This window comes from Sus scrofa, chromosome 1 (assembly GCF_000003025.6).
Source record: "Sus scrofa isolate TJ Tabasco breed Duroc chromosome 1, Sscrofa11.1, whole genome shotgun sequence".
NCBI classification, from domain to species: Eukaryota; Metazoa; Chordata; class Mammalia; order Artiodactyla; family Suidae; genus Sus; species Sus scrofa.
This window is the reverse complement of record NC_010443.5, coordinates 168,046,581-168,118,669: the sequence shown is the minus strand read 5'-3', so window position 1 is coordinate 168,118,669 and position 72,089 is coordinate 168,046,581. Positions and strand designations below refer to the sequence as shown.

The 72,089-nt window shown below is 46.7% G+C and overlaps 1 long non-coding RNA gene across 1 annotated transcript; it reads right to left on the bottom strand.

Annotated features, from left to right (window-relative positions):
* Window positions 36,169-45,963, bottom strand: LOC110261998. Its single transcript, XR_002346479.1, has 3 exons — window positions 45,346-45,963; window positions 38,944-39,083; window positions 36,169-37,463 (listed from the first exon to the last, which is right to left on the bottom strand). It is a non-coding gene; the product is annotated as an uncharacterized LOC110261998 (long non-coding RNA).

Sequence of the window (72,089 nt, the reverse complement as noted above, 5' to 3'; positions counted from 1 at the left end):
TCCTCGGAGCCAACTGGTATATTAAGCAATCATTTCTATAGCAGATGACACAACTCCCCCGGCATCGGTTTGTCCTAATGGGCTTGGTATTACTCATGTGCTAATTGATTGGGCACGGAGGGAAGAAAAACGAAATTCACTTGTGAGGCGATTTTATGGCAGAGCTCATAACAGAGGTAATTTGCTGAAAATGTTCAGTCCCGCTTCGGTTATGTAAGATCATCTGTGTTCCTGTGTTTTATCTCCTCCTCGCCGGGCTGGGGGAGCTGGCTGGGCTGGCGGAGCGCGCGGGAGCGGAGCGAGACTCCCCCAGGACCCAGGCCAATGTGGGGCTGCCCTGGGGGAGCGCTGACAATTAGCGCCTCATGCACAACCTTCTTGCCTCGGGGGTGGCTTTCAAAATATCTCAGCTTCTCCTGTTCAAAAAAAAGTGTTTTTGTCTAAGGGCAAAATAGTTATTTTCGGATCAGCCATCTAGTGTTACAAAGCTCTTGTTCAGAAAGGGAAAGGGTAAAGGGGGGGATCATTATTACTATTTTTTAAGAGAAAGGATATTTTGCCTGGAAGGGGGGATGGGGAGGTTTGAGGGGCCCCCTCCCCTCCTCCTCCCTCCCCCTTCTCCCTCCCTCCTGCCCTCCTGTCCTCTTCTTCCCCCCTTTTCCCTCTCTCTTTCCTTTCTCCCTGCTCCCTCCCTGAAGCAGCCTGCCTTACCTTTGACCTTGGAGGCATCTTGAGCCTCTGCTTGGTCTTCGTGCTCTTCATTCTGGTGCCACGCTGCCACCATCCTGGAGGGGCAGAACCAGGCTTCTAGTCCTATCCACAATGATGCCTAGGTTGCCGTGACCACATCTCCTGATGTGAGCAGCTGGGTGGGCTCTGTAGACTGTGGCTTTCCACCCCATCCAGCCGGGATCTGTGCTCAAGTGCTGTTCAGGGTCCCCCAGGACAGGGAGGTCTTCTGAAGCTGGGGTGCTTCCTCACAGCTCTGAACCGTTTTTCCAGAAGGGAGGCTGGGCTGCCTGGGGCCATCCTCAGAGCTTCCCCTGTCCTGAAGTGTGTCTAGGATGACAAGGGAGAGCCCATGCACAGGTCTCGCCAAAAGGGAGGGGTGGTTGACTCTAACTTCAGCCTGAGTCCATAGTTGTGCTTCTTGCTTGTGACAATGACTGAGGGTCCTTGGAGAAACCAGGCTTCATAATCCAAAGAGAAAACTAAGAGGCTGTGTCCCTTAGTCTCCTCTGAGGCTGGCAGTTTGGATCCTAGATGTCCTCAGCTGGCCCCAGGCTGTTCAGGAGGTTTCACTGGAGGTCACTGGATCTGGGACTCAACCAAACTCAAGTAAACTTGACTAAACTCTACCCCCTGGGCAGGTGGTCATTCAGCTTTTGCCCAACTCCTCCTAGGCCTGGTGGCTTCCCGGTAGCCCCAAGGCAGCCCATGGCATCTTGGAAGGTTCTGACTCTCAGAGACAGCCTAGGGCTCTTGAGCCCCATCCATCTGTTCCTTTTTTATGGGATAAAATCCTGTAGATTGGTCCCATCCCCACCTCATCTCACCGGTAAGAAACAGGAATTCTGAGAAGAGAGGGGGCTTGCCCAGCCTGAGCAGTGCCAGAACAAGAGTGCAGCTCTCCTGAGCTCTTCCTCCCCTGCCCCACCAGCCCCAGCAGAGATGGCAGTCCTCTGGGCTGTCCCAGACCCCAGCAACACCTCCACCATCAGCCACACAACCGCCAGCACCTGCTGGCGACAGTATTCTCAAAATCCCACCCAAGTCTCTGTGCTAGGAAGGGCTCCCAGCTGGGGCTGTGCTCATTGTGACCCCAGACAAGTCCATTAGCCTCTCCAAGCTCTAGTCTCCTTTCCTAAATGGGGTGATCAACAGTAGTTAACGTGTATTGAGCACCTGCTGTAGGCCAGGAATAATTGCTTAGTGCTTAGCTCTGTGAACTTCTTTTATTTTAATCCTCCTGCTAACTCTGTGTGGTAGAGACTATTGTGAGCCCATTTTTTTTTTTTTTTGGCTTCCAGTGTTATTGGGATATAATTAAGCTGCAGCCTTGGACACATTTAAAGTGTATAGCATAGTGGTTTGACATACAAACATCATGAAATGGTTCCACAGTAAGTTTAGTGAACCCTGCATCATCTCTTCTATATGCAAAAATAAGGAAAGAGAAAAAAGTTGTTTCCTTGGGATAAGAGCTCTTAGGATTTACTCTCTTAACAACTTTCATATATAACATGCAGCAGAGTCAGTTACGTTTATCACGCTGTACACTATGTGCCTAGTACTTATTTATCTTATAACTGGAAGTTTGTTCATTTTGACAGCCTTCATCCAATTTCCCCCTCCCCCCATGCCCCGGGACCCCACTTTTCAAGTAGGAGAACTGAGGTGCCATAACAAATAACAGCACTGGGATGGAACAGACAGTTGAGCTACAGGCTGGCCCTCCCCAACCCCTAGGTCAGAACCTGCCTTTCCATGTAGCTGCAAGCCTCAGAGGAGTTCGCAGGTGCTTAAGTTCTTTGTAAAGTGTCATAGGAGGTGGTTGCAGGGATGCCTTAGTGCAGAGACTTTGCTGGGGGCGGGGGTGGGGGGAGGTCCTCGTAAGCTCTGGAGTCTTCCCAGATAAAGGCAGGTACCATACAAACACTTATCAAGAATTTTGCCGACTATCTCAGGATGGGGGTGAGGGCATCCTGACATTAAGAGGCCCATTCTCAGGTGCTAGATGCCTGGTTAAAGTCCCTTATGTTATCCAGATTTTCCTACCTCCGGAGAGGGGAGGCAGGAGGGGTGAAAGACATACATTGAGCCTTGAGGGTGAGGCACAAGGAGGAGGATTTTTAAGGACTCAGACCTCTGGGGTGGGCGGGAGGAGGCTTCCTCTGGGAATGTCATGTGGACGTGACCTTGGAGCGTGGAGCAGGCCCAGGCAGGGCTCAGCTCTCCTCGGGGCTCTTTGGCACTGGCCCGGGTGGATCTGGTAGGAGCTGCAGGGTGGGGAGGACAGGGAGATACAGCACATCCCGGGATTTCACGGAAACCAGAGGCGAATGTGGGGGCAGGTGGGGGAAAGCCCTGATTTTATCTGTGCCTGGATTTCCCCATTCCTAATTATCCTGTGATAATTAATAGGTCTAGAACATTTGCCTTGGAGCCAAGCTAGGTGAGTAGTGAACAGGGAAGAGAAGGATCTGATTGCTTAACTTGGAGATAGGGAGGGTGCAGAGAGCAGAGGAGGTATCCACCTGCCTGAGCTGGCTGTGGGACCTCTGGGGAGGCCCTATTCCCAAATGAAAATTATCACCTTGCCCCCGTCAGTCTGAAATTCCACCATTGCAGATACATTATCTAGAAAGACACTCAGTTATTTGAAGTATATGAAGTACAAATACCCCTGGGTAACACATGCAGTGGGCTTTACTGGTCACCACTCGAAGACAAAAAAAATTTCCATGGTGGAATGGTTGGAGGGAAACAGCAGAGACAGGGTCAAGGGCATGAGCTTGGGGTCGGGCAGACCCAGGTTTCCAGTCTAGACCTTGCTACTTTCCTATTCTGTGACCTTGGGAAGTCCCTTGTGCTCTGTGAACTCTCCGGGGAAATGAAGTTATGGTGATGGTACCTACTGCCCATGGCTCCTGGGGGCCTAAATGAGCTGATGTGTATCAGCCCTTAACCAGAGCCTGGCTGGAAGGAGTGCGCTACATGGCAGCTCTTATCATTTGGGTACCAGGAGTGCCAAGGGATGTCTAGGGGCACAGGAAACCCACCTGGCTGATGTTGCAGGGGGGCCAGCCCTTGCCCCCAAGCCAGCCCTCGGAGCCCACCCATCAGCTTGTTCACAGTGGGCAGGGTTTTTCCTTGAGATGCCTGAGCAGGTGTGAGCCTTGAAGATTAGCTGATTCCCTGCTTCCAGGTCCCTGTTCGGAGACAGAGCAGTCTGGAGAGAGACCTAGAGGTGATGGGGGTGTGTGCAGGGAGCAGGGTGGGGGGTGAGGAGAAAGAAGAAGACTTAAGGTAAAACTAACTGGGGGAGGGGGACAGGGCAGGGCTGTTCAGCCTTCAGGCTCCTAAGGATCTACAGTGGGTTCTGGGTAGAAAGAAGAGTGAAATTAGTGGCCTGTGCCTAATTTTTAATTTTTTTATTATTTTATTTTATTTTTTACTTTTTTTGGAAATGAATTTAAACAGCGGACGGTACATGACCAGATAGTGTTTCCTTTCTAATGGCCATCTTTTGCCAAGAATGTAAGTGCTCTGGGGGTGGGCTTTGCTCTTTGTTTTTTGTTTTTTTTGTCTGTTTGTTTTTTTCTTCACTGCTGTATTCCCCATGACTGGAGCAAGTGTTGGGGCAATATGCTTAATAAGCTTTTCCCGAATGAACATGTCTGTGTGTGCACATGTGTGGATGCACAGATGGGCTCACAGGGGAGTCAGACCCCCCAGAAAGCAGGAGACTCCCCAAAAGTGCCCCTGGGCTCCAACTATTCTCTGGCTGCAGCTGAGACCTGTACCTAGATGCCCTCTGTCTGCAAGAGGCTGGGTCCCCTGATCTGGAAGCCCTCAGGTGGGCAGGTGCACCAGCCCAGCATGGCCACATGGTGGGGGCAGATTCCCTTCCTCCTCCTGGTTCTCTTTCCTCTCTAGTCTGGGCCTCCCTGCTGCATCCCTTGCTCTCCATCCCGCTCAGCCCATTAGGGGGTCTTTCCCTTAAAGGCCATAACCCCCCCGCTGAGCAGATAGGCCTCCTTTGCAAACTTGCCTTTGCTCTGGCAATTTTCCCCAGGCCCCTTGGAGGGGGTCAGCCTGGAGGGGTGCTATCTGGGACCCACCTGGGGGCCCTGACCCTTCCCCAGAAGAGGATCCCCTCACTCACCCTCTCTCCCCATTACTGCCCCATGTGGTTTGAGGAACACCCCACAGTGGCACTGCACCTTCCCTGATCCCTGCTGGCCACAACCAGAGGGCTAAAGTCTTCAACTCCAGGTAGCTGCAGGCAACCTAATTTTATGGCTTCAGCCTTTTTCTACAGGCTCCAGCTCCACTGGGGATCTGTGCAGATGGGCATTTATTCAATCACGATATTTACATCATGCTCCTGGAGCCCTCTTGGGATCTCTCAGCTTCAAGGAGCTCTTTCTTTACCTGTGCGCCCTGAGAGCAGCTGAGGCCAGACCTCCTTGATGGCTGGGGCTCCCCCTCTGTGGGTGGAGACTCTGGAATTGCAATCTGACTCAGAGCCTAGAAGGCCAGGGCTGCCTGAGGGAAGCCGGCCAGGCGACCCTGGTGCTTGACACTTAATCCTCAGGAGGCTGAGAGTCTTGGCCTCAGCACCGTTCCCAGCTTTATCCAGCTGTGCAAGTTTGAGACCTTTATTGGGAAGCAATGGCTCTCATTTCCCAAGCTGCTTCCTCCTGCCTGCTGGGGGGGCCTTTGCACCTGTGGGGGCCCAGGCTTCAGAACTCAACCTCCCTCACCCAGACCCAGTTGGCCTCCTAAGGTACGAGCTGAGGGTGAGAAAGTTCTCTGTGAACGGCGCTGTGCAGGTTTGCATGAGTGTTGCCACCCTGCAGAGGTGCAGGACAGTAACACCTGCCCTAGCTGGGCTCCTCCTCACTCCTGCTTTCCTTTCAGTGGGGGACTATCACCTCTTATCCGATGGTGGAGGTTTAGGGAGTTGAGGGCAGGAGGGCAGGATCCTCCCTAGCACTGAAGATGGAGAGACCTAATGCGCCTTCCCCGGGTAGGTTAGGAGCTCAGGGACCAGCCCTGATTCATCCACTGACTAGCCATGTGACACTGGGCAGGTCTTCCTTTCCCAGGCCTGGTGGCTTTGAGGTGATGGCTGCTGGGGGAAGATGAAAGGCCACTCCTGGCTTCTCCGTCACACACCAGGTCTCATCCAGCAGATAAAGATGAAGGACACCAGCCTTTGGCCCAAGTGGGCTGGAACTTAGAGCAAGTCCCCAGACATGCTTTCCCCAAAAGGGATGTGAAGGGTGTGTGGCCTTTAGGTGTGTGATAGGTCCCTGAGGGGAAAGGGATGCTGTCCCTCAATAGCGGGGCAGAGACCTAGGAATGGGGCCCAGGGGTGCAGTGAGATGGTAAGAGGCAGAGGAAGTCTGTCCAGGGAGCGTGCCAGGACTTGGAGACTGGTGGCACCCAGTGGGGTCTGGAAGCCTGCCCGGGCAGTGGGTGCTGTTGTTTGGACCAATTCCTGTCCCAACCCCCTGAGAACCTCAGAGGTGGCTCTTTCTCACTCTTTCTGCCAACCTGAGCCTCTTCTCATGCTGTTTCCTCCAACTGGAATCCCCTCCCCCACATCTCTGCAGGTACAAACAGGACCCTCTTTCACCCACTTCCAAAAGATTTACCTGGATGCATCCTCCAGCTGGAAGAAACCTTTCCCCCTTTCTTTGCATCCTTGTAGAGCTTAACTCTGCCCTGCATTTTTTCTGCACACCAGATTAGAAACCCTCTGGGGGAGAGTCTCTGCCTCTGACCACGTCCTTTCCTAGTCCACAGCTCTTTTTTGTACATAGCAGGCACTTAAAACCTGCTCAAATGCCCCAGTGATGGGAGATTAGTGGTGGGACAGTCATAAAAATAGAGGGTTCCCAGAATGGCTTCATTTCTCCAGTTCCTTGGACCCTGCAGTTTTCCTTGCCATCCTGAAGGCATCCTGCAGGACCTGACCCTCAGGGAGGTCGTCAGGGCAGCCACTGCAGGTTTTGTTTTACAGATGGGGGTGCTGAGGCCCTGGCAATTTAAAGACTTAAAGACTTCCTGTGGCAGAACTGGTGCTGGAACCCAGACCTTTGACCTTTTCATAGCAGGGACAGAGATGAGCAAATAATCAAATCCACGTCTGGACTCTGATAGGGCAGTGCCTCTGGCGTCAGGGGTCATTTTACTAGAGCTTCTTTAAGGCCTTTGTTGTCATGTTGTTTAATACGGAACAATAAAGGCTAGAAAACCAAATGACCTAGAATCCACTATCCAGATAATCCCTGGAACATTATTTTTTCAAAAAGGAAATCATTCCTTTCAGGAAAATATTAGATAAAATGTTAAAATCTCCTTGCTGCTACTCCAGTCTCTCTCCTAGGTTACCTCTGTCCACAGCCTATTTCTAGAAAAAAAATGAATAAAGTATACAAACCAGCCTTGATATTTCTATACATGCTTAATATAGCATTCTTATGTACTTGCACAAAAGTTGTCCGATCCCATTGCTCTAAGCCTCGCGATCTTCACATCTGTCTATGTTTCTGTATACTTGTTTATTCCTGTATATCCACATACCAGCCTTCAGAACTGCCTCTTGCGCTTAATGGCTGCGCAGAGTCTGTTGTATGATGTTCTGATGTTATTTGACCACTGCTAAGAGATGGTGTCCAGCTTTTCCGATATTAAATAAGGCAGCAAAAAAAAAAAAAAAAAAAAAATCCTAGTATTTTTGCCCCTATCTTGGCGTACTCCAGTGACTCTAAAGGAAAGGAATAGCTATGAACATAAAGTTCTGACCTTCGATTAAATTGTTGGTACTGGGAATTTTTCACTGAACTATGTCCCTGAATAATGATGGTAATAATAGCAATAATAATAATAGGATCACTTGGATGATACTAGACACCATCTAGACACTTAGACATCTAGTTCATTTAATTTTCACAGCAACCCTAGGAAGTAGATCCTAGTATTATTTCCTTTTTGACAGGAAAAGTAACAGAGGCACAGAGAGGTGAAATGACTTGCCCAATGTCACACAGCTAATGTATTAGTTTGCTCGGGCTGCCATAACAAAGTACCACAGTGTGATGGCTTAACCAACAGACGTGTATTTTCTTACAGCTCTGGAGGCTCGAAGTCTGAGATCATGATGTCAGCAGTTGTTTCTTCTGAGGCCTCTCTCTTTGACTTGCAGATGGCTGTCTTCTTCCTGTGGTTTTCACAAGATTTCCCTTTTGTGCTTGTGTCCTAATTTCCTCTTGTTATAAGGACACCAGTCCTATCAGATTAGGGCTCACTCTAATGACCTCATTTCACCTTAATTACCTTTTTAAACACCCCATCTCCAAGCATAGCCACGATCTTAGGAGGTTAACATGTGAATTTGGGGTGAGGCGGGTCACAGTTTAGCCTATAAACAGCTAGTAAGACCCAGAGCCAGGATTTAAACTTAGTCATCTGTCCCAGGGCCACATTCTAGACTAGTACACCATGAAATTCTCACAGCCAAGAAGGGCTGGGCAGGCTGATGTGATTGGTCCTGGCCATGGGAGTGATCCTGACTCCAGGCAGAGGAGATTTCCCTGGGGGATGCTGTCAGGTCTCAGGGCCCTGGAGCACAGCCCTCCTACCCCAGCTCTAGCTGTAGGAGGGTTCAGCTCAGATGGCCAATGAGATCAGTGATTCAAATCAGGGAAGGAGGTGGCCAATGAGATTTTTGATGCAAATCAGGGAAAGAAGTGACCAAAGACATCAGTGATGCAAATCAGGGAAACAGAGCACCTAGGGGTGGGGAGCCCAGGGTGGGGTGGGCAGAAGAGCCTCCCCTAGGAGGCTCTCCTGAGGCAGGTACCTGAAGAATATGAAACTAACTAGGTGACAGATTTGTGTGCATAGGTCAAAGGGCAGGTTAAAGGCTGCCATCAGAAAGGGTGAGCAAGGCGTCAGAGGCCTTCGTGGCCAAGAAATATGCATAGTCTGGATTTGTTTTTAACAGTTTTAGTGAGATATAATTCATATATTGTACAATTGACCCATCTAAAAGAGTACAATTCAGTGGTTTCAGTATATTTACAATCATTTGCAACCATCATCAATTGTAGAAGCCCCATACCTGTTAGCAATCACCCCATTCCTCCCAAACCCTCCTTTCCCCAGAGCAACCACAAGTCTATTTATCCATTATTTCTTCTCACTTCTCTTAAATTCTCCGAAAACTGTGCTGGTGCCTCGGCCTAATACATTCCTTCCAAAACACACAAACAAAATCCCCTAATAAACAAACAATCCCAATTCTGCACCCTTAACTCTCACATACCAAGAAGTATTGAATGAGACCACGTTCCACAATACAGTGAGTTTAGACAGATTTAATGTGAATATTGAGTTCTGACCCTTACAAGCTGTGCACTTTCAGAGGAGTGAATTTCCCTCTCTGAGACTCCTGTCCTCCCCGCAGCAATGGGGATACCCCTGTCTGCCTCATGGGTTACTGGAAGATTCAGTGGGATGGTTGCTTCCAATAACCCAGCACGGCGCCAGGCACACAGCGGCATTTGGTGAATGTTCTTTTCTCCCTCCATCTCTCTCTTTACTCTGCCTCAGGTTCCCTCTTTTGGCTCTTCCTCCATCCGTGCTGCCATCTTGGATTCCGATAATGGCTGGAAAATTGGCACATGGCTAACACCTGGGAAACAGTAACTCACACGTGTTCATCTTTCCTTCCTTGTAAAAGCCAATGCCTTTTGCCCCTCTGCCTCCCAAATGGGACCAGCATCCCTGAAGTCTGCTGGGGACTGGCCTTGCTTCACTGCCCTCCACTGACACCTGCTCGCAGGCAGAGGGCTGCTTCTCTGCTCTCCCACAGGCTTCACTAAATGAATAATGAAGAAATCCTCAGACCTGGGCCTTCTCCCTCCTGGCTCCCAGCCTCTGTTATATTTGATCCTAGATGGCATAATTTTTCACCTAAATGTGAATGTATTTGCGAATTGATAGAAAATAGTTCTCGCTCTGGTGATATAATATAGGGCTGCCTCATCCTGGTTGCTATTTTGATTGTGACTTAAATGGATGAGGCCATCAATAATTATTTTATTGAACAGGCACATAAAAAATGATGCAGGGCTAAAGTAATTTCCTTGACAAAGCCAGCAACTGCATGTGGGCAGTCTACCTTTGCAGCGCTGAGAGGTGCTGCAGGGGCTGTTTCTTCAGCCACTTGTCCCCCTCTCTGGGTTTTCCCAGGAGCTCTGGGTGGCAAAATGGAGGGGTTGCGGCTGATCTGCAGGCAGCCCAGGAAACGAGGGGAGTCCAACCCTTGCCATGGCTCTGTGGACTTCTCCCTTCCCTTCTTGCATCATCTTACTCCCTACTGGGTGCAAAATGAGCAATGTGACACCCACTTGAGGGAGGAGGAGAAAGAGCTTCTGAGGGATTAAGGGGCTCCACTGGGGTTATAGGGTCTCATGGCTCCAAAGGAAGGAATGATCCAGAGCCAGTGCATCCCTGAGGCCTTTTTTCACTTGTACCTCTGCTCTTTCAAGTTTTAGTTTTGGGGGAGCAGAATTTTGAGGCTTCCCTAGAAACCCAGCTTCCCCAGATGCACCCTTAAAGGGGAGAATTGCAAGGGTGAAGGCTGCTAGAAGAAAGAAGCAGAGACAAGCTGCAGAAACCAGGCACCCTGAGCAGCTCCTCTGTCCTGGGTGAGCCTGCGGCACATGGTGTCCTCCGCATATGCACTGGGTGCCACCTTTCCCAGGTCTCCTGGCGGAGCCTGTGTGATGAGCTGCAGGGTGGCGTCAGAACAGCCCACACCAGGTGGGGGCTCTGCCCTTGTCTGGGATAGAGGCACACCTCCAGAATATTACGGGTTTGATTCCAGACCACCACAATAAGGCAAATATCACAGTAAAGTGTGTCACATGAGTTTTTTGGTTTCCCAGTGCATACAGAAGTTGTGTTTACACCATGCTGTAGTCTATTAAGTACGCAACAGCATCATGTCCACAAAAGTAATATAGATTTTGATTTTAAAAATACTTGACTGTGGGAGACCCTGCAAAGCAAGCACGGAAATCCCTTCCCAGAGCCCTTGGCATGGAGGTCTGGTGGTCACTCTTGGGTGTGTGGGATCTAGGCAGCGGGTGGAGCAGCCGAGGGTGGGGTGCCATGCAGAGGGGGAGAGCAAATGCACCAAGGAGGGGCCACAGCCAGAGCCCCTGTGCCCGTGGTCAAGGCCTCGCTGGAGGAGGTGCTGGATGGCAGGCTTGGGGGAGTCTGGGGGGCTGTTCCCACCGAGTCCCAGGTCTATGGGACTACGCAGGTGGAAGCACCAAATTTCTGGCACACCCACACCCTAATGGTGCTCTTCATCCTCACCTGTGTTCTGGGCTCTGTGACTCCACTAAAAGAGACGCCTCAGGACACAGCCTCCAGCCCCAAGTTTGGTACTGTGACCGGTGTTTGGATTTTCTTACATTTGCAGTCACATAAACTAAAGATGGGCCATTTTCCAGACCTCATCCAGCTTACTGGAGTTAGTGTGGTCTATGAGCTCTTCCCCATCTTTATACTCTTCCAGGCACCAGAGGTGGGCACAGTTCCACCACCCCCAGCCTCCCTACGGTGCCATCTCCACAGTCCTGACCCCCGCAACCACCATCTGTTCTCCCTGCATCACGACCGTTGGGTCCCTCAGAGACTCTCCTGCGAATGTAACAAACATCCTCTTTGGTGAAGTATTTTTTCTTCCCTTTTTAAAAATTGGGTGGTTTGTTTTTACACTCTTGAGTTATGACAGCTTTGTATACAGTCCTGGTACAAGGTCCTTTGCTGGATGTGATTTGCAAATATATTCTCCAAGTCTGGATCCGGTCCTTCATTCTTTAATAGCAGCATTTGTTAGGGGTGTGTGTGTGTGTGTGTGTGTGTGTGTGTGCTTTTGAAGTGATATCTAAGATTTCTTTGTCTAAGACAAGTTTAATGCTAGTTTCTCCTATATTTTCTTCTAAAACCTGCATGGTTTTATGCTTTATATTTAGATGGCTCATTCATGTTGAGTTTTTTTGTTTTGTTTTGTTTTTTTGTTTTTTTTACATTTTGTTTTCAAATAATGATTCACAAGAAATTGTTAAAAAAAATTGTACAGGTAGGTCCGTGTTCCTTCATCCAGTTCCCCAATATTTTGCATCAACATAGGACAGAATGTACACCTCAAGCTATAACATATAGAGTTGATTGTAAATCAGCTATACTTCAATTTTAGAAAATATATCAAACCAGAAAATTGATACTGATGCAATCCATAGAGCTTTTCACGGTTCAGTTTTACATGCATGCGTACACATACACACGTGCGTGTAGAATTCTGTGTAATTTTAAAAAATTTTATTGCAGAGGATTTAATGAAAGTTTTTTAAATTATAGTAAAAAAAACCCACATAACAAAATTTGCCTTCTTAACTATTTTTTTAAGTATACACGGCTCAGTGGTATTAAGCACCTTCACTTGGTTGGGCTACTGTCCTCCCATCCATCCCCAGAACTTGTTCATCTTCCCAAATTGACACTCTGTCCCCATTAAACCCTAATTCCCCAGTTCCCTTCCCCAAGTCCTTGACACCCACTCTCCTACTTCCTGTCTATGGATCTGACTCCTCTAAGACCTCATGAGAATGGAATCAGATAATGTTTGTCCTTCTGTGACCAGATTATTTCACTGAGCCTAGTGTCCCCAAGGTTCATCCACGCCGTAGCCTGTCAGAATTTCCTTTCTTTTTGGAGTTCCCTTCGTGGCTCAGCGGTTAGCGGACTTGACTAGGATCCACGAGGATGTGAGTTCGACCCCTGGCCTCGCTCAGTGGGTTAAGGATCCAGCGTTGCTGTGAGCTGTAGCGTAAGTTGGAGTCATGGCTCGGATCCAGTATTGCTGTGGCTGTGATATGGACTAGCCGTTACAGCTCCGATTAGACCCCAAGCCTGGGAACCTCCATATGCCGTGGGTCCAGCGCTAAAATAGAAAAAAAAAAAAAAAAAAAAAAAACACACATGAAAAGAATTTCCTTCCTTTTTAAGGCTGAATAATGTTCTGCTAGGTGGATGGACCACACTTTGTGTATCCACTCCTCCTGGAGGGGCACTTGGATTCTTTCCACCTTTTGTCAACTTTGCCTAACACTGCTGTAAACACCGGTGTGCAAATATCTATTCCACTCCCTGCGTTCATTCCTTTGAGAATCCACCCAGAAAGGGAATTGCTGAGTAATTCTGCCTAACCTTTAAAGGAGCCGCCAGGCTGTCCTCCACAATGGCCCTACTCATTTTACATTCTCACCAGCAGGGCACAAGGTTCCAACTTCTCCATATTCTTGCCAACACGTATTTGACTTTTGTTGTGGTCGTTGATGTGAAGTGGTAAATGGTAGCTCATGCGGTTTTGATTTGCATTTCCCTGATTGCTAGGGATGTGGAGCATCTTTTCAGGTGCCTGTTGGACATGTGTATGTCTTCTTGGGAGACCAACTTTTGTTCTAATTAATTTTGTAATGGTCCATATTTTGTTGTATTTATTTAAAATAAACTTATTTTAAAACAGAAAAAAATACTTCCTTGCTAAAAAACACCAACCATCACCTGAGCCTTCGTTGTCTTTTTGCAGTAGTGATACCAAAGATCACTGATTACAGATCACCATCACAGATGCCATAATAATGAAGAAGTTCAAAATGCTGTGAGAATTATAAAAAATGTGACAGAGAGACTCAAAATGAACAAATGCTGTTGGGAAAATGGCACCAAGTCTTGCTTGACCTAGGGTTGCCACGAACCTTCAATTTGTGAAAAACACACTATCTGCAAAGTGCAGTAAAGCGAAACACAATAAAATAAGGTGTGTCTGTATCAACCAAGGCCTTTAACTTAGCCCCATCCTGGGCAATAAGTCCATTAAACCACTGTTTGATATATGCATTCTATTTTTCTGATGCACACGAAGAATAAAAGCACAGCTCAAATAAAACCATGTGCATCCAGGTAACAGTGAGAACCATGTGGTAAACACCAGGAATCTGGGAGCCAGGGTGAGGTGCTACTCGGCAGAAGCAGAGGTGAGCTGGGAAGGGACAAGGAAAGAAGCTTCCATCCCACCCGCTGGTGCACCAGCGGAGCCTGAGGCCCTCCAGAACAAGCAAGCACCTGACCCTGGGCTTTGATGGCAGGGCAAGCATCGACATGGGTAGGACAGTCTGTGTCACCAGCATCTGCAGGAACCCACCAGTCTCAGGGTCTGGCAGCGGGGGGACCTTCTGCACACAGCTCCTGTGCCTCCCCTTAGTCCCTGGAGCCCCCCCCCCCCCCCACACTGACCCTGTTTATTCTTTCTGGGGCTAAAATATGCTGTCTTTCTGAACTAAAGCCATCCCTTCCCTGCTGTGCAGAATGGAGCCCAGCCTCCCTCCCCACCAACTCAGATCTGGGAAGACAAATACTCAGGCCTTGGCATTTGAGGGCTTGTACTGCTCATCTCCAGGGAAATGGCCAGAGGGGACAGAGAGCACAACCTGGGCAGCAGGGACTCGGGGGGTAGATTCCAGAAATCTGAATGCCCTGGACTCCAGCCTAAAATTCCTGCTGTTCCCCAGACAGTTACCTTTCCCCGGGATGGGCTCATCAGGCCTCTCTGGCTTCACTGGACCTACCCCATCCTCTGTCCCCTGCAGACCCCAGAGACCTCGCCTCAGGGAGCAGGGGCAGACCAGGCTGCAAGGGGGTGGGGCTGGGACTCCACGCTGAGCTAAGAGTTGCCAGACCAAATGGACATTTGCTTGGGAGCAACCAAGTACTTGTGTCCCGCACAGTTTTCCTGGAGACCAATGGGCTGCCTGAGCCATCTGGTTCCTCTAGGATATGAGTCAGAGTCCAGGGCCTGCAGGGCCAGACAGGCAGGACAGGAGGGAGGGGTGGGCCAGGACCTACAAGAGGGCACATTCTCATCTGAAGGCACTGGAATTGCATGGAGGATGTAAAAACCTGAGGGGGCTAAAGAAAACACTTAGGTGGGCTGGATTCAGTCACTGTGTAACCTTGGCCCAAAACACACAGCTATTTTGTAAAGTGCTGAGCAGTGGGGGGTTGGAAGGCAGAGGATGAGCTTTCGACCGGGATGGGAATAGCATTCATGGTGGCTGTGTGTCCCTTGGGAATCCAGGGTCTTGCCACCCCTTGGGGCACCTTTGTGCAAGTCAGAGAAAGTGTTCCTTCCTCTGGGTAGTGCACCCTGTTCCAGGGTGCTTGGTTGGTGAGCAGTATGTCTGTCCCCTTTAATCCTCTCACTGGGCCCTTTGTTTTGTTTTGTTTTGGTTTTGTTTTTTTTGTCTTTTTGCTATTTCTTGGGCCGCTCCCGTGGCACATGGAGGTTCACAGGCTAGGGGTTGAATCGGAGCAGCAGCCAACGGCCTACACCAGAGCCACAGCAAGGCAGGATCCAAGCCGTGTCTGCAGCCTACACCACAGCTCACGGCAATGCCGGATCGTTAACCCACTGAGCAAGGGCAGGGACCGAACCCGCAACCTCATGGTTCCTAGTCGGATTCGTTAACCACTGCGCCACGATGGGAACTCCTCACTGGGCCCTTTGAATGGGACCCAGCTGGACAAGTACGTGTGTTAGTCAGGCCTGATTCCTGGCTCTCCCGGGCACGCTCCCCATGACCTGTTGTTGTTCAAAGGATACAACTTCTCAATCCATAGACTGCAGACAAAACTTAAAATGGAGATGACATGTGTCACTCACAGGCCCGTGAGGCTCAACAACATCAGCTGGGGTGTCAGGAACTGCATCAAAGGCCCTCTGCAGAGCCCAGAGGTGAGGCTGGCTGGGCACAGCAGAATGCCAGAATCCTCCATCCCCAGAAGCTGGTCAAAACCAAGGTGGGCCAGTGAGGGGAGACAGTGCCACCCTTGGCTGTGGCTGGTGCTGAAGGACAGAGGGCCTGAGGCCTGCCTTCTCTACTCTAGGTGAGCCACGCTCCGGTGGAAACCAGCCTTGGGTCAGAACACCTGCACAGCTTCCTCAATGGGGATTCAGGTTCTAGATGTGTGGGCTGCTCACAGCCAGGCCCTCAGCAGCTCCCTGGTCAACCCCTAGAGCTGGAGTGGCTGCTTCCGGTTTCCAACACGGAGATAAGCAGATTCACCTTAGCATCTTGCTAAGGCTGGGCCCCCTGAGAGGCTGAGCTTTTGCTCCTAGATGCAACCTGGTTCACTGATGGGCTGCAGAAGGACAGGAGGATCAAAAAGGGCATGTCTTGAAGTTCCTGTCGTGGCTCTGTGGAAATGAATCTGACTGGCATCCATGAGGACGCAGGTTCGATTCCTGGCTTTGCTCAGTGGGTTGGGGATCTGGCGTTGCCATGAGCTGTGGTGTGTGTTGCAGATGCAGCTCAGATCTGATGTTGCTGTGGCTATGATGCAGGCCGGCAGCTACAGCTCCAAATCCATCCCTAGCCTGGGAACCTCCATATGATGCAGATGCAGCCCTAAAAAAAAAAGGAAAAAAAAAAAAGGCACATCTTGTCCAGAATTGCCTTCTGGTCACTTCCTTCTTTCCCCCTGTCCTCCCCCCATCTTCTTTCTCTTGTGTCCTTTCTCTTTGTCCCCACCTATTTTCTTCTTTCTCCCCTCTTGGTGGCCTTTCTTGCTTCGCCACCACCACTGCCACCCTCTGCATTCAAGCAGGCCAGCTTGTTGGGGCCATGGTTCCTGGTCATCACAATGTTCCCTGAGGGGCCCAGTAGCTGCAGGGACCTGCTCTCCCATTCAGGGCAAAAGTGGAACCCACAGAGCCATGTCACCATCCTCAAGCCTCTGCCTTGGGTTTTCTGCTTCTCCAAGGACAGGAGCACTTGGGCAGGGTCGTCTAAGAAGCTCAGAGCCCAGGGCCCAAGGGCGGTGGCTGAGAGTGCCCCTGGCAGCCCCTGAGAGAGGTGCAGGGCCCTGTTCTAAGAACTCTACACACACTGATGATTTAATTCTCACAACAGCCCTATGAGATACATTCTGTTATCTCCCCCAGTTTTCACATGAGGGAACTAAAGAGCATAGAGAGATAAAATGACTCTCCCAAGATCACACAGCCAGCCCCAGGCCCATCTGGGACCTGAACCGAGGTGTGCTGGCTCCAGAACACACACTTATAACCTCTGTGCTTTTCTGCCTCTCACCTCCCAGTTCTCTGAACCAGCAGGAAAAGTTGAGGCCATGAGTGATCCTTCACCCACCCTACCCCCAAGAGAGCCCTCCCTCAGTCAGCTGACACAGCAGCCTCCCATGCTGGAGACAACTCAGCACTCTGTCCTCTGTTCAAATGCAAACCCCTGTCCATAGAGAATGTAACTTTCAGTCCCTGTGTGTATGGGGATTTGTCAGGTAATTTTTGACAGAGAGGAAGTATTAGGTTGGAAAACCCAGACTGTCTGAAGATTGGTGGGGGAGGGGTGGGGAATGCTTTGCAGAGCTGCAAGGTTCTCAGACTGGAGGTTGCATTGCAATCTCCTGGAGGAGATTAGAAGAAGAGCTGGACCCACCCACTGAGTTTGGGGGTCATGGAGGAAGGGCGGAGTTCAAGAATTTGCGTTTGTAACAGGTTCTCGGGTGGGGATGCGGTGGCTGGTTTAGGAATCCCACGTGGAGAATTGTTCCCTTAGAGAAAGAAGCCAGGTCACCCGAGACAGACATTTAGGTCTTCGCTGGAGGCCGAGGCAGACAGGGGAGGGTAGGGGTCCCTACCGGAGCCTGGCAGTGATTACACGCCCTCTCCTGTGTCTCAGGTGGCCTGGGTATCCATGCCCAGCCATGATGAATAGCACTCATTGAAGCAGGGCCCACGCCATGTGGAAAGCACCTCAGTACAGATCTATCAGGTTTTTATTAACCGTTTTACTGTCGCAGTTTCAAAATCAATCGAAGTGTTGCCCTCTGGAGACTCGCTGGGGTTTGAAGGCCGGGGCTTCTGGACTAAATGCAAGTGGTGCTGGGGGCTGGGGGGAGGGGTCCGACCCACAGCTGGAGAGGCCAAAAACAGGCGGCGGTGACTGTGCCCTTCGCCTGCTCTGTGAACAGCATCTTTGTCCCCTCCCTGGCCTCAAGTCCAGACCAGAATTAACTGCATACTCTTGCTGATTCTTGAACCCAACCCAAATATGACTTTCTCTGGTGAGCCACGCTCCAAACCTATGTTCAAAACTAAACAGGGAGGTGGAATGAGAGACCCTTAGAAAACCAGTTTGAATCGGTAGGGAATCTATAATTCCCCCAACCATTCGACTAAAACAAACCTGGGATATCAAAAGATTTTGAACCTGACATGAGTCAATATTTCTGTTGGTCAGGCTCCCTGGCTTGGCAGAAGCCAAGCCCAGGTGTGGAGAAAGGGCTCTCTAAACTCTAGGGAAAGTGGGGGGTATCTGTATGGACCGAACCCTCCCAGAGAAGCCCCATCCTCCATCCTGTCCTGCTGTGAGGAAGGCTGCCATTCCCCTCGCTGCCCCCCCTCCCCACATCCTGCCTAATGTGGGAGGCACACCTGCCCTGACCTGTCTCTGGATTACTGAGGGTGGGACCGAAGCCCTGGCCCACAGCTAAGTAGTGGGGGTCCTGGCCTCTCTGTGGTCCCTCATAGGCTGCTCTGCCAGCTTTTGCAGTGACCCTGATCTGCACCCAGCCTCCCCCAGCAGAGGGAAGGAAGAAGGTCACTCCAAATGTGGGGGCAGAGTCGGAGGACCAGGGGACTTCCACCATCTTCATGCGCCTGCAGGGTGCCAGCCCTGCCTAAGCACACATGTGAAAGGAGGGAAGGTTGCGAGAAAAGTGGGTGGACGGGGAAGTACAGCACGGTCTATGTGATTCTGAGGCTTTGTGCCCAGATAGGCCACCTAACTCTGGTGTCTACTATTTCCTGACACTGGAGTGTCACCAAAATACCCCTTCATGGCTTGAAAGCTGCGTCTGCTTGAGTCCTGCTACTTGCATTCATTCTTGTTCAAATGTGGTCTCTTCCCTTTCTTCCTCCTTTTCCTTCTCTCTCTCTCTCTGTCTTCCTCTTCCCTCTTTGAATTCCTTTCACATGCACCTGTGTCCACCTGTCTGGCTCCAGGGAAAGCCCTGCTCAAAGGTAGAATGGACCCTTGCCTTCCATTTTGACTAGGAAGTGCTACTGGAGAATATTATTTAGCCGTAAAAAGGAATGAAGCGCTGACACATGCTACACACTGCATAAACTTCAAAAACATGCTAAGTGAAAGGAGCCAGACACAAATGTCACATATTGTATGATTCCGCCTAGATGAAATCTCCAGAATAGGCAAGTCTATAGAGACAGAAAGTGATTGCCAGAGGCTGGAAAACGGGGGGAGAGAATGGGGAGGGGCTGCTTAACGGCTGTGGGGTTTCCTTTGGAGATGATGAAAATGTTCTCGGACTAGATAGAGGCAATTGCACAGCATTGCGAATGCACTAAACGCCACTGATTTGCACACTTATGGTGATTAATTTTATATTTGTGAATTTTACCTCAACAAAACAATCAGAAGGAAGGACTTCTGGGTTCCCTTTCTTCTACCTCCCGAGGGCCATCAAACAGTTGACAGGGATGGTGCCAACAGCTGGGTGGAGAGTCACTTGCAGGGGACGAGAGGAGAAGCAGGTTCTGTCATAGTCATTGCTTTGGCCCTTTGGGTCCTGGAGGGTTTTTAGCCTCGGAGGCTGTGAAAGAGGTGATGGTGTGTGCAGGAATCAGAGCACAGCCCTTGAGGCCAGTCTGCTGGCTTCCAAGCCCTGTCCTGCCACGTCCAGCTGTATGAACTTGAGCAAATCTCTGAATGCCTCTGCATCTGTTTCCTCATCTGCAAATTTAGAAAAATAATATTTTTAATAATTATTATGCAATAACCTCACGAGGCTGTTATAGAATTAAGTGCTTATGTGTAGTCAGCTCTCGATTCAAGTTAGGTCTTATTATCACCTTATGAGTGTGCAAAGTTTCCAGGTGGGAGAAGGATGAGCTAATGTGGTTCTGCCTGCTAGCCTCTCTGCCTGGGTCTCAGTGTAAAAAGAGAATTAATTAGCATATATTTAAGGCCCCCTCCAGCCCTAACACCAGAATAATTGGAACCAGTGTCCCTGGCATACAAGAGAAAAGGCAAAAGATTAAATACCTATAACATGCCAGGACAGACCAAATGCTCTTGTATTTAATCATCCCAATAGCCTGGTGAGAGAATTTTGTCCCTTTCATGGAAAAAGACAAGTATTTTTATCTCTTTCTTTAGTCACATTAGTATATTTTTTTTGTTGTTCACCTGTTAGATAAATGTATTGGAGGATACTTTTCCATTTTATTTTTATTTTGTAGAAAGTGTATCACTCCTGATCTGTGTTCCATGGATCCTGGAAGAAAGGTTTCCTGAGCTGCTCAGAATGGTCTTTCCAGTGGAGTTAGACCACAGAGAGTGGAAATAAAACCTAGTTCCTATCCCAAGTCTAAGGCAAAATAAGCCCAATGATTTTTTTTCCCTGTTCAAGACGGATGGGTGTTAATATGGAGTCCTCATCCCCACCCCCAAGGTCGAGCCCCTGGGGACCACCCAGGACTACTCAGTGCGCCCCTAGTGGTCAGTTGGAGAAATGACCTCCATTTTTCCAAGCCTCCTCCATTTTTCAAAGCCAATCTTAACCTTATCAGGTATAGAAGGCCAGGCTTAAGGGACAGAGACCACTGCTGCAGCAAGACGTGGGTGGAAGAAAAAAGAAACAAAGGGACACAGATTTTTCTTAGATTTCAGGCCAGACACTGCAGTAGGTGTTTCCACATGTTGGAGTCAAAGGAGGAGAAAAAAGCAGAATAATAAACAGAAGATAGACCCAAATGTAGGTTGGATCCTAAATCAGCAAGTGGCTCAAAGAACAAACATAACCCCGATGGGTTCCATTTGACCTAGAGGGAGGTCACTGGTGGCCTTCAAGTTCTGTCACAGGCCTTGAGCCCATTAACATGAGTGTGCCAGCAGCTGGATGGAGCAGAGAAAGCAGGCCTTTCACACAGCTGGGGTGACATCCCAGGGTGACATCCCAGGGAGTTCAGAATCATTCACTCCTTCCCACTCTAAGAAGAGATGGAACTTGGTCAAAGCCCCCCATTGGTTGGTGGCAGAGCCAGCCTAAAGGTAACTTTCTCCTGTGCTGACCAGTTTAGGATTCTCATGGTCCTGCAGGTCTTGCCAGCGGCCACTGTAGCAGGACAGAGCGTAACAGGGATGAATGTGGTGCTTTATGTTTCAGGTTCAGAAAAATCGATTGCCTAAGTACAGGATGTGGGAGGCTGGCCGTGGTCTTGTGTAAGAGACCTGGGCTGGGGTGAGAGATGGAGCGGGGGCGTGGCATCTGTCAACCATGAGATCAATAGAAGCCAGTCGCGTGGTCCAGCCCCTAAACAAGGAAGCCTCACCTCTTACACAGACAGCCTTAGCAGAGGCCACACACCCAGAGCCTGGGGAGTGACGGCCTCACAGCCCTCTGTGCTCCTGGGCAGCTTCCCAAGATTTGTTTATTTCTAGGTGTCACAGATCAAAAAGCATATCAGGATTTGCAGACTGCTGAGAGGGGAGTGGCAGAGCAGGCGAAGGGCTGGGGGAGCCTGTCAAAGACCTTGTTAAAAGAGCTGAAGACCCTTAACTGGAAAAGGAGAGAAGAATAAGGGACTTGAGCAGGGCCTTCCACTTATAATGGAGTTGTCATGGTGTAAAGGAGAAACTGGGCCAGGGTGGCTCCAGGGGGCAGAAGCAGCACAGGCTGTGTTGTACTTTACCAACTACATCCCTGAAATGCCAGGAGGTTAACATGTATCCCCTGAAAAATGAGGGGTCTGGAGTCAGATAAGAGTAGAAAATATGTATCTACTCTATCAACCCCCTGTCTTGAAGATTCAAAGGTGTCTCAGTGTTTAGACACAGATATGTGTATATTACATCGCATGGGACAAATCCGAAGGTGCAAAAGAGCTTGCCTTTGCCTGAGTCCCCAGGGAGCAGGGACAGGGGCAGAGGACTTCTCTGCTCTTACTTTATCTGGAAGTGTGGTCCTGGGTCATGGTGCACATGGGCAAAAATTTCCAGACTAGAACGTATACCCAGGATTGATATTGCTGGCTCATGGGGTCTATGCATTTTTGGCATATAAGAAAGTACAACATCATCCATTTAAAACATGGATTGCTGGTCTTATTCTTGATCGTAGGGGCTTTTGAAGTGTAGAAGGAATTACACCTCGTTTGTAACTTGGGCATAAAAGCGTATAAATGCTCAGAAAAGTCCTGCAGTAAATGACACCTGTGTAACCAAGTGTTTCTTTAACTAAATGGACCGTAAGTCCTTTTTCCCCATTTGACTGCCTCATAAGACTGGCTTAGGCAAGGCTGGTGTCAGGCAACTGCCATCAGGACCTGGTCATTAAGATGCTGACATTAGAGCAACTTTCAACAGTGTGACATGGCCCCTCTCCTCTGCTTGAGGGACCTTGAAGCCCTCAGGAGGTGAGCCTTGGAGAAGCCTTGCTGGGCTTCCCGCCATCCTATAGTTTCAGGAACCCATTTTTATTATGTCTCCACCTGTGTCAGGCCTTGCCTGAGACTGTCCCATCCGTCTGTCCATCTCCATACCCATTCGGAAAGCTCAAGCCGAGGGCTTTCTCACAGGTAGACAAACTGCTATCTGATGCCAAAGCCCGTCGTTGCTCTGTTACCCAATGCCCCACTGGACTTTTAGAACCAGCTCCCAAGACCCTGTCCCCCAGGACATTGGACAGGCTTTGTCTCTCCTCTCTGGCCACTGCTGTCAGTCCTAGTCTGTTTTTCTCCTTTGGCTTCTGGTTTGTGCTGCCTGATGGGCTGGTTATTTTGACACCCAGGCTCTGGCTGTCTCAGTCCTAGGGTGGTTACAGCCCTTTCCCCTTTGAGCTCCTGGCCCTTGCACACAATTAATGACCAGATCAATGATGGTGATAATAGTGAACGTGTATCGGGTGCCCAGCACAGACTGACACTGTGCTTAGGACTTTGTGAGGATCCCAGTTCACTGTTCACAGCCACCCTAAGTGTTTTTAACCATCATCTCCATTTTTCAGAGGAAGAAACTGAGCCTTGGAGAATTGGGTCATTGGTCTAAGGTCACATAGCCTCTGAGTGCTGAAGGCAGGATTTGAACTCTGGAGCCAGGGCTCCTCCTACCTGACCAGATGAATGAGCCAGGAGGCTCCAGGCTAGCAGATACCACATATAGAGGAACAGCCACATGGTGGCAATGACACCATCCCAGGTTGCTTTAATTCAGCCCAGCATGGAAACCTATGGGACCCCAGGCCTGGTCTTCTGCTCCTTCCCTGCTCCCTTGCTGCCAGCTGTGGTCACAGGCCAACCCAGGTTCCAGCAAGGAAACAGCCTCGTCCTGGTTTGCAGCATTGGCAATTGCTCTGGGCAAGCTGCAAGCAAACAGCTGTGACTCCAGTCCCTGAGGTTCCCCTACCCCCATTACCTGTGTCAACACTTTTATTTTTAAATCGGCAGAGCCAGGGTGGGGGCTGGGGGTGGGCGATGGGGAGGGAGGGAACTGGGCCCTTATCAGCGCTGGGGTCCTTGCATATGTAACACCGTCATATAATTAACAGTGAAGATCATTTACATTGTCGCTTAGCTAATTTTCATAATGTTTTCTTTATTATCAGAGGAAGAAATTAACCCAAGAATTTATTTACATAGCAGCCTCAAACAGTAACAGCTTGCTAATTGCCTGTTAGGTGATTAATAAGCTTACAGCAGATGCTAATGCGTCGTGGGCTCCCCGTTTCAAAGGTGCTCTTGCCGCACGCTTGTGTTTTTGGCAGCTTAATTAGTGCAATAATTATGTACTTGTTGCTCCTTCTTTCGAGCAAATACTGTCAAATGCTTAAAAGATTAAAGTGAATTATATCCTGAGAACTCACAGTGCGTGAGGATGCCCGTTCTCGCTAACTTCTCTGTTGGTTCAAAAATAGAAGAGAATAAATGAGAGGGGGCTCTGACTTGTCAGTGGGGAGCCATGTGAAGCTGAGTGGGCTGAGTTCTAGTCGTGGTGTTGCCCCTTGAACCCTGCCTCCGTTTCCCCTCTATGAAAGGAAGGATGAATCATTGGCATGGGAAGCGGGGAGGGGACATAGCATCAGATAGACCCAAGCCTAGAGAACAACTAAATGCAGTAAGTAGATCTTACTTGGGCCCTGACTGGAACAAACCAGTTGTGAAATGACATCTTTAAGCTGGTCAGAGAAATTTGACCCCGGACAGTGCAATAGATGATCTCCAGAGGTCATTGTTGATTTTGTTAGGTGGGATAAGGGCACAATGGCTATGCAAAGGAAAAATATTGTTTTTAAAAATTATAGTTGATTTACAATGCTGTGCCAATTTCTGCTATACAAAAAAAAGTGACAAAACTGGATATATATATACACACATCTCACACACACACACACACACACACACACACATGCACATAACTGGAGATACATATATACATTCCCTTTCTCGTATTATCTTCCATCATGGTCTACCCCAAGAGATGGAATATAGTTTCCTGTGCTGTACAGTAGGGCCTTGTTGTCTATCCATTCTAAATGTAATAGTTTCTATCTACTAACCTCAAGCTCCCAGTCTATCCTACTCCCTCCCCCGCCACTACCTTGGCAACCACAATCTGTTCTCTGTGAGTCTGTTTCTGTTTTGTAGACAGGTTCGTTTGTGCCACATTTTAGATTCCATATATAAGTGATATCATATGGTATTTGTCTTTCTCTTTCTGACTTAGTTCACTTAGTATGAGAATCTCTAGTTGCGTCCATGTTGCTACAAGGAAAAATATTCTTGTCTGTTAGATTTTCATACTTGAGTGTTTAGCATTGAAATGGTATGAGGTCTGCAATTTATTTTGAAATATTCCAGGCCCCTCCTCAAAAATGTAGGTCTAGGAGTTCCCATCGTGGCTGAGCGGAAATGAATCCAGCTAGCATCCATGAGGATGCAGGTTTGATCCCTGGCCTCGCTCAGTGGGTTAAGAATTCGGCATTGCCATGAGCTGTGGTATTGGTATAGGTCGCAGGCACAGCTTGGATCTGGTGTTGCTGTGGCTGTGGTTTAGGCCAGTGGCTACAGCTCTGATTTGACCCCTAGCCTGGGAACCTCCATGTGCCGCGGGTGCAGCCCTAAAAAGACAAAAAAAAAAAAAAACTGTAGGTCTATAGCTTAAAAAAGACTGCAAAATGTGAATCAGCACTGAAGCTGGGTGATGGGTACATTGCTTGGTCAATATAACTGTTTTCTCTACCTTTGTGAATGTTCAAAAATGTGCATATGCTAGAAAAACTAGAATATAAAAAGGAAGGGGTGGAAATGCTCTCAAGATGTGGGCTTTGGAATCCAGCTGCCTCTGTCCAAGTCCGGCTCTACCACGTGCTAGCTCTGTGGCCTTGAGCTGCAGAATCTATCCTTTTCGTGCCTTAGTTTCCTCATCTGTGATGTGGGGATGTATTTGTTGCTTGAATTTACCAAGACAACGTGTGCCAGGTACCCAGGAAGCTTTTCCTGGTCATTCTTGTTATTATCGGTATTGTGATGCCACAGCCCCTACCTTTGTCACTCAGGAACAGGCCTTTGTCATTCATTGTCTCCAAGGCTGTAACCCTGCCCCTCCAGAATTTGATCCCAGTACTGGGTCATATAGGAAAGTACCCTCTTTACCTCCATCCTACTTCTGGCCAGACTCCCAGGAGCCTCTCCTGTGGTTGAGGAATGCTGAACTTGACCTGTGGCGAGTTGTCTGAACTTCACCTGCTGCTGATTTCTCAGCCCCTCTCAGCCCCTGAAGCTGCACCGAAGCCCTAGCACCCCTCCCTATGTCCCTCTCCCACCCTTTTGCTGGTGGGAATGTGCCTGGGCCTGACATGTCTTGGGCAAGTCACTGACCACCTCCGTGCCTTGGGTCTGGCCTCATTTTTTACATCTGCAAAATGAGGGGTTGGACACACTCTCTAAATGTGCAGCATTGACTGCAGAACAAATGGAACCTCTGTGGTACCAGCACCCAAAATAGACCTTGACCCAGAGCAGGAACTCAGTAAAGGGTTGTATATTGTTGGAACGAACGAACAAATTGATAAGAGATGCCACCCACCCTCTCCCTCCCTGCAGTGGCCTAGGATTCACCCCTAGCCTCCCACTCAGCAGTCCAGATCCACGACATTGGTTCTCCAACTTTAGAGCATCATAGGTACCTGGAGGGCTTGTTAGAACACAGATTCCTGGGCCACAACCCCAGTGTTTCTGATTTAGCAAGTATGGGGTGGGACCCCAGAATGCGGTCTCCTAACAAGTTCCCAGGTGATGTTAATGCCTCTTAGGGGTTGGGGATCATGCTTTCAGGACCACTTCTCTGTTGGAACTAAAAACCTTGCTGGGATGGAGTTTCCATTGTGGCTAAGTGGAAATGAATCTGACTAGTAAGCATGAGATTGCGGGTTCGATCCCTGGCCTTGCTCAGTGGGTTAAGGATTCAGCATTGCCATGCGCTGCGGTGTAGGTCACAGATGCGGCTCAGATCTGGCATGGCTATGGCTGTGGTATAGGTCAATTTGACTCCTAGCCTGGAAACTTTCATATTCTGTGGGTGCTGCCCTAAAAATTAAAAAATAAAAAAATTAAAAACCTCTCTGGGGAGAAGGGGTTTTCATGGACTTGACATTTAAATGCATGGCAGAGAACAGAAATATGTTAGGTTTTTGGCTTCTCAGTATCTATTTCCCCTTTTGACAACACCATCCAAATTTCCTCCTGAAGATCTATGCCTCCTTAGGCCATGTGCTCCTGATAAGGCTCCAACCTGGCTCTGTGGTACAGCATGTGCCCCAAGAACATCCAGTCAGGGAACTGGGTTCACCCAGTCATGTGACTCACATTATCCAATCAAGTCCAATCTTAGGACCTTTGCCAGAAACACTAGGATGCCAGGCTCTTTTCTGATGGACTTAAATGGCTCATGATCATCTTGCCACCATGAGGAAAGAGCCTCTGAAAATGGACTATATAAGAGAAAAGCAGAGGAGAGGGCATTGTTTAATGCCCCTGGATCCAGCCATGCCTGAAGTCAACAATCCTTGGGCTTGTCAGTTACACGAGTCAATAAATCTCTCCCTTTCTGCCTAAGTCATGTTTTGGGATGGAATTTTCTGACACATAGTAGGAAGCTTACTATCTGATACAAAGTGCTCCAGGAATTTTGAAGTACATCATCCTTTCTGGGTCGGGAAGCTTCAAGAATAGAGAAGTGAAAAGAGATGTCATTCTAGGTGTATAGTTGGGAGAGGGGAGGATGTAAGCAGAGGTGCCTGGTGGCAAAGAGCAAGGTACAGAGGCCGTGGCAGAGACAAGTGAGAAGGCTCCAGAAGAGTTGAGCCCAAGAGGAAGGGGGCACCTTGCCACCCCGATGGGAAAGCACTTTGCCTTCTGCTGTCTCCTTTCCCAGAAGAGGTCACCCTTGATGCCAGAGGTTCTCAGAGCCTGCTGGTTCCTTGGATTCAGACTTCCTGCCCAGACGGGGCAGCTGGGATGAGGTCATGGCGGGGGAGAGTCTTTTATCCTCTTGCTAAGCTTCTTCTTTCAGTAGCAATTGCTGTCTTGCTTAATCTCAGAATTATCTGATTGTCACAGCCGAGTTTTCCACATTAGGCAGCGAGCCAACAAGTTACTTAACCTATAATTGCCCTTTAATGAAGCCCATCTTCAAAACTGAATTGTCAAAGGGAAACTTGTAAACACACAGTGAGGTCCAAGACCAAGCTGGCCCCAGACGGCGCAGCCAGGCCCTGGACTCCTCTCTGGCGTCAGTCACATTTGTCTGAGTTCCCGGGGCTTTATCGCCGGCTGCCACCCAGAGCAGAGAAGAGTCTGGCACTTACAATCGTCGCCAGAGGCAGGTCAGGCTTTTTAAAAGCAAGCTTAGGAGGCTTGGTCTGGGTGCACGCATTCCCCTTAGCTAGTGCTCCCTCCTCCCAGTGTTCCATGGGAGGTGAAAGTCAGGGCCAACTTCTTGACTTGAACTTTGCAAAATCTATTTGATGTCTGTCTTTGGTGAAACCACATGATGGTGGGAGTGTGGCTAGTGAATGGTCCACGGGACAGAAAGAGTAGGTGAAGGAGGCTGACATCAGAGAGGGGTTCTTCCCATCGCAGGTTGTCTGGGCTGAGCCTAACTGGGATTTCTTTTTTCTTTTTTTAATTTTCCCACTGTACAGCAAGGGGGTCAGGTTATCCTTAGATGTATACATTGCAGTTACAGTTTTTTCCCCCACCCTTTCTTCTGTTGCAACATGAGTATCTAGACATAGTTCTCAATGCTATTCAGCAGGATCTCCTTGTAAATCTATTCTAGGTTGTGTCTGATAAGCCCAAGCTCCCGATCCCTCCCACTCCCTCCCCCTCCCATCAGGCAACCACAAGTCTCATCTCCAAGTCCATGATTTTCTTTTCTGAGGAGATGTTCATTTGTGCTGGATATTAGATTCCAGTTATAAGTGATATCATATGGTATTTGTCTTTGTCTTTCTGGCTCATTTCACTCAGGATGAGATTCTCTAGTTCCATCCATGTTGCTGCAAATGGTATTATGTCATCCTTTTTTATGGCTGAGTAGTATTCCATTGTGTATATATACCACATCTTCCTAATCCAATCCTCTGTCGATGGACATTTGGGTTGTTTCCATGTCCTGGCTATTGTGAATAGTGCTGCAATGAACATGCAGGTGCATGTGTCTCTTTTGAGTAGAGCTTTGTCCGGATAGATGCCCAAGAGTGGGATTGCAGGGTCATGTGGAAGTTCTATGTATAGATTTCTAAGGTATCTCCAAACTGTTCTCCATAGTGGCTGTACCAGTTGACATTCCCACCAGCAGTGCAGGAGGGTTCCCTTTTCTCCACAGCCCCTCCAGCACTTGCCATTTGTGGATTTATTAATGATGGCCATTCTGACTGGTGTGAGGTGGTATCTCATGGTAGTTTTGATTTGCATTTCTCTTATAATCAGCGATGTTGAGCATTTTTTCATGTGTTTGTTGGCCATCTGTATATCTTCTTTGGAGAAATCTAACTGGGATTTCTCGTGAGAGGGCAGGTGTCTGCCCTCTAGCAACTTCCAGTCTCATCTTAGAACCTCAGAGGTGAAGGGTCATCATGGAGCACACTCAGCTGCTTTGTAGCTCTCTCCTACTCATCCAGGGAAAACCAGGATGAGGGGAGACATGTTGACAGAAACCAACCACGTGACTAGTATTGGGGTAGGCATTCTACATACTCGATCTCATTGAATTTTTAGAACAATGCTAGAAGCTAGGTCATATTATCCTTCTTTTATGGATGGAGACCGGGACACCCAGAGAGGTTAGATAACTTGACCAATGTCACATGGCATATGGCTGTGGGAGGCAGGAGTTGAACTCAGGTTTGTTGAACACCAAGGCCAGGAAGTACTCTTTCCACACCTTGTTTGCTCCCTAATCATAGGATCTATAATGCTGGCCTTAAGCCAAAGAAGAAGGAAGGTAAGAAAGGCTGTGGATTCAAGAATAAAATACTATGCTATCTGGGATTTGCTTAAAAATAGCATGAGATCTTGGCAGGGGAGGGAGACAGGAGTAGAGGTGAAAAGATTATTTGGCTTTGGCTGTGAGATGATAGGTGTTAAAACATGGGGTTCGTTTTACAGTTTTGTCTAGGTTTGTCTGTGTTTGAAAATTGTCATCATGAAAACATTTTTAAATTACAGTCCTTTCTCCAGAAGTCAGCGCCCCTTCCCAGGACCCCCCGAACACCCTGTCCACATGTCTGTCACTGCCCTGAACCCACCACATCACACTAGAGTCACCTTTTAAATTTCCTGTGTCCCTCCAAGCCCATGAGCTCCATGAGGATAAGGCCAGCGTCTATCTTATGCAGCTAATAAATTTTTACAGAATGAATAAATGAAAAAGGAGCGTGGTGCACAGTGTGCATTCAATAAATGTTGGTTGAGTGAATGAAAGATCTAAAGGAATGGGCTGCAAAGGCTGGCTGAGTTTGGATGAGCTGAAAGGTCACCAAGAGTGCATGCTTCGATGGGGGCTGGGCTTGAGCAAAGGCACAAGCTGCAAGCAAGCCAAGTTCAGAGGTGAGCGAAGGGGGAAGTCCAGCCCCAGCCAAAACAAGAGTCACTGGTGGGAATGCACCGGCCAGGCAAGCTGGCATGTCCACTTTTTAATAGCTTATATTTCACAGATGGAGCACTGGCAAAACATTTTTTTTTTTTTTTATCTTATCCCTGTGGCAGGGTCAGTCCCTGCTGTGGCTGTGAAAAGTGAGGCTCTCAATGGCAGTCTCAGCTCATTAATTGAAGAAAGTTGGCCAGTGTGTGCTGGGTGGAAGGCGGCTCCAAATGGATGTCGACACAGTTTTGAGGACTTGAAGGAAACAAAAGAAAACAATTACGGGGACAGCCTGGGGTTCCAGTTGGCAATCTGACCCCTGCTGCCTTTCCTAAGAGTCCCCATCAAAACAAAGACAAAAATAAACAAAAACCTCCTTCCTCAGGCCACCCCAAGAGTGAGCACCATGTGGATACTGGAGCCCGAAAAGGTCAGGACACAGGAAGTTGGGATGGTGTGGGATCAGGTCATCCTGACAGGGCTGGGACTTCATCCTGGGGCCCCACAGGCGATGTGGCATCTGGTTTCCCGCCAGTCTTCCTGATGAAAACCACACTCTACTGCTGACTTAGGTGGAGGCCTGCCAGACTCTGGATACCTTCAAAGGTCTTGCCTGCACAGACAGACTTATTCCACCAGGGCACAAGCCGCAAGGATGATGCTGATGACAGTGTAAGTGTATGCAGCTCATGGAGTTTACCAGGAGCTTCTGCCTCCCTGATTGCATCTCGCCCTCCCAGCAACTCTGGGACAGAAGGCAAAATGGAGAGCAGGGTCAGAAACTGAACTTGGAGGAGCGATCAATGCTCCCAGCAGGGCATGGCGGGGCAGTGATGGAGCCAAGATGCCTCCCTCTCATTTGGACATGTGGTCCAAACGTGGGCCGGGACCTCTGTGCTTGGACCAGGCGAGGGCCCAGGTCTCAGTCCTCCGGTTCTCATGGCCTTCCTGGCACTTGCCATCCTGGACGGTCCAGTGAGGTTAAGGGGGCCTCTGTACGGTCCTGTTGCCTCCTAGAATTCGTGATGACTCCTGTTGTCTATCTGAAATATTGTAAATGTCTGCCTTCTGGGCCTGTCCCTGCCTCAATTCTTCAAGTTACTTTGTGTCTCTGGAACATTAACTGGTCTGGGAGCCCAGAAGCAAGGGATTTCTCATAGGAGAGGCCGAATGGGATAATAATTCCTTTTTCTTTAAATTTTTTTATTATTATTCAATGAATTTACCACATCTGTAGTTGTATAATGATTATCGCAATCCAATTTCTCAGGATTTCCATGGGATAATAATTCACGTGTCAGAGCACTCCAAATTTCTCAAAGGGCCTTCCCATTTGTTGTCTAATTTGTGATAAGCAGCCACCCTTTGAGCTGTCTAGGATGATAACAATCACCTTCTCCCTTAAAGAGCAGGGAACAAGAGTGCAGGCAAGTTCTGTGTCGTGTCCAGCACCTCCCTTTCTGCCCTCTTTACTCTCTGAAGTTTGAAGAGCTTTAGGTCAATCTTTACCCCTAGTTTTAACATGAGCATCTTGGAGAGGGTGGCTGGGAGGAATTCTTACCCCTATTTTTGAGAAATGGATTCTATTATAAAGTAGCAGTTACTACAAATGTTTAAACACCTTATTTATTTATTTTTAATTAAAAAAATGTATCAGGGTATAGCCAACTTAAAATGGTGCGTTAGTTTCAAGTGCATGGCAAAGTGAATCAGTTATACATATACCTATAAATAGCTTACTGAAATATTTTGGTTTTGTTTTCCTTCTTTTGCTCTTTATTTTCTACATCTCTGAAAATGTAAGCTTGGTTTTTTTTTTTCCCCTTTGAAGCCAACATGTTAAATTTTAGACCTCCTGACTCTGCATTGGTGGGGTGTGGTGTGGGGGTGGCGTGGAGGCCAGGAGGGATGGAGAAGGCTCCCCTTTCTTCCTTAGTGTCTCCTCAGAAGCCATCTTCTAGTAGAGGGGAGGGTGGGCCATACAGAGGACATGATGGGCCTCCAGGCTCACAGTTACTCTTCATAAATATTGTTTTGAATCACAGCCAGATGTCAGTATGTCTATTTTGCCCACTAGGCTGTGAGCACCCTGAATGGATGGAAGGGAAGGATCACACTTTGGGTTTAAGGGGGAAAACAAATAAACCCAAACTCCGAAAAAAGTGGAATTGAGGGGAGGGTGAATGTAGGAGTTCACCAGAGCTGGGACCTGTCAGGTTTTCACAGAAAAAAAAAAAAAACAGGGAGAAGGGAAGAAACCTAGACCAAAATCAGGGACCAGAGAGGTCCGAAGGAGGAGATGAACTCCTGGGCTTTTCAGGATGTGGAATCTGTGTGAATCTCAAAGAGAAATGAGGATGAAGTCAAGGATGGAGACCTAGGGAGACAGAAGGTGGGGCCTTGATCAGAGCAAGAGAACACAGGAGAAGAGGCATTTTGGAGGGAGAACCATGATGGTTCAGTTCTGAACAGATGGAACCTAAGGGGCCAGTGGGTCTGGACTACAGATGTAAAACCAGGCAGGTGGTACTTAAGTCATTGTGGAATCCTGGAGCTCTTGGTCTGACTGTGGCGTGAGCCTCTGCCTCTGTGGCCTACTACTTGGCTCTCTGGTGGCCCTGAATAACCTGGTCCACTTGACCTCATAATTTCTCATGTTCCTTTTTGCCTTCCACCTGATACTCGCAGTGAAGCTCCCTGAGGCTACATGGATCTCATTCAACAGCCCTTAGTGAGGTCACCTAGCACCAAAATACAGCAAGAGGAGCCAGAAAACCTAGGTTTTGAGACTTGGCTCTGCCAGTAACTATGCTGTGGTATTGGGCAAGGGTTTCTGGGCATGCTTTCCCCAACTTTAATAATAACATGCTTAAGTTCCTGGGCTAATAATGTCAGAGTGGCTTGTGTTGGACTAACTCTCCCACATAATAGAGGTTTAATGTAAGAATAAAATATACGAAACAAGTATTTGAAAACATTGGAAGGCTGCCAAAACCAGGCAGAAACTGGAGTGGGATTGGCCCTTGAAAAAAGACAACATTACTGGGTGATTCATGATTATATGACTCTTCCCCCAAGTGCACTGTATTGCCTGTCTGCATGGCATGGAGTAGCCAGGACTTAAGCAGAAAACCATTTCTGGTTTCGGCTGTCCGAGGTTGGAGCTCAAGGGTGCCAGAGGAGCTGGAAGGAAGGAGAGAAATCCTGGAAAGAGGAGAAACTCTGAGAGGAGAGACCCCAACTCTGCATATACACTGCCCTCCAATCCTTGACTGCCCCTGAACTGTGCATGCAGCGGGGTGACATCAAGAAACCCAATGAAAGTATCAACCAGGAGACCATAAAAGCTGAGCAGAGATTTCAGCTGTGACCCAGCTGCTGGTACAGAGAGATCATCAGGAATTTAAGTCTCACCGAGTTAGTAGAATAAACTCTATGTCCCAGAACCAAGGGATTTACCCTAAAACTAAGAATATCATATGCCGTAAGAAAGTGCAAACTCAAGCCTCTACAAATTTAAAGTGGTCATCTAGTAACTTAACCACCAGCCATAACAAAAATCGACATTCTTCAGAAGAAGGTGATAGAATCCAGAGTTTCTGCAATGTCTTACCCACAATGTCTCATATAAAATAAAGGGATAATGAGAGGATATTATGAACAACATTATTACTATCAAATTTTACAACCTAGGTGAAATGGACAAGTTATTTGAAAAACACAACTTGACACACACAGCATATATATGGAATATTGAGCAGCTCTATATCTATTAAAGAGATTGACATACCTATAAAAAAAATCTTCTGACAGAGAAAATTCCAGTTTCTAATGGTATCACTCATTAATATCATTAAACATTTTAGGAAAAAGTAATTCAATCTTAGACAAATTCTTTCAGAAAATAGAGCAGAGAGAATATATCCCAGCTCATTTTGTGTGGCCAGCATAATTGCGATACTAAAATTGACAAAGATACAAGAAAAGGAAATTACAGATTTTTAAAGACTGTTTATGTCCTCTCAAAATTCATGTTGAAATTATAACTCCAAATGTGATAGTATTAAGAAGTAGGGCCTTTGGGGGGTGATTATTTCATGAGGATGGAGCTCTCATGAATGGAATTAGTGCCCTTTTATGAAAGAGACACCCAAGAGCTCTCTTCTATCATGTGGACATAGAGAGAAGACAGCTGCCTTTTGTGAACCAGGAAGTGGAGTCTTACCAGATACATATCTGCCAGTGCCTTGATTTTGGACTTATCCAGGACTATGAGAATACATGTTTGTTGTTTAAGCCACCCATACTATAGTATTTTTGTTATAGCATCCAATATCCTTCATGAATACAGATACAAAATTCCGTAATAAAATATCTACAAACTAGAGCTGGCAACATGTAAAAAAAGGTAATATACATCATGGTCACTTGGAGTTTATCCCAGGAATAAAGGTTGGTTCAATATTCAAAAAACCAAACAATATAATTCACCAAATTAATAGAATAAAAGAGAAAAATCATAAGATCATAGGTCCAAAAGAGCATTTTACAAAAATCAGCATCTATTGATCATAAAAAAATTCTCAGAAAGCTGGGAATAGAGGATAACTTCCTTAATATCATACAGGGTATCTAAAAAAATTAACCACACCATAAATATAACCAATCTAAAATATTAGATGCTTTCCTCTAGGATGGGAATTAAGCCATAATGTCTGGTCTTGCCACTTCTGTTCAGCTTTGTATTGGAGATTTCAGACAATGCAATAAGGTAGAATAATAATAATAAAAAAGAAATAGAGGAATTAAAATGTGAACAAAAGAATTAAAACTCTCTTTACAGATAACGTGATTCTTTACATCGAAAATCCTAGGGAACCTACAAAGCAGCTCCTAGAACCAAATCTATACAAGTCTATACACTAGCAGCAAAAGATTGGAAAATAAAATTTTAAGTGCTCTTTTACATTAATATTCCAATGCCCAAAATACTTAGGAATAAATTGAAGAAAATATGGATAATATTTATCATAAAATGACAAAACACTGCTGAAAGATATTTTTTAAAAAACCTTGTAAGTAAAGAGATATTCTATGTTGATGAGTTGAAAAACTCAATATTGTTAAGGTATCAATTCTGCCTAAATTTAAAGTAATTCCAAGTATAATCTCCACAGATGTTTTTGTAGAAAATGACAAGAAACACGTTATTAAGAATTTATATGGAAAAGCAAAGATATAGATAGTTAAAACAATATTGCCAAAGAGAGGAGAACTTAAACTACCTGATTCAACACTTATGGTAAAGCTACGTAATCAAGACAGTGTGGCATCAGCATAAGGAAAGACAGATAAATAGAAGAGACCAGGGAGACCAGAAATAGACCCACAAAGAGACAGTGAATTGATTTTCACCCAAGGTTCTGAAGCAATATCATGGGACAGAAAAGCCTTTGCAACAATATTAAACACCTGGATATATATGGTAAAAACCAACTTAGCCCTCTACCTCTCACCACACCCAAATACTAATTTGAGCTATATCATAGACTTGAAGGTAAATGTTAAGATTATAAAGAGTTCTCACTGTGGTTCAGCAGATTGAGAACCCAACATTGTCTCTGTGAGGATGTGGGTTCCATCCCTGACCTCGCTCAGTGGTGTTGCCACAAGCTGTGGCATAGGTTGCAGATGTGGCTCATATCTGGCATTGCTGTGGCTGTGGCTCTGGTGTAGGCTGGCAGCTGCAACTCCAGTTCAACCCCTAGCCTGGGAACCTCCATATGCCACAAGTACAGTCCTAAAAAGAAAAAGAAAAAAAAATAATAACGTTTTTAGGAGAAAATGCTTGTGACTCTGGGGTGTGTGAATAGCCAGTAAACACAGGAAGCTGTGCTCATCATCATTAGTCATCAGGGAAATGCAAATGAAGATCACAATGAGCTACCATTGTTCACACCCAAGAGTGGTTAAAACTAAAAAGACCAGCAGGAGTTCCCATCATGGCGCAAGGGAAACAAATCCGATTAGGAACCATGAGGTTGCAGGTTTGATCCCTGGCCTTGCTCAGTGGATTAAGGACCCGACATTGCCGTGAGCTGTGGTGTAGGTCACAGATATGGCTCGAATACTGTGTTGCTGTGGCTGTGGTGTAGGCCAGCAGCTACAGCTCCGATTAGACCCATATGCCATGGGTTCAGGCCCTAGACCAGCAACATGAAACCTTGGTGAGGATAAAGAGCTGGTGGACTGCCACTCCCCCACATTTGTGCAGATAGTGTAAGCAGTACAACTGCTTCAATGATAAATTTCTTCTAAATTTTAAATATTTGCCTCCTTATGATCCAGCAGTTCTACTCTTAGATTTTTAATTGAAGAGAATGAAAGCCTGTGTCCACACAGTGTCTGGTACATGGATGCTTGGTGCAGCTTTCTTCGCAATAGCCCCAAACTGGAAACAACAGAACTGCCAGTGAACAGAGGCAAACCAACAGGTGTGGGTTCACATGCTGGGCTAGGAGTCAGAGGATATTGGATTCAAATACCGATGCACACAACAGCTGGATGAACTTCACAGACCTTGGGCTGAGTGGAAAAAAAATAATACAAGATAATAAACCTAGGGTGATTGTTCTGACATGAAGCTCTAGAATTTGGGTATGGTGAAAGAAATCAGAAGAATGGCACCTTTGGGGTGACTGTAACTGGAAGGGACACAAAAGAACTTTCTGGGGCAATGGAATGTTTTGTAACTTGGGTGACGTGGTATATACGTCCATCAAAAGTCGTTGCATTACACACAAAAGACAGGTATATGGCACCCTCTGAAGATTTTGCTGCAGTTAAAAAACAAAACAATGAAGAAGTTAAAAAAAAAAAAATCATTAGAACTCTGCCATTCCAGGCGGCTTGAGTGCAAAGACCTGGAGCATGATCCCACCATGGCCTGTGGCCACTGTCAGCACTTTTCTTCCTCTACATTAGCTGGGGCTGAGGCGGGAATGGTTCAGCAGATGGAAAGCCCAAGAAGCGTGGCCTGGCCTGGCCCAGCTGCCTGAACGAGTCACTTCAGCTTAAGAAGCATCTATAAATTAATCCTGAAGTCTGTGTGAGTCCATCAGTGTTACACATTGGTCTTCTGCATGTGCGCACGTGTGTGTGTGTGTGTGTGTGTGTGTGTGTTATTTTAAGCCTCCTCCCTCTCCCTCTGCTGCCATTGCCTTCAGAAAAAAATCACCATTCTCTTGGGGTGATGTGTGACCCCCCAATCAGAGGATAAGTTGTCTGGCCAACTCGGGCAGCCAGCAAAGGAAAATTTCCTGGAGGGTCACGCCCGCCACCAGTTGGATCTGAAAGGATGCATGCTTTCTCACAGCTCTGTGTCCCAGGGGCTGGAGCAAACCAGATGACCTGGAAAAGATACACAAATAGAGTGTCCGGCTGATGACGCTTGTGCTATTCCAGCCCAGTCCTTTCTGGAAACCCCCTCTTCCCTAGCACCAGCATCACCTCTGAGTTTCCTGTTGCTTGGAAACCACACAGATGATGTGCTCACAAGACAAGGGAGAAGGGGACAGAGAAGGAAGAGAAGAACTGAGGAGAGGAGCCAAGACAGAGAAACGCAGAGGGATGTTTAAATAAAAAGGATGAAGACGAGGGGGAAGAAGAGGGAAGGCAATTGGTACATTAGCAACAATTTCATCCTTTTGTATAGGGTCTGGGCCTTTTCATAATGCCCACATCTTTCACCCTGAGGTGGGCCAGCCGGGTATCGGGAACTCCGTTTTACAGATGGAGAAACAGAGACCAGAGCGTTTAAGGCACTTGCTCAAGGGTGCACAGCTAGTAAAAGAGCAGAGTGGGGATCTGGCAGATCTGGGCACCTCCAGGCCTCCTCCCTGCGGTTTCATGGCCTGGGCACCGTCCTAACCCTCTGCTCCTGTACCAGCACCTGTTCAGCACAGCCTTGAACCCTGAAGCCAGACGGGAATGCTGTCTGCAGGTCATTACAATGTGCAAGGTGAGGGAGCCTAGCCTCCAGCTCCAGGCCTTTTTAGGAAATGTAGCTCTGCCTGAGACACTTGGCTTTGATGGGAAGGAAAGAAGGGGCTCTACTAATTAAAGGTCATTTAGGATTTTTTTTAGCTTTAAAAACAGAGTAGAGTGTTTAATTCCGGCTGACCACAGTCACTGGGCATTTCCCCGAAGCTCAGGGTTGTGTGTGCTAAGTCTCTTTGGCTTCGAAAGAGCATTGGATTTTTTTTTTTTTCTCCCTTTCTGGTTTTGTTTTGATTTTGTTGTTGTTGTTGTTTTAAAAATACACACCCTCTGGAGTTGAATGCTTTGACTTCTTTGATGCAAGGGAAGCCAACCATGGGTTTCTAAAGTTAGACAGAAAGGAGTTGACATTGGCAGGAATCAAACCACAAGCCTCAGAAGCCTTGGCCACCAGGCCCTGGGCCATGGTCTGTGCGGTCAGCATCATCATGTCACTCTGTTCTCTAGAGAAAACTAGAGACCCAGAGACCTCTGGCTTACACTGGTTACACTGTCACTGGCTCCCTGCCCCTGGACAGGGCAATAGGAGGGGACTAGGTGCCAACAAGGAGTTGTCATCTTCCCTGATCAGCCAGGGGGACAGGAGGGCCCGCTGTGCGTGAAATCACAAAGGAAAGCCGCAAAGACTCCAGTGTGCATCCTAATTGTTTTCCTGAAAGAGGACACGCCTCCAGCCCAAAAGCCATGGGTGGTTTTCTCCCATCCAGCTTCTCCTAAGAGAAGAACCTTTCCTTTCTAAAGAGAATGCCTTCCATGAGGATTGGATGGGGCTGACCTTGCCTTTCCCCTGGCCACATGACCCAACCAACCCAACCAGAATACCCCATCTTACCTAACCACGGTGATTGGATTCATCATGGGCACATGGCTCACACCAGGGCTGTCAGAAACCTTCTTTCTATCTGCTCTGGATTTGTAAAACTGACAAGGGCTTCTAATATCCACCTTGCCTGTGACATGCAGAAAGCCAAGCTGAGAGATGAAGAGAGAAAAAGGTCAAGCCCCAGTGCCATCATTGAGTTTCTGGATGCAGCCATGCCTGATGGCAATTTTGTCTATATGTCTACAAGCCAGAAGATCTCCATCCCCCCCCCTTTTTTGCTATAACTACTTTGGGTTTTATTCCTGTCCCTTGTGACCGAAAGAGAGCCTAGTATTCTGTATCTTGCTCCTCTGTGCATTGCTAGCACTCTGCACACAGGGGCAGGCTTGTTAAATGAGTGTCTGAACTTCCTTAGGCTGGAAGGGAATGGACTTGGGTTTGGGGAGGAAGGTACAGTGCCAAGCACATACCTGGCCCTGTGTGCCAGGCACATCGCCTGAGTTATTTCAGTGGATTATTCCATCACAACCTTCCAGTATTAGAACGATTATGCCTACTTGAAAGATGGGTAAAGTGAGGGGAAAAGGGATCCTAGTGAAAAACCATACCTTCAGGCACAGGACAGCATGTAAGCCTCTGCGATGGGGACTTTTATGGCATGTGCAGTCCTCCTCCGGTAGGAGCAGACTGACAGACAAGCTCCCTCAGGGGACCCTGGCCTCCACGGAACCCACACCAGAGTTGTACAGTTTATTGCTCCATGTCCCTATTTCCCTTTGGAGGTTGGGAGGATGTCTGTTTGCCAAAAGGTAATGGCTGCAAAAATAGAAATGTATTTCTCAACCCCCCCCAGAGTTCCCCAACCAACAGCTTTTCTCCACACCCTCCTGTCTCCTTTCATTCACTTAACCCAATCCACACTGGATTTACCAAGTTCACACCCCAGGTTTCTCTTAGTCAGTGGCTCTAGAGTAGGGCCCGAGTGAACCTTTGTTGGGTGCAGGTGTGGGTCCGGGAGTCCAGAAGTTTCCTGGTGCCATAGGCATGGGAAGACTATACAGAGAAGCTGCCCACAGCTGATGGGACTTGATGGGGCCCAAAGATGGATGTGAGCTCCATGTTTGCATTTGCTCCAGGACTTAATGCCCTAGGATAACAGAGTAGGAGGACACCTCAGAAATCATCTCCTCCAATGGGACAGTTACCTGTGAGCCTGCTGACAGCGCCCTCCCCCATGCTCCTGAACTTGAGAGAGCAGAGCTACCAGACCGTGGCCCTCTTTCCTACAGAGCCAGGTGCCCCTTTCAGATCCTAACCCCATAGCTCTATGGGCAGTGCCCCCCATCACCAGGAGAGGGCAACAAATAAAACATTTCTGTCCTCAGATCTAGGTCAAGACTCTCATTTTTGCAGTTGTAAAAATGAAAAAAAAAAAAATCAAAAAAAGAGGCAAAAGGACTTGTCCAAGGTCACACAGCCCAGATCTTTTGATTTGTCCAAGTCCACCATTCTCCCACAGGTGCTGACTCAGTACCATTAGTAGATGATACGATGCCAACCCAATTCAAGCTATTCATACACTTAACCAGAAAATAAATCGACCAACATGATGGCAAGTTGAGGAAAGAACATTCAGCTGGAATTTTACCTTTGGCCTGGCCGTAAACTCACCTGTGACCTTGGGCAAGTCAGTTCACCTCTCTGGGCATCAGTTTTTTTCCACTGTAAATTGTGGGGACTGGGTGATCTTTACAGTCTCTAAGATGCCTTCAAGTACTAATAATCTACGCTTTCACGTGCCCAGCACTGTACCAGAAATTTTTTAGGCTATAGAGAACAGGAGATAAAAAACCAACAGTATAATGCATGAAGCAATAAAAAAAATCGATGTCTTTAATTGCTACAAGGGCCAAAAGATGTGGAACCTACTGAGGGCATCTGGGAATTCAGAGCAGAGAGTTCTGTATAGGTAAAGTGGCTTCCCTGTGAAGGAGAAAATTAAACTTGGCCTTGAAGGATGGACAGCTAGATGGGAGGAAATAGCACTGCAGGCAATAAAGAGGAAAATAAGAGAAGGGAAGGAGGAGGGAAAAGCAGGGTGTATTTGGGAACAGAACCCAGCTGGAGTGGAGGGTGGAGGAAGTCCTGGGGGGCCCTAGAGAATCAGAGAGGAGAGAGGGACCTATGGGGATGATGCCGGTGTTGCAGGAAATGTGGGGGAGGGGGCCTATTCCCTCCAGAGAGGTCAGGGGTGATCACTTGCTTCATTGAATAAGACCATTTGGTGCAAGCCACAGAAATTCAGCTCAGCATGGCTTAACAGAAACAGTGGATTTATTAAGTCACGAAACTCAAAAGCCCAGGTGTGGACTTCAATCCACAACTGCATCCAGGGGCTCAAAAAAAATTTCATGGGAATTGAGCCTCCTCCATTTTTGCTTTCTTCTGTGTTGGCCTCATTCTCGGGCAGCCTTTTCCCAATTGGTTGCACATGGTTCCCAGCAGCTCCCAACTTACATTTTGCCGCTTAAGGAGACCAGCGGAAAGAGAGCCCCTTGTTCTGCCAGTTTCTGTAAAAATGCTGGGGCCAATGCTCATTGGCCAGGATTTACTCACTTTCCCATCTCTGAACCAATTAGCAAGGCCAGGGGCTAAGGGAAGGCTTGGATTGGCCAGGCCTTGAATGGAGTGCATCAAGTGCCCATCCCGGGGACTGTAGAGTGAGTCCCGCCCCCAAAGGGATCTTGGAAACTGATACTGAGACAGAAACAATGGCTCCTAGAGGTAAATGGAAGTACTTATATCAAGAGAAGGAATGGATGGATCCTGAACAGGCAAATCCAACAGATGTCCAAGACCGAGAATGTTTCTAAGGCTCCACGGACATGGACATAGACATCTTCAAGACAAAATGAGCCCTAGCAGTGGTTCCTCACCCTGTACGGGAAATTCTGATGCCCAGATCTAAACTTGCTGGGCCTCAGGAAGAGCTCTGAGACAGGGAGGTGGGTGGATGCCATGAGGAGCCTCTGGGCAGGTCCCATCTTTCTTAAATTAATACTTCTTGGAGAGACTCAGCAGCGGGGCAGGAATTTGTAAAATTACATAAACATTATTGTGACCCGTAAAATTCAATGAATCTCGGCCTGTTTACCCGCGGCTGGCTTTAATGTTTGCACAGTGTAATTTAATGTGTCAATTTGCTCTCAAATAAAAAACATCTGGTCCTCTGACATGGCAAAGAAACTAGAGAGCTGACAATGTTCACATCCAGCTAAGAGCCCCAATCAGAGATGATGTTTAGGGGGGAAGGAAAGGCCAGGGACTCAGAAAAGGAAGCCAACATCATCAGGACCCAGGCCTGGCCTGGTGACAGGCCGCTGTTTGTGAGTCTGTAAGATTAGTAAATTTTATCCTAATTAGAATTAAGAGAAGCCAAGAAGAACACATACCATCTCTAACTGGCACCCATCGTGCAATTAAATTTCCTGCGGCTGCCCCTGCCAATATTGACGTTCATGCTATTGGATTTTTAACAATCTTATTATTTTGTAATTGAGAAGCGCAAGAAGAAAATTACACTTTCCTGCACAGATGATCTGTTCAGTGAACGTACCCCTTCCTACTGCAGTTGGCCTAGCTAAGCCCCCCTCTCTCCTGATTCCCCGGGGGGCTGCTGGGGCTGGGGGAGGGGGAGGGGAGGCTCCAAGTGTGTGCTTTTCCAGTGAGATCATGCTTCTTAGTTTGGTCTCCGCTAAGTAATGAGCCTGCTCACGCTCTTTCCTGCAGACGGGGCGGGGCTTGGCCGGCAGGTCCTGATTTGGCGGCGCTGACCTACATAGAACAGGATAGGGGAAGCTGAGTTCTCCTGTGAGGCAGGTGTGGGCTAGAAGGCCTTTGAGGGGGCCCTCACCTGCCACTGGGGGCGGGGGGTGCTCATCGCTTCTGAGTGTTGGGCCCCCACCTGGAGCTGGGCTGGCAGAGGCGGCCCCAAGGGACCGCAATGCCTGAAGGCCCGGTGGCTTTCCCTCTTCTGCAATTCCTTTCTCTTCCAGCGTCCAACCCAGGCTGAAGGGAACTGGGGAGGGATGGCTTCCCCTCCCCTGTTTCTCACCCCAATAAATGCTGGAGATGTCCCGATGAAAAAGAACTCGGCCTGAAGCCCGCTGGAAAGAGCCAAGCCTGCTTTCCTGGCCATGGAATGATGGGGTCAGAGCAAGTTCAGGCTTTGCTTTAATTGAGTAGAAGATAGTTCTTCCTTAAGGGAGCCCTGAAATAATACTTCAGCCGAGCAGAGTGACTTCCCATATTGTCAGAAGGGATTAGCCGGGCTGGTTTGTAAATAAAGAGTGATCCCTCTTCCCCTCTAGGACAAACAGATCATATTTTCTTCGGCTCACCAGGGACTGGGCTCGCTCTAATCAAGTCCTTGACATTTCACTAAAGACTCCAGGAGTTACATGTTTTCCGTGATTGAGCCCTCAGTAATTACCCATTTTCCTAAACGATTGCTATTTTCCAAATCCAAAACATTTTGGAGAAGTGGGAAAATGAGCTGTCTGTCCAACAGTGTGGGGAGGGAAGCGGGGGGCAGGAGTGGGGGGGATGCACCGAGCAGGGTCCCTTGAGGTTAAGACAACATCATCCTAATAAGAACCAGCAGGGCCAGCTCTCTGGACCATCAGACATTGTTTTCTAATTTACTCATCCTTCCATTCATTTGGGCAACAGCAGTTTCTGGAGCCCTTGCCACGTGCTGGATGCTGTGCTCCAGGCACAGAACTGGATATGACTTGCTCGCCCCAGGGCATCCCCCTCACCTCGCCCCCATCTAGCGGGACAGCAACGTGTCCCAAAGGAGAAGTGTCACAGAGCCTGCCAATAAACAGCAAAACCCCAAGCCTGAAAATCAATGAAGATTAAAGCTACATCTGGGGAAGACAAGGAAGAGCAGGTGACCCTGGGCTCTCCTAGGAGGAGGAGACGTTGGCCATCAAATCAAATAAGAACAGCAACAGCTGCCCTGGAATGCCAGGCACTATGCTGAGGGCCTGGCACATATTAATTCCTCAAATCCGCACAACGATCTTATGAGACAGATAGTATTTTTTCCCCCTTTTCAGATGGAAGCTAAAGCATGGAGAGGGAAAGGGAACAGCACGTGGGAAAGGACATATGTGTGACAAAGTGGGGCATGTTTATAGACCATGGGAGGAGCTCCCTGGAAAATCAGCCGCCTCAGAGCTGTGTTTTTAGGGGGATGTCAAGGTTGCAGAGGAGCCAGAATGTGAAGGACACGAGACCAATGATAAAAAGCACGCTGTGAGCCACACAGAAAGATAAGGCTCTCCTCCAACTCTCAGCCAACACGTGACCTTACCATCTCCCCACCGCTGAGCCACCCAGTGCTGAACCAGCTCTTGGGGAAGAAGCCAAAAGTCAGGTGCACCAGCTGTGAGGTTAGGACCTGATTTCCCGCCTCACCTCCCCACTCACCTCCACCTCCATAGACAGGTGGTGGACCAGACCCACTGGAGTGAGTGGGGTAACCCTTCCAGCCCCAACCCCACCCCGAGAGCCCTATGCAGTGGGAGAGACTCCCCAGGCTGATTCTGTACCCAGAGAGGCAATGTGGGAGTGTGTCTCTACTGTGGAGTAGAGGAAATGTCTTTGCCTTTCGAGACTTCTCTTCTGCATTCTTTAGTGAGCTCCATTTTCATCCCTTCCTCTTGAACAATCCTCCCTCCCCAAGAAAAAAAGAAAAAGATCCCGCCGCTTGTGTCCACTCCAAACACAGATGACAAGAAATCTTGGAAACACAGCCTAAAGAAACACTAAGCAAACTGTTCCCCAAACGAGCCTGTCATCCTGACCTTTGGAAGCCAAGAGCTCCACTTTATAACTTGGGAATGCACAAATATTTACAGTTGCAGGGAAGAGAGCCCAGGTCTGCCTGAATCCCAGAGTGGGGAGGGAGCAGAGAGCTCATCCAGGCCAGCCTCACATGTGCTGGAGGATGCCTGGGCAGGGTTCCTGCAGAGGGTCACCCAGCCTCTCCTTGCCCACCTCCAGCAATGGAAGAAAGGCCATCACCCTCCTTCCATGGACCCAATCTTTGGGAAGTTCTGACATGGAGCCACAATCACCTGCCTAGTGACTTTGCTCCCTGGCTTTGGATGTACCAGCAGGGCCTCAGGGCTTGACTATTTTCTTTCCCCTGGCAGCCTTTTATTTATTTATTTTTTAAGTATGGTTTATTTACAATGTTGTGCCAATTTCTGCTGTGCAACAAAGCCCATGGCTGCTTTTGGATGGGTGCAAATCAGCCTCCCTGTCTGCCTTCCCCTCTCTCTTTTTTCCCTCGGTTCCTTCATTCATTTCTTGGGGGAACCTCATTTGGGGGTCTCTCACCACTGTGGCGGCCTCCTTCCACCTTTGCCCACACATCCTAGCCGGTCAGAAGGCGGTCCAGGAGTCTGAGACAGACCTCAGACTCTATTCCCTCTTACTTCACATTCACTTCCACCAAGATTTATTTGGTATCAGGGGAACCGATTCTGAATCCTGGCTCAGCCACTTTCCAGCTGTGTGACCTCAGGCAAGTTCTTTAACTTCTCTGAGCCCAGGGTGACCACTTTGCCCCGTTTCTCCAACTGTACCGGTTTCCAAATGCCAAACTTCATGTCCTTGGAGACCCCTGAGTCCCAGGAAAACTGGATGGTCGGTCACTCTATGAAGCCAGTTTCCTCATTATGAGTTGAGAATAGCAATAATCCAGCTTATAGTGTTGTCAAGACATTTAACTGAGATAATAGATGTGAAAGACCAGCGCTAGGCCTGGCCCACAGCAGAAACTCCTTTTACGTCTCGTTAATGTAAATGCCTGGTGGATTGTGGCAAATTAGAAAGAAGTAGAGACCTGAGCTGAGGCCAGGAGCAGCTTAACTGGAAAACGATTGAAAAAACAAACATGGGAACATGAACAGGAACACTTGATCCAAATTCTCAGGTTCTCTGCAGTGTACCTATCCCGCTGTGGTTGAATGAGACACAGTAATTGCTCACCTTGACTGTGACTCCTGTTGACAAAGAAAAGGCTACATCTTGTGCATTATCCCGTCGGATAAGGCAGGGTAGGGGTGGAGTCCACCATAGAGTAAGTGCCGCACAAAACGTGACACAGGTTTTTGTGTTTTCAAGGTGAGCACGCAGCCACCCAGCCTGGAGGAGGGAAAGAGCATTGAGTAGAGGGTCCCAAGAGAGCCTGAGTCTGCAGTTTGCTCCCTGGGTGACCGTGGACAAAGCGTGCTCGTGGTTCCGGTCCTGTTTCCTCATCTGTAAAATGCAGAAGAGAAAGTAGACAGGCTGTTGTCTGACAGAGAAGCAGCAGAGCGGAGCGGTCAAGGGCAGGGACCCACCACCCACTGGCCGTGTGAACTTGGGCAAGTGAAAGTGCCAAATGCGCTGTGTCCTGAGTACCTACCGAGTACTAGCTCTTGTTACTATTCTTTCTGGGCCTGACACTCCCAGATATAGTCATTCAGTGACCACCCCCTCCCCCGACACCAAGGGTTAATGCAGCCTAAGCTCGAGGATGTGATGGTCATGTTTCTTTTCCCTCCTCAAACTGCCTCGTCGCTCAGCTGGCTCAGGTTGAACTTGAGGCCACCGCGGAAAACCTCCTGATCTTTTTTATGTGAATTGCAGTCAAGCCAGGTCTCCCTCATCCTGTTCTTGTGCAATTGATTTTTGGAACCTGCATTCAAGACATTAGATTTATTGATATTAAATTTCATCTGGTTGCTTTTGACCCAACATTCTCGACTGTCGAGATCATCTTGAACCTTAATTCTCTCATCTCCTCCAGCTTTGAGTCATCTGCAAATTTGGTGCACATGCTTTCCATGTCTTCGTCCAAATCACTGGCTTTAAAAAGCTATTTCTGTGGATAAAAATAGAGATATAGGTTGCTTTGCAAGAGGGGACCGTGTGTGCAAGGCTGAGAAATGGGGTTTTACTTTGTGGGAAGCCGGGGGCTCCCAGCCCTTAATTAGCACTTAAGTCTTTGCCAAACATACCCCCTTTTTATGAACTGATATTTGTCCCTGGGTCCCAAGTGTCCTTGGTGATGACAAGGGGAGTTCACCCTTCAGCCACCCTGACTGTGGTGTCCTCTAAACTAGCAAATCCCCTGGGCAGGTCTGAATCCCTTCCTGTCTGCACCAGATGAAGCCCCAAGGCCAAGTCCTGTCCTCCTCCCTTCTCAATGCTTCTCAAACCGAGACCACCCCCACCTTGGGACCTTGCCAAATACCTGCTGTTAATCCAAGAAATCAATTCTCGCTCGCTCGCTCGGAGGAGGTCATGGACCACAATGTCTTAATGTGCTTCCCGCTCAGATGTTTCCATTTTAACAGGGGCCTTCTGTGTCTGAACCGCAAGGCCAGGGGCTGCCGAGGATCTGTTATTAGCCACCTGTGGCCAAGTGGGGCTCTGTTCTCAGTCCAGGGCCCTGAGGGCATCCCCTATCACAGCGCAGGGCAGCCGGCGTGGCTCACACGCGTGACTGCAAGTCACCAGAAAAAGGCTTGGGGCACTCCGTTCTAAATAGTAGAGAAAAGGGGGAAAAAAAAATCTAGAGGTAATTTCCATCTGAAATCTGAAGTGGTTTAAATAAAAAAAAAAAAAAAAAAAAAGACAACAGGAGTTCTTGTTGTGGCTCAGTGGTAATGAACCCAACTAGTATCCATGAGAATGTGGGTTCAATCCCTGGTCCCGCACAGTGGGTTGAGCTATGGTGTAAGTCGCAGATATGGCTCGGATCCCGCATTGCTGTGGCTGTGGTGTGGCCTGGCAGCTGCAGCTCCAATTTGACCCTGAGCCTGGGAACCTCCATATGCCAAGGGTACATCCCTAAAAAGAAAAAAAAGAAAAAAAAAGCCAGTCATCACTTTTTCTCCAAATAATTTCTCTAGACAATACTCTCTGGAATTGGGCTAACTAGGTGGCTGTTGGTGGCAGGAATTTCTGAGAGCCCCCACTCCACGCCCAGCCAGACACAGCTCTGGGCACCTGACTGAGTGCCTGCAGCCCCAAGACAGATTGCTGGCTCGGTGAACTCAGTCCCTCTTTGGTGTCCTCGGTACTAGACCCTTCCCATCCTTGTTATAGGATGAGTTCGATGATGATGATAAGAAGAGCATTTACTCCTCAAGGGTCCACTACGTGCCAGGCATTGTGCTAGAGCCTTTAAACAAACCATCTCTAATCTCTTCGACAACCTTAGGAGGCAAGTTGTTATTATTCCCATTCTACAGAGGAGTACGCTGAGGTCCATAGAGCTAAAATAAACTGCCTGTGTCCAGAAGAAATAGCAGAGCTGGAATTTGAACCCGGCTGTCTCCGATTCCAAAGTTCCTTGTTTCCACGGCTCTGTGCCTACAGCTTTTCAAAGAACTCACTGTTATTCTCTGTTTTGACCCAAGATGTCTTGTGAGGAAGATAGGAGGCCAAGATTATAGAACCGACCCATCCATAGGGCGAGTGATGTGACCAGGATCACAGGCTACGAGGCGGGGTGGGGTGGTGTTGGTTGAGGGGGGGCAGGCCCCTCTGGCTTGTAATTGGGAGAACCCATCTTTCCAGTGGCAGCATCCCTATGATTTGGAGGCAGCCCAGGGTTGCCCAGGAAAGGGCAGGCTTCTTTGCTTTGGAGAAAGTGGGGGGAGAGGGTAGCCTTGAGGGGGAAGCGTCAGTGTTTGCATAATGGTTAAGCATGTTAGACTCCCATGTGGCTCCAGCATTTATTATCTGGGTGCACTTGAGAGATTCTTTTATCATCTTGAGCCACCACTTTCCCATTTGTAAATGGGATAATAATAGTGTGTCAGTGACATGTGAGCGTGACGTGACATAATTTGCATAAATCCATTAGCATAGTCCAGGGACATCTGAAGGGCCTACCACATGCTTCGTATTATCACTATTATTTTTTGTTCCCCCTCATGATCACAACCTACTGTTGTGTTTCTATCAGTTGCTCCTCCCACATCCTTGTCCCCATTGTACAGACAGGGAAACTGGTGCCAAAATGCCCTGTCCACGGAGATCCAGGAGGTCCTGAGCAGAGCCAGGCCTCGAGCCCCAGACGAGAGTCTTCCTAGCCCCAACAGGCCATTGCTCTATCTTCCCTCTGAGTCCAGGTCCACATTTCTGACCCTTCTCCAACACTAACATGTGTTCCAGTCCCTGGGGTTCTGGTTTATCTGCACGTTTTTACCCAGGAGGGCTGGGTGGGCCTGAGACTCTGCATTCCCAGCAGCCCTCCAGGCGCTGTAGATGCTGCTGGTCCGGGGATCTCACTTGGCATAGGAGGGGCTGTTCCCTTCAGCTGGTAGGGCACCATGGCACAGCCTCTGAGAAAGGAACAGCCAGTCCTAGGGCCCTTGGGACTGGGAGCTGCTGGAGCCCTTTAAGCCAGCTTCTAGTTGTCACCCCCATAGGAAGGGGCTGCAAGCCTTCCTGTTTCCAAAGTGGCTCCTTTAGGGTGGCTTCTGGGCAGAGGGGCGGGACTTATGAGCCCCTCCCCAGCAGGTACCTGAGCAGGGACTGCCCTCCTGCTCTTGCTCTCCTTTTGCTTCCTTCTGTCAGAGCCTGACAGTTACAGCAAAACATTCTTGCTCTCCCACTCGGAGCCTGTGCTACCAGACCAGGCGCCAGCGTCGGCAGCTTGCAGAGAGGGAGCTGACATTTGTCTTAATTGGTGTTACCCGTGTACATCCCGCTCGTCCCCTCCCTGCACCCTCAGCCTTTGATGGGCGGGGGGGCTCTGAACAGAGAGAGACTCATAATCTCCCTGGGGATACATGATGTTATTAATGCAGGTGCTGGAAGAAAACGTTCTGTCTCGTCAGCAGGGAAAGCGAGTTGGAGGTGGGGGTCGGGGAGGGGGGGACACAGGCAGCGGTGGAGAGCCGAGCAGCGACACCCAGGGCATCTCATCAGACCTCCAGGGCCAGCGGCGTCTCACCCTCCTGTTACTCTAGTCTTTCAAAAACAGCCTCTAACCCACAGCTTTTCAAGCTCAGCTGCACGAGTATCACTTGGGAGCTATATCGATGGCTAATGTCTGGCTCCTATCCCCAGAGACCTTTATTTAATTGGCCCAGGGTCTGGCCTGTGGACATTGGGTTTTTAAAGCCCACAAGTGGTTCTGATGTGCAGCTGGGCTGGAGAACTTCTGGTCTAATCTTTGCTGCTGTAAGAAGCCTCCTCTGATTAGCACAGGCCCATTTAAGGGCCCAGTGGAGACAGCTCATGTCATCTCAGTAAATGACACTGTTTAATATCTGGCCAGCCCTGCTATCGCCACACAATTGGATGGGAGCAGAGTACAGAGATCCCCCAAACCAGTGTCGTTTGGCTAGAGAATGAACACAAGGATGGAAGATGTACCTTCTCACTTCTTTAAGCCCAGCTCCCAGAGGAGCAAGAATTTGCAGCTGCTGAACAGCCACTAAATCAGTTCACTCAGTCGTTTAACCAACATTTATGGAGCACCCATTACGGTCACAGAGCCACAAAAGATTCAAAGACATATACAACGCAGACTCCACTCTTATCTAGCGAATGCCATGTAAGGATAGGTTAATCAAGACCATAAATGACAACGACGACGAGAATGAAATCTGGGGGTGATGCGTGGTGGGGTAGGGAAATAAAGAGGTAATGAAAATGTATACAACACTTAGGCTGTGTCAGGCAAGCTCTCAGATGCCTCATCTGAGCTGTGTCAGTCAAGGCTGATGACAGCCCTATAATGGGGAAGGTTTTATCCCCATTTTACAGATGAAGAAACTGAGACTCAGAGAAGTCAGTGGTTTTCCTGTGGTCACACAGCTAGTGCCTATGGAAGCCCGACTTCATAAGGGAAATAAGCATGTGGCTCCTCTGAGAAGATGAGATATGATAATAGCCAGAGGGATCTGAGAGAAGCTTAAGGAGGACCGGGGGCTCATTACCTAAACATACCACCACTGAGGTACCTCACGCAGGAGGGCCACATGAAAAAACAGAGCCCCGGGGACAGCCATGTTCCAGGTGAGGCTGCGGGGAAGCGGTGGATTGTGAAGCAGGAGAGGTGGAAGGCCAGGGCAGGGCTGGTGGAGAAGTGGACGGGGAGGGCTTGTCCAGGAGATAGAATTTCAGAGCCCAGAAGAGGCGGAGGTCTAGTGAAGGACAGATGGCAGAGTGAGGGACTCCTACGCTGGGTACCAACTGATTAAAACAGGCATAGGGATGCAATAGTCTGGCCAGTTTGAGAAGGTGGGCCCTGGCCCATGTATGCGGCTGCAGTGATGCCAGGTGGCAGCCTCTGCAGACACAGGGCCTGGCTGAGGGTGGATGCACCGACTCCTCAAATGACACCCTGGGCAGGCTGGATGAGGTGGGCAAAGAGCCAGGGATTCTGTTTTCCTGACACTGCTGTCCACTTGTCACTTGCTGGTTGTCATGTTCATAGTTTCTGAATGTCTGCCATGGGCAGGCATGGGGCCAGGGGATTTATCTCTGTCCTGGAAGAGAGAATACTTTCTGGAATGTTGGGGGAATGGAACTCATCTTCAAAGAACAGGATGGTGGTGGTGGCGGAGGTGGTGGAGGTGATGATGGCAGTGATGCTGGTCACGGAGGTGGAATGGATGGTCCTGACGAGGGAGGTGATGGTGGTCACAGTGACAGTGGTAATGATAATGCTGCTGGTTCTGCTTGAATCATTAACGCCCACTTGGCGGCTCACTCTGGTCTTTCTCCTGAATCACACTTTCATCTCCCTCACTGTCATCCCTTCCTGTGTCCCACAGGCCTGTCACACTCCCAGTGCTCACATCAAAACCCTTTGTTTTCTCTCATTGTCCTCTGCTCAGCCTGTTCTTTCTCCTGTATCCCCTTGGCTTGGAGAACAGCCCAGCTGGCCAGCCAGCCATCAGAACGGGATGCTCAAGGGTCAGTCTATACTCCTCCACCTTTCTCATCTCCTACATCCAGTTAGTTCATCTCGAGTCCGACAATTTGGCCTCTTCTATATCTCTCGAAGCCCATAGTCTCCTCTTCATCTCCCTGCTCCTGCCTTATTCGAGGCCCCATCCTTCTTCCCTTGGCCTAAGGGAAAAGCATCATGACAGACCTCTGAGCTCCAAATGGCCTTTCTCTGGACCACCCTTCATCTCACTGCCAGAGGCCACCTTCCCTCAGGCAGAGTCAACCATGCCACTGCCCAGGTGAAACCCCATCTCTGGGTCACGGAGAAAGTGCAGGGCACAGATGGCAGGCACAAGCTGGCCCCCATCCAGCCACAGGGCTCCAGCCCTGTGATGTGGCTGTTCTCTGCTGCCGCTGCTCTCTGAGGCTGCCCTGAGATTCAGGCCTCTTTTCCTTTGCTCATCCTAGTCCTTCTGTTTTCTCTGACTGGTGCAGTCTTTCCCAGCTCCTATGAAGTTCTTCTCTGCTCCTCACCCCAGTGGGTAGAGTCAGTCCCTCCCTCTGCTGTGCACTCATCTAAGAACTGCAGTCTTGCTTAGCCCACTCTACTGCAACCCTTTGTTGTTTCATCTACCTCCTCTGCTGGGCCATGAGCTTCTCCAGGGAAAGAGACCTGCTTTTCCCATCTCTGAATCTGGAGGACCTAGCCCAGATTCAGATTCAGTGCTTCCTGAACTAGAGAGCAGGACTGGTCATCTCAGATATCCGTGTTGCCTGAGACTATGCATCGAGCCATATCTCTAGTGCGTATCTGCATGTGTGTGATTCTCATTGTCTTTATGCAAGGTTGCAGGTGACATTGGTATTGTTTTACTGAAGGGAACACTGAGATGCAACAAAAAAGCTAAGATGACTTGCTCAGGAAAATAGCAACCAAGTCAGTGTAGGTCTAGGTGTCTTGACTCCTGGGTGGGAAATGTGTTGATTTCACACTGAGAAGCTCATTTCCTTTCTCTCTGAGAGACTCTTGTGGCTGAGAAGTACCTCATGCACACAAGACCTGCCCACTTTCAGACTAGATACCTGTGTCTGGGGAGAGAGCAACAGCCTTGGATTCCCAGGTAAAGGAAGAGCTTGAACACAAGTGTCTAGAAGACACAAACTCATACAGATCAGAATGAGAGAAGAGGCAAGAGTCACAGAATTCTGTTGGAAAGCAGGTGGACAAGTGGTAACCACCTTAGCAGAATGTCAAGGACCCCTAAGCTGGCATTGGGGAAAGCTGTATACCAACTTGATTTACACAGAAGAACCCTTAATGCCTCAGAAACTGGAAGCATCAGGTACTTCTGGAAGAAGTGAGGGGAGGGGGCAAAAATAAGTGTTACAGAGTGAAAGCAGCTCACTTCGAGGCAATCAGAATACCAGATCCTTGCCTCTGCTCCATATGGCCAGGCAACTGTCCATTTCTTCCCATGGCCAAAGCCTGGAGATGAGAGAGAAACTCCATGCTGAGGGGAGAAGGAGGAGGCATAGTGAGGGCAAAGATCTGTATGGAAAATAAGGAGTAAGGGAACATTTACATGCTTGGTGCAGGGTTTCCCTAGTCATGGTCTCCCATCACTTCCAGAAGCTGCATCTGGAACAACATGCTCCAGGCAGGATACTGCAAGACTCTTCTCTGGGGAAGATGAGTAGCCCAGGAAGAAAGACCCACAGGACTCAAAATTTTGCTCCTGCACGCATTAATCAGGAAACTCCCAAAAGATGCAGATACCAACCAAAATGGGAATGGGGGTGAGCTAAGAAAGAGGAGGACATGAAACAGAGAGATGCAAAGGGAATCTCCCAAATGATGATTATGGGAGAGCCCAGGATGACAGCCTTGATCCAGGCAGAGATGGTGGGCAGTCCCAGCTAGAGAAAACAACTCCATGAAACACTTGTTCGTTGAAATGAAACTGGTAGAAAAATGGGTGTGCATTAATTCTTATTAAGCACCTAGTGGCCATTCTGAGCACCTCTTGAATTAATAAATTAAAAGGGAGCTATGCAAACAACAGGAAAAGCAAAAGCAATTATCAACTCAAAAGAAAATAAAAGGTGTCAGGAAAGGGAACTTGATCCTAGTTTACTACTTGAATCAGCTCTGAGTAGTGGTCTTTTTTGGATCATGATAATGTCACCACTGACTATTGATCTAAGCAAGTTAACCACATGACTGTGTTGGGAGGATGGAGACTAGGACGTGTGAATGTATGTATAGGTTGTACATGTGTGAGGAAAAGAACTAAAACCCACTGTTCCATAATGGAAAGTCAATTAACAATGCCTGAAATAGAATTATCAAGGCATAGCAATACAAACATATAGAGATATGGAAGTATTAGATGAACCTACTAAAGAAGTTGCAGGTATTTGTATATGAGGGGGGGACACTTGGGGAATGCTGTTCTCCTTAACGAAGTCTATAGAACTAGTTGACTATTTACACTACATGATTGCATCACTTTATTTTTAAAGATAAAATAGCAAAACTGCAGCAGAGAGGACATGGGTGTCAGAATCAGACAACAGCACCTCTTCGCTGTGGACAAAGACAAGTTGAGTTATCTTCCTGAGCCTCAGTTTCCTCATCTGTAAAATGGGGATAAAGCCATACACTGCACCCAACAGCTGTGAAGATAAACCATGACAAGTATCTGAAGTGCTAAGCACAAGTGTGCCCTCAATAAGTGTTTATATTGATCAAGGTAGGACAATTGCCTGCCTTTGCTTTTTGCCTACCAATATCCCTTTTCCACTTTCCATCTGTCAGAGGAGTTTTCACTTATTATCTTTTAAGCTGTTTATCTCACCACTGTCATCAGTGGTCCCCCCACCCTACCCCACCTGCCTTTCTCAGATTAAGGCAGGAAGTGCAAATTCACACATTTGCAATGAGGTATGGGGCGGAGGGTAACACTGTCTTTCCTCTCCAAACCTCATAAACACATCAAGTTCACCTTTTGTCGTGGTCCCTAATCCTGTGCCTCCCACCCCACTCACCCCACTCACTCGTAGCTGCTTTCACTTCCAACATCCCAGTTCCCTCTCGCCTGGCCATCTCCTTTCCTCTTGCTTAAGAAAGAAGATCCCTTCCTTCCTTCTCTACCGTTGTAGATAATTTTTACCCCAAGCCCACCCACCTAGAGGTGGAAGGCCTGAGCCTCTAAGGGCCCCCTGGCTGAGGGGCTCCTGGGAAAGGGCAGCGCTTTGCAGCCAGGCTTTAGGTCTGCCCCCAGCTCAGCTGGAACATCAGCAAATTATGTCTCCTGCCCTGATCCCTCTCCCAAACTCCAGCCACACATTGACAGCCGCTCCCTGGCCTCCCTGTCCCATTGTCTCCTGGGGAATAAGTGGACACCAGACTCATCACTTTCCTCTCCAGCCATCACTTTCCCTGCATTTTCTCACCCTGTTCTCGACAGCTGGAAGACAACACTGTGTTCAGTGAAAGATGGAATGCTGCAGAGGAGGAGCTGGTCTGGGGAGGAGGTTGACAGCCATTGCATGTACATGGGGCTTGAGTTACAGATGGCTAGGGATCAGACAGGTGGGTGTGAAGGTCTGGAGCTAGGACAGAGACCCAAGAGGCTTCAGACTGAAGAAACTGATGGAAGCCTTGGATAGGGGACAGATAAGCACCAGGAAGGAGCATAATGACAGAAAGCTGGGGGACGACCCTCATGTCAGAGGTGGGGACAGAGACAGGAACTTGCCAATGGATCCTGCAAGGCCACCATCTTGAAAGCCACACCAGAAAAATGGCTTCGAAGGGAAGTGGTCAGCCTTCTGGGATGCTACAGGGAGATCAAGTGAGATAGTGTAGTCTGTCGGGGTCACAGAGGCCACGATGACCTCCCAAGGGAAGTCCCTGGGGTGTGGATGGCGGGGAGCCAGACCACACCAAGTGCAACAGTGACAGGGAGGCAGGCGAGGAAGTGGAGACACTGAAGATAAGCAACTCTTCCAAGAAAGGCTGCTGAGAATTAAAAAGACTGCTAGGCTGGTGGCCCAGGGAAGTCTCGGTGTTGCTGGGAGGAGCCAAAGGAAGAATGAGTGAATCGGTGGAGGCTGTCCTTGGACCCAGGGCTTGGTCCCAGCACAGGGCAAGAGATCTCATATAGACGAGGTATGTTCCTTCCCTCGGGTGGGAAGACACATGTTAGGGATGGACCCAAGAAAGAGACCTCAGGAAGGGCAGGACTTTGTGGAGTCCCCACCTGCAAGCCAATTCTGCCTGGTTTTTTCCAAATGGCTTTTCCAAGGCCAGTGTCATCAAGCTCCTAATCCTACCCTGGTCTAGATGCTTCATGTTCATTCTTTCTCTCCTCCCAGAGTCTCTGGGAAGCAGACACTACTAAGCTCATTTTGCCCATGAGAAAACTGAGCCAGAGAGAAGTTCACTAACTAGCCCAAGGTCACACGACCAGGCAGTGCCTCCTAAGGTGCCAACCCAATTCCGAGAAACTCCCCAAGGCCCTTGCCTCACAGTGCCCTCTGGCCTCCTAGCCCTGCTGCCATGACTTTGCATTTCTCAAGTATATCTGCACAAGCTCTTGCTTCTGCTCAGAATGCCTCTGGTTCCTCACCCACCCACTGGAGCAGATGTGTCCTTCTGACTTAACCCATCTTCCCTGGCCTGTCTTCCTCACCCAGATGTTCCCACACACCCTAGCCATGTCTCTTTATGCCACTGACTGTGTTGTGTTGAAATAATATGATTTTTTGGTTCTCTGTTCCACTCCTGGACACTGGACTGTGAGCACCTCATGGGCAGGGACCCTGCCTTACCTGTCTTACCTGTTCCCAGCTCCTAGACAAGTGCCCAAAAAGCAGATAGTAGGGCCTAGAAAACAACTTGTCAGATGAGCAAATGAGAAATTTCTTTTAAAAGTCCAAAGGTTTGAGCATGAAAATGAATCATGAGGGGGAAATTTTTGCAAACCACTTATCTGATAAAGGACTCCAACTCATACATAGCAAATTCAGTTCAACGGTAAGAAAGAGGAGTTCCTGTCGTGGCTCAGTGGTTAACAAACCCTAGTAACCATGAGGTTTCGTGTTCGATCCCTGGCCTTGCTCAGTGGATTAAGGACCCGGCGAGCTGTGGTGTAGGTCACAGATGCGGCTTGGATGCCATATTGCTGTGGCTGTGGTGTAGGCCGGTAGCTACATCTCTAATTAGACCCCTAGCCTGGGAACCTCCACATGCAATGAGTGCAGCCCTAAAAAGACAAAAAACAAAACAAACAAACAAACCAAAAAACCAGTAAGAAAGAAAACAATCCAAAGTGGGCAAAAGACATGAAGAGACATTATGTCCAAGAGGAGGTATCAATAGCAGATAAGCACATGAAGAGATGTTCAACACCATTAGTCATTAAGGAAATGCGAATTAATTAGGAGTCTGGGATTAACAGACACACACTACTATATATAAAATAAAGAACAAGGGCATACTTAGAGCACAAGGAACTCTACTCAATATCTTATAATAACCTATAAAGGAAAAGAGCCTAAAAAAGAATAGATATATACATGTGTGTGTAACTGAATCATTCTGCTGCACTCCTGAAACTAACACAGCATTCTAATCAACTCTATGGCAATAAAATTTTTTTAAATAAATATATTTAAAAAGGAAATGTACATTAAAGCCGCAGTGAGATATCACTACGCACATATCAGAATGGTTAAAATTAAAAAGAGTTAACAATACTAATGCTGACAAGAATGCAGAGAAACTGGGATGCTCATACACTGCTAATGGAAATGTAAAATAGCACAGCCATTCCGGAAAAGTCTGGTCGTTTCTTAAGAGTCCAAACATACACTTACCATATGACCCAGAAATTGCACTTCTGGGCACTTGGCCCAGAGAAATGAAAACATGTCCATACAAAAATCTCTACTGTACATAATTTCATAGCAGCTTTATTTGTAAGAGCCTCAAACTGGAAACAACTAAAATATCTTCTGTAGGTGAACGGTTAAACAAACTTTGTATATTCATACCATGGACTACTACTCAGCAGTCAAAGTGAATGAAATTTCGAGGCAGGTAATAATATGAGACTCCCAAGGACATCATTTGAGCAAAAAAAAACCACACCCAGTTTCTAAAGGTCACATGCTGCATTCTTCCTTTTTTGTAATAGTCTTGAAATAACAAAAGCACAGAGCCGGAGAACAAATTGATGATTCCCAGGAACAAGGGATAGTTGAGGGGAGGAAAGGTGTGACTACAGAATAGCAGAAGGCTGATCTTTGAGATGATCAAACTGTATCTTGATGGCAGTGATTACATGAATGTATGCACAGGATAAAGTGATAGAACTATGCACATACATTGCACCAACACCATTTCCCTGGTTTTGACATTGCACTATAGTTATGTAAGACACAACCATTGAGAGAAACTGGGTGAAGGGTACATGGGACCTTTGTATACTCTCTTTGAAACTTCTTGGGAAGCTAGAACTTCCTCAAGATAAGATGTTAATTAATTGATTATAGTAATAGATTATAACCCACAGTAAAGAAGGAACCCCTAATTCTATACCGATATCCATATATGAATAAATACCTAAGGAGAAGGAAAAGCTCTTACTTATAGAAAGATTTCAACTAATGTAGAAGAAATGTTAGAGTTAGAAAATCACCTTTTGGCAACCACTATAGCAATTACTGTTTCAGGCAGGAAGTATCAATGGATGCATACATTGGTGGGTAAAAGGATCATGAGAAACAGAATATTCATGTAGTCCCAAGACATCTCCTCACATGATACTTACCTTTTTACAAAGGGAAAGAGAGTGAATTTGCACTAGAAAACTGGAAGACACCACCTTTTCCAGGTGACTAAGTTTAACATCACCAGCAAGGGGGCAGATCCTCATGTCCTTCCTGAGATGATACCCCGGGAAGGACAGCATTTTTTTCTGTGGTGGCCTGCCAACATTGAATAACCTGAATCGCTTCAAGAGGCATCATCAGACAAGCCCGCTTTGAGGGACATCAGCAGAATGACTGGCTGATTCTCTTCAAAAATGTTAAGGTCATGAAAAACTAAGAAAGGCTGAGAAACTGTTCCCAATTAAAGGAGACTAGAGAGACTCAACCACCAAATGCATGTGGGACCCTGGACTGGACCCTGGGTAGAAAAAAGGATATTAATGGGACAGTTGGTCTGAATAAGGCCTGTAGATGAAATACTATTGTGGAATTGTTAATTTCCTGGTTTTGACAACTTGACTATGATTATAAAGCGAATGTCTTTTTAAGTTAAAAACATGCTGAAGTATTTAGAGGCAGAGGTCTCTAAATTTACTCTCAAATGCTTTAGAAATACATATACCTACATAGGCATACACATTTGTATGTGTATCTACAGATGACTATAGACATATACATGTGTATTTGCAGGGAGAAAATTATAAATGAAATAAAGCAAACAAGTAAATATGGTAAAATGTTAGCATTGGGGGATTTCTTTGAATTATTTTTGCAATATTTTTAAAAATCCCAAAAGTTTTTATGAAGTTTAAACACTTAAAAAGTACAAGGGAAAAAAGTTATTAGATCTTTTCCATATAAGAAATTTCTTACTCATCTAATTAGTAATTCAAAATGACATTGTGTTTATTTCCTCAAGAATATCACCTTCCGGCTGCCCTCCCCTGGAATGACTGGGTGACCTGAACCCTGCTGGCTTGGGTTTAGGGATTGGAGGAGGATGGCGGAGTGGTGTCCCCAACCTGCCCCCTTGATGCAGTCATAGACTTACAAGACCAGCCCTGGTATATCCAGCAGGGGTGGCAGTTTTTGGCCTCTCTCTCTTTTTTTTTAATTTTTTAATTATAGTTGATTGATTGACAATTTTCTGTCAATTTCTGCTGTACAGCAAGGCGACCCAGTTATACATATTAAATACAGTTCTTTTTCTCATACATCCTCCATCATGTTACACTGCAAGTGATTAGATAGAGTTCCCTGCCCCATATATCATTGCTTATCCAGTGCAAATGCAAGAGTTTGCTTCTACTACCCCCAAACTCCCAGTCCATCCCACTCCCTCCCCGTCCCCCTTGGCAACCACAAGTTTATTGTCCATGTACATGAGTTTATTTCGTTTCTGCAGATACTTTCATTTGTGCGGTATATTAGATTCCAGACATAAGTGATATCATATGGTATTTGTCTTTCTTTTTCTGACTTATTTCACTTAGTATGAGAGTCTCTAGTTCTACCCATGTTGCTGCAAGTGGCATTATTTTCTTCCTATTTATGGCTGAGTAGTATTCCATTGTGAATACTGAGTAGTATTCCATTCCACACTTCCTTAATCCATACCTCTGTCAATGGACATTTAGGTTGTTTCCATGTCTTGCCTGTTATGAATAGGGCTTCAGTGAACGTATAGGTGCATGTAACTTTTTCAATGAAAGTTTTGTCTGGATATATGCCTAGAAGTGGGGTTGCTGGGTCTTATGGTCATTCTATTTCGAGTTTTCTGATTACCTCCATACTGTTTTCCATGGTGGTTTTATCAGTTTATATTCCCACCAACAGTGTGGGAGGGTTCCCTTTTCTCCACACCCTTTCCAGCATTTACTGTTTGTAGATTTACTAGTGATGGCCATTTCTGACTGGTGGGAGATGGTACCTCATTGTAGTTTTGATTTACATTTCTCTGATAATTAGTGATGTTGAGCATTTTTTCATGTGCTTGTTGGCCATCTGTACGTCTTCTATGGAGAAGTGTCTATTCATGTCTTCTGCCCATTTTTCAATCAGCTTGTTTGTTTGTTTGCAGTTGAGTTGTATGAGCTGTTTGTATATTTGGGGGATTAAGCCCTTGTCAGTTGCATCGTTTGAAACTATTTTCTCCCATCCCATAGGTTGTCTTTTTTTTTTTTTTTATGTTTTCCTTTGCCGTACAAAAGCTTTTAAGTTGGATTGGGTCCCATTGGTTTATTTCATTTTTTATTTCTATTGCTTTGTGATACTGACCTAAGAAAACATTTATGTGTTTTGATGTCAGCGAATGTTTTGCCCATGTTCTCTTCTAGGAGTTTTATGGTGTCTTGATAGGTTTATTCCTAGGTATTTAATTTTTTGGGTGACATTTAAACGGTATTGTATTTTTATATTCCTTTTCTAATATTTCACTGTTAGAAGACAGAAAAGCAAGCTATTTCTGAATGTTAGTCCTATATCCTGCTACTTTGCTGAAATCATTGAACAGAGTGAGTAGTTTTTGTAGGAAGTCCTTATGGTTTTCTATATATAGTATCCTGTCATCTGCATACAGTGACAGTCTTACCTCTTGCCTTCCAATTTGGATACATTTTATTTCTTTTGTTTGTCTGATTGCTGTGGCTAGGACTTCCAATACTATGCTGAATAAAAATGGAGATAGTGGTTATTCTTGTCTTATTCCAGATTTTAGCAGGAAGGTTTTCGGCTTTTCTCCATTGAGTATTATATTGGCTGTGGGTTTGTCATAAATGGCTTTTATTATGTTATGTTCCTTCTATACCCAATTTGGTAAGAGTTTTTATCATGAATGGATGTTGGATTTTATCAAATACTTTTTCTGCATCTATTGAGATGATCATGTGGTTTTTGACTTTTATTTTGTTAATGTGGTATAAGATGATTTATTTGTCATGTTGAACCATCCTTGTGAATTTGAGATGAATCCCACTTCATCATAGTGTATAATCCTTTTTATATGTTATTGGATTCAGTTGGCTAAAATTTTGTTGAGAATTTTAATGTCTGTATTCATCAAAGACACTGGCCTATACTTTTCTCTTTTGGTAGCATCTTTGTTTGGTTTTGGTATCAGTGTGATGTTGGCTCCATAGAATGTCTTTGGGAATATTACTTTTTCTTCAACCTTTTGGGAAAGTTTAAGAAGGATGGGTGTAATTCTTCTTTGTATGTTTGGCTGAAATCTCCTTTTAAGCCATCTGGTCCTGGGCTTTTGTTTATAGGGAGTGTTTTTATTACATACTCAATTTCATTTCTAGTGATCGGTCTGTTAATTGATATATTTCTTCTTGATTCAGTTGTGGTGAGCTCTATGTCTCTAGAAAGTTGTCCATTTCTTCTAGGGTGTCAAATTTGTTGGCATATTATTGTTCATAGTATTCTCTTATGGGTTTTTTTTTTTTTTTTGTATTTCTGCAATATCTGCTGAGATTTCTCCTTTTTCATTTCTTACTTTGTTGAATTATTTCTCTCCTCTTGGTAAATCTGGCCAGAGGTTTGTCAATTTTGTTCACCCTTTCAAAGAATCAGCTCTTAGTTTTACTGACTTTTTTTCTATTTTTTATCCCTATTTTATTGATTTCCTCTCTGATCTTTATGATTTCCTTCCTCCTGATGACTTTAGGTTTTGTTTTTCTTTTTCTAATTCTTTTAGGTGGTAGGTTAAGTTCTTAATTTGAGATTTTTCTTCTTTTTTGAGGAAAGCCTGTATTGCTATGAACTTCCCTCTAAGAACTGCTTTTGTGGCATCCCATAGATTTTGAGTGATTGCGTTTTCATTACCATTTGTCTCAAGGTATTTTTTAATTTCCCTTTTGATTTCCTCATTGACCCACTGGCTTTTTAGTAGCATGTTGTTTAGTCTCCATTTAGTAAGCTTTTTCTCATTTCTTTTCCTGTGGTTGATTTCTAGTTTCATGCCATTGTGGTCAGAGAAGATACTTTAAATAATTTCTATACTCTTATATTTGTTGAGGTTAGTTTTGTGTCCCAGTATATGATCAAGTCCTTGAGAATGTTTCATGTGCACTTGGAAATAATGTATATTCAGATTTTTTTTGGATGCAATTACCTGACAATGTCAGTTAAGTCTAACTTTTCTATTTTGTCATTTTAGGATCTCTCTTGCTTTAGTGATTTTCTGTCTAGAGGATCTTTCCATTAATGTGGGTGGGGTGTTAATGGCTCCTACTCTTATTGTATTCCCATCAATTTCTCTTTTTATGTCTGTTAGTACTTGTTGTATGTATTGGGTGTTCCTATATTAGGGACACATACATCGATGAGTGTAATATTCTCTTTTTGAATTGTTCCTTTTATCATTAAATTGTGTCCTTCTTTGTCTTTCTATTGAATTAATTTTAAAATCTATTTTGTCTGATGAGTATTGCAACCCCTGATTTCCTTTTTCTCATTCACATGAAATATCTTTTCCATCCCCTCACTTTCATTTCACATGTGTCCTTTTCCCTAAGGTGAGTCTCTTATGGGCAGCATATTGTAGGGTCTTGTTTTTTTTTTTTTTTAAATCAAGTCTACCACACTATGTCTTTTGATTGGGTCATTCAGTCTATTGACATTTAGGGTAATTACTGATAAATATGTATTTATTGCCATTTAAAAACTTCTTTTCCAGGTGACTCTATATTTCTCCTTTGTTCCTTTCTTTTTTGGTTGGATAATTTCCTTTTATGTTATGCTGTGTCCTCTTCTTTTTAGTTTTTGTGCATGTATTATTTGGTTTTGATTTGTGGTTTCCCTGTTTTTCAAACATGTTAACCCCTTCCTATATCTGATTGCTTTAGCCTTACAGTCATATAGGCTCAAACACATTCTAAAAAAAAAGGGTCTAGATTTTTGTACTCCCCTTCCCCACATTTATGATTTTCATATCCTTTTTAAATATCTTATGTTTACCTTTCACTGTTCCTTGTGTTGATTGTCACTTTTATAATAGGATTTTTTTTAATTCCCCCTTCTAGATCTGTGGTATAGGGCTTATTTAAGTGATTACCTTCCAATTGAGATTTCTTCCATCCTATTTCTTCTTATTCTTTTTTATTTAGAGGAGCCCTTTCAGTATTTCTTCTAGAATGGGCTTAGTATTGGTGTACTCTTCTAGTTTTTGTTTGTTGGAAAAATTCTTTATGTCTCCTTCTATTTTAAATTTTATTCTTGCTGGGTAGAGTATTCTAGGCTGCAAAATTTTCCCTTTTAGAACTTTGAATATATCTTGCCACTCTCTTCTGGCCTGTAGTGTTTCCAAAGAGAAATCAGCTGATAGCCTTATAGGGGTTCCCTTGTTATTAATTCTTTTTTTTTCTCTTGCTGCCTTTAGAACCCTCTCTTTATCTTTATCTTTTGCCATTTTTATTATAACATGTCTTGGTGTGGGCCTATTTGGATTCAACTTATTTGGGGCCCTCTGTGCTTCCTGTATCTTGATATCTGTTTCCTTTAGACTTGAGGAGTTTTCAGCCATAATTTCTTCAAATATATTTTCAATCCCCTTTTCCTTTTCTTCTCCTGGAATCCCTATTTTGCATAGATTGATCTGTTTCATATTATCCCATAGATCTCTCATATTGCTTGCATGTTTTTTCATTTGATTTTCTGTCTGCAAATGAATTTTCTAATTTCTTTGGCTTCACCATATATTTTCTAGTTCCTTAACCTGCATTACTGTTCATATCTGCTCTCAATTTCTTCGTACTTACTCTTAATTCCTTCAGAATTTTCATTACCTCCCTTTTGAATTTGGCATCTCTTAGACTGCAGAGGTCTGTTTCATTGTTTGCTCCTTCAGGGGAATTCTCCTGTTCTTTTAACTGGAAATGGTTCCTGGGCTTCCTCATTTTGTTTATATTTTTCTTATTCTGTGAGTTTAAGGAAAACAACTACTGTAGTCTTGGTGGGCTCTTTATATGTGAGAGCACCCCTGAGTATTTTGTGAGGGCTTACTATTTATTTTTATGGTCCTGCACATGCTTCCAGGGAGATGAAGGCAATGGACAGGGCTAATAGCCAGTGACTAGTTGTTGCCTTGAAAGTGGCAAGGACTGACAGTGGTTCAGGCTGCTCCTGGTTGCAGGGCCCTACGAAATTGCAATGATCCTCAGGCATGCGTATGAGGCACCTTGAGCATTTGCAATGGCAGCAGGAGGGCATGTGCATTCCTTGGAGAGTGAGAGCAACAGTGGGTGGTGCTTGATTGCAGTGGCCTCCTCTGTGCTGACCCCTAAGGTGACTGGGCTCTTCATAGACCCCTAGTGGTGGCAGGACACACACACCTCTGGAGTCTGAGATGACTGAGTTTGCCCCTGCCACCTATAGACCACACAAAAGGGGCCCTGTCATGCTTAGCCATCACAGGAGGCATTGCTACCAGTAGCCCACACAAGAGGGGCCTGTCACCCTTAGCTCACACAAGAAGAGCCTTGCCCCCATAGCCCCACCCTTCAAGAGTCTGTGTATGCACAGTGGTAGTTATTCCTATGGTGGTCTTGCCCTCCCAAACAATGGCAACTTGCTTCTCCCACAGGCCCAGACATCATCCCAGGTTCCTTTAGCTGTAGCGCTCTTCTTCCCAGCCCTTGCCTCACTGCTCTCTAGCCCCTCAGACTGTCTACACACAGCCAACCCTAGCCCTCTCCCCAGAACTGACCTCCAGAGCCTGAGTCTTAGCACCCAGCCCCCACATAAGCATCTCAGGCTGTGGTGTCCTAGGAAGTGGTACCAGTGGTTTGTGATGCTCTCTCTCTGCTTTACCCTCCTCGGTCTGGCTGCTGCAACTTTCTCTTAGGCTTTTAGGTTCCTCCATCTCTGCTATTTACCCATCAGTTAGTTGGCTTCCCAGGGTGTGGGTTCCTTTCCTCTTTCACAGCTCCCGCTCAGGAGTGCTGGCCTGTCCCGATTCCTTTTTTCTCTTTCTTTTTCTTCTTACCCCTTTTTTCTACCCAGTTATGTGGAGGGTTTCTTCCCCTTTTTGGAAGATTAAGGTCTCCTGCCAGCATTCAATAGATGTTCTGTGCACATCATTCCACATGTAGATGTGGGTTTTTTTATGTGTTTGTGGGAGAAGGTGAGCCCCACTTTTTACTCCTTAGCCATATTGATCCCACTCCCCCTGGGCTTTCTTGATGGATGAAGAAGATGAGATCTAGAGCTGTGTAAGTTTTCTTTCATGGACACCTACCTAGTTTAAAGCACACTGGGGAGTTCCCTTGTGGCAAAATGGGTTAAGGATCTGGCATTGTCACAATAGTGACTTAGGTCAGTGCTATGGCATGGGTTCTATCCCTGGCCCAGAAACTTACCCATAAGTCAGGGCTCTGCACTGGGAAAATATAAATTCCACAGATATTAGAGATAGGAGGTCTTTGGCTCTCCTATCAAATGGATGAACCACCCATCCATCCACTTATCCATCCTTCCTTTCTATTATTCATCCATCCATCTATTGACTACTTGTTTCTTCTATCCATCCATCTATTCTTACAGTCATCTTTCCTTCCTTCTATCCATCTGTCTATCTATTGAGCCAGCCAGATAGCTAGCCTAGCCAATGTTCATCCATCCATCCATCCAACCAAACATCCATCCAATATTCTCATCCATCCCTCCATCCATCTTTTTTCTCATTCACTAAACAGTATGTTGGTACAGATAGATTCTGAAGAATAGGATGATAACTGAAATGAAACCACAGTGACAGCTCATAGTCTAGAAGAACAGTGTACGTAAAGTAAAACAAAGCATTAAAGATGCTATAAAGAATATACAAGGTGCTATTGGAACTTGAAATTGGGGGGCAGGGAAGCACTACTAAATTTGGTGGCCCAGAAAGAAAAGCTGGGGAGAACAGCAAAAGACTGTGTCTCAGACCAAGGGAGCAGTGGCTGGGTGATTGACGCAATAGTGTGAGCTGGAGGATGTGGTAGGTCTGGATGGAGAGAAGACCATGATGAGGGTGGGTTAGCAGGTGAGGCAGCCATGTATAAAGCAGATAGGGCCTTGGGTATAACCAAAGACAAGGTGTGTCTGATGTCCCCAAAAATACAATCCCAGGTCAACCTGTGCCCTGGAGGAGCACAGCTTGACAGCAAACCCTCCACAGTAAGCCAGAGTAGAAGTGCTCAACCCTTGCTGGGTCTGGAATGATTCAAGACCCGGGCTGCTCAGCTCCAAGTGGGAAAGTAGGGTTGGCAGGGAAGGGCCAGGGCTACCAGGTCAAGGCTGAGGTGGGTCTGGCCAGGGAGGGTGGTCTCTAGGAATCCGGATGGCCTGCATGGAATTCTTGGTGGTTCCCTGCCTGGGAAACCTGCCCCTGCTCGGTTGGCTGGCGGTGGCCAGGCAGGGCCATGCCCCATGAAATTGAGTGTTGGCTCAGTTTCTCTGCAGCTCCCTAGTTGTGTGAGGGAAGGCAAGTCATCTCACCTCCCCAAGCCTTTGTTCCCAGCTCTGAAAACATGGAGTGTGTGAGATGGAACAGCTGGTAGGCTCTTCCCAGCTCTGAAATTCTCTGCCTCTAGGGCCCACCCTCATGGACAAGCACGCTTTGTGCTTTGAGTCTTGCCCTGCACAGCTAGCCCAGCTGCTGTACATCCTACCATTAGGTAATATAACTCCTTTTGGGGGGCGTGCTGCTCTCTGGGGCCCCCATATCTTCTTGGGAATGGTAGCACCTTAAAGGGCCATAACCCCTGACCCATCAGTTCTATTCTATATGTGTCCCTTCCATGGCTACTGCTCCCCTAACCCCATACAGCTGTGCTATGACATTCTGAGCAGACCTCAAACTGGCAGCTGGGATCAAGGCCAAGAAGGACTGGGATTTGTCAGGACTGAGGCTCCTGGGGGAATTCAGGGTAGTGCCTGAGTTCTCAGAGGTGAAGGAGAAGAAGTGGGTGTCTAAGGTAAGGCTGCCAGAGATGAACTTTGCTGATCACACAGTTGTGCCAGAGGTCTGCCTGGGGCCTGGGGATGCTGATGTAGAAATCTGAGCCTGATCTCTGGGAATTTATTTTAAACCTAGCTACCCACTGAGGTGGCAAAGAAGTTATGCAAATCCTCAACCAGTAGCTAATGCAACACACACCGTGGCCACCTGCCTGTCTGCTCTCCTGCAAGGCCCCCTGTCTGTCACTTCATTACCACTTCATCTTCCAGCCACGGGCCTCTCACCACCCAGCCAGCCACCCCACAATAGGCCACCAGAGGTACCACCCAATTATGGCTAGTTTCCATCTGAATGTGCCTGCTGGGCTTTCTGTTGGGGCCAGAGCTGTGGGCTCCTTTCCCACCTCTTCTGTCTCCCAGCTTTCTCCAGGCAAGGCCTTGGGCTGTGGTTTAGCAACCAGCCTGGGATGCGCTAGGGCTCTGGCCAGATCTTCCCACACAGGGCCAGGCCTTTTCTTGTGCCATGGCTGCCCCATTCCTGGGAGGCAAACTTCAGTCACAGCAAGGTCAGTAGTTCCTGACACTTAGGAGGACTTTCCTGGCAGCATCTGAGTCTTGCCCATATGCTGTCCTGGCAGGCAGCCACCATGCTTGGTCTGGGCTAGACAGAGGAGGAGGAGAGAAAGACCCTGAGGAGCCTGATGCCCACGTGGGCCGCCAAGATCAAGACAATGGAAGGAGGGGGTCCAGGATGCTGTCAGGCTATGGGCCAGGGGTGTCCCATGTAGACATACACCTTCTGGGGAATTTGGAAAGATCAGAGAGGAGGGTCATGGCCTAGGACTTAAGACATTAGACAGCCTCCTCTGAGACCAGGTTTTAGCCACTTCCTCACAACAGGGTCTTCTTTATAAAATGGAGACAGAAACCAGACCAATTCAACTGGCAGGATCACTGAATGAGATAATCCCTGTTAAGTTCTTAGCATGAATAGGTGCCCATTTAATCATTGCCCACACTGTTCTCCATCCTCCAGCCCCTTGTTCAGTGAATTTCCCTGAGGACCTACTGTGTGCCCAGATCTTTCCTAGGTGTGGAGGAGGACACAGAAAACTACATGAGAGGTAGTGTGTGCAGTGGTTAATCTCACAGACTCTAGCCTGACTTCCTGGGCTCACATCTTAGCTCTCCCTCTTATGAGTGCTGGGATCTTGGGCAACTTTCTTTAGCCCTCAGTGTCTCTATTTCCTTATCTGTAAAATGGGGATAATTATAGTATCTACCTCAGAGGGTCTCATCTCTGAAAAGTCAGGGAAAGAATCTGTTTTGCCTTCCTCAGAGAACTACTGGGAAAGACAAGTGAGGTGACAGATGTGAGAACACCGTCGTCTAAAAACAATCCATGGTTGTAAGGGACTATAATTGTTCTTAGCAGCAGCAATAATAATAATGCATAGTCCAGGCATTACTGTTGTGGCTTAGCAGATTAAGAACTTGACATATTCTCTGTGAGGATGTGGGTTGGATCCCTGGCCTCGCCCAGTGGGTTAAGGATCCAGCATTGCTGCAAGTCGTGGCATAGGTCACAGATGTGGCTTGGATGCAGTGTTGCCATGGCTGTGGCATAGTCCAGCAGCTGCAGTTCTAGTTCCCCTGGCCCAGGAACTTCCATATGGCATGGGTGTGGCTGTAAAAAGAAAAAATAATAATAATAGAGCATAGTTTACATGTAGAGGTTCATACCTTGCTAGGGGACCACTCCAAAGACTTTCATTAGGGACAGATAAGGACTATTCCTCAGTGCTGAGGAAGTTAGTGTTGAGTGGGAGTGGGGGAGATTATCTAGGACAGCTCTTGGATGAGGAGATGCTCTCCAAACCCAATGTCCCAGAACTTCCAGAGGGACCTTTCTAGAACACTATCCCATCCATGTCTTTCCCTCTGATGACTTTCTACTGCCCAAAGGGACAATTTCAGACACCTTGAGGGCACATAAAGTCCTTCAAGGCCTGGATCCCACCTCAGCCCTAGGTATGTGTGCCCTCTCTCCTATGTTCCCTCATTCTCCCTAATGTTGTCCAGCTGTGTCCTCTGCCTGGGATGTTCTTTTACTTCCCTGTCTGGAAACCTTCTAATCATCCTTAAGAAGCACTCAAGTTCCACCTTCCTTGTGAGGTCTTCCTTGATCTCCAAAATACTGTTTGTTGCTCACTCTTCCAGGAGGACCTCTTGTGCTCCTATTGTATTGTCATTATTTATTTCCATGTTTGTCTCTGTATCATTTGAGCTCTGGAGAACTAGGACCATAACTTATTCATCTTTGTAATGTCCTTAGCACCCAGCTAAGTGCCTAGCACTGGTCAGATGTTCAAAGAAAGTTTAGTGGTTGAATGTATATGACAGAGGTTTTAAAACCATGTTTTTCTAACACTCACAAATTCCACAGTAATGACTGAGGTCATTACAAGGCTGATGCAAAGGCTGAGTGGGTGGAGTTCCAAAAGTCAAAACATGGTGCCATAGAAAAGGAGCAGTCAGTGAATGAGAAAGAGCTCCTGCAAATTAAAATTCTTATTGCCAAAAGTTGAAATACAAAATTTAAAAAGTTGAAATAGAAAATTTGAAATACAAAATCAAAAAAAAAATCTTCAGAACATTGAACAAATGGCATAAAATATGAAAGAAAAAATTTAAACAGGATCAGTTCATAGCATTCAACATCTAACTATAAGTAGGACTTCCAAAATAAGAAAAAAAGATGGAGAAGGGAGAATTATCATAGAATTTGTGACATTTTTTAAATAACCAGAGACAAAAAGGGACACTGAGGTCTTTACATTGAAATGGCTGAAAGAGTGCCAAACAGACACAGATAAATTTAAAAATAACAAAGATTATAAAAAATCCTGAACATTTCTAGAGAGACTAGAATATTGACTTACAAAAACCAAAACATCTACTTCTTTGACTGACAATGAAGCAGTACCAGACCAATATAATAATCCTTGTTAGCTATAAGAAAGACAGAAGAATAATAGCTTACTATTGATGCTTACTATATGCAGGCACTATTTTACCCAATTTAAATACATAAATTAATTTAATCTTTGTCATGACTCCATAATTTAGGTACTATTTTATCTCTGTTTCTAGATGAGAAAACTGAGGCACAGTGAGGTTAAGCGACTTGCTTGCTGGTCCAGTAAATGGTAAAGTTAATATCTGACCCTGGCTGCCTCATGCCAGAGACTGGGATTTTAACCTTTTCACTATATTCCCTCTCAGTGCATTAAGTATAAATGGCTCTGAACTTAATTCTATACCCAGCCAAGCTATCCGTTAAGAGTGAAGACAAAAAAAGACCTCATATTCAGACATTCAAGGACTCAGAAATTATCTCCCATGGTGCCTTTATGAGATGTTATTTGAACATGAATTTCAGCAAATCAACTTAGAAACTGCAAAGGATAAAAGCTAGTAGAATTAATCCAGTGATCTAACGTAAAAGAATTCCAGGATGACTGGTAGGCAACCAGCCCAGGAAATTCTCAGAACAAGTAAGAGCAGAGAATCAGGGACCAAGGTAGAATCAAATCAGAAGGAAGGAATAGATTCTAAGCAATATATAAAAGGAGGCTAGAAAATTTTAGAAATATGGTGTAGTGGCATGTATTTCTGTTCCTAAAACAAAGCAGAAGAAAACACCAAGAGGTAGAGAGGAAGAAAAAAAAATCCAATCAGAAATTGATGGTTCAAATATGAAAGAAACTAAATTTTGACATGATTTGGAATGATAGAAATCAAGTCAGGAAAATTCATTCAATGCTGATGTTAGAAACATTATCCTGGGAGAGACCCAGGGAAAATCATAGCATAGCCATAGAGAAGGAGCTACAGTTGCTCATGATATACTGTAGGCTCATAGGAAGCAAAGTTATGTCATCCGCACAAAGTGAACACTGGACCTTGGGTTTCTTATAGAAAAAATAGGAAAGGCTTAATAATGACTGCAAAATAGAAGCACATGCTATCAACCTCGACAAGATAAACATCAGGACAAAAGAGCTAAGAAATTGGGAGGTAGAAGAGAATAGAAAAGGAAAGGAAAATAGGGCCCTACCAAATGGGCCCAGCAGTAGGAAGTTACAAATATTACTTCAGTTTACAAAGTTAAGGTGTTCCCATCATGGCTCAGTGGTAATGAACCCAACTAGGATCCAGAAGGATGCAGGTTTTATCCCTGGCCTTGCTCAATGGGTTAAGGATCCAGCGTTGCTGTGGCTATGGTGTAGCCCAGCAGCTGCAGCTCCGATTTGACCCCTAGCCTGGGAACTTCCATATGCCATGAGTACGGCCCTAAAAAGCAAAAAAAAAAAAAAAAAAAAAAAAAAGTACATAGTTAAACAACAGAGAAACTAAAACAGGGACAGGAATTAGCAACACTTAGGAAGAGGAAG